The 63,343-nt window shown below is 38.6% G+C and overlaps 2 protein-coding genes and 1 pseudogene across 3 annotated transcripts; all 3 read right to left on the reverse strand.

Annotated features, from left to right (window-relative positions):
• Positions 1-1,557: 1,557 nt before the first annotated feature.
• Positions 1,558-2,536, reverse strand: LOC143572918 (uncharacterized). The gene has a single exon (XM_077057946.1). The coding sequence runs from the start codon at positions 2,534-2,536 to the stop codon at positions 1,592-1,594; it is 945 nt and encodes a 314-aa protein (XP_076914061.1). The 3' UTR covers positions 1,558-1,591.
• A 24,288-nt stretch (positions 2,537-26,824) lies between these two features.
• LOC143572919 (uncharacterized) lies at positions 26,825-33,365 on the reverse strand (annotated as a pseudogene).
• A 4,448-nt stretch (positions 33,366-37,813) lies between these two features.
• On the reverse strand, positions 37,814-40,236 carry LOC143572914 (ADP,ATP carrier protein 1, mitochondrial-like). 2 transcript variants are annotated; one of them, XM_077057941.1, is made up of 4 exons: positions 40,059-40,236; positions 38,858-39,347; positions 38,401-38,772; positions 37,814-38,320 (listed from the first exon to the last, which is right to left on the reverse strand). In XM_077057941.1, the coding sequence occupies exons 2-4, from the start codon at positions 39,326-39,328 to the stop codon at positions 38,030-38,032; spliced, it is 1,134 nt and encodes a 377-aa protein (XP_076914056.1). In that variant the 5' UTR covers positions 39,329-39,347; positions 40,059-40,236; the 3' UTR covers positions 37,814-38,029. The 2 variants fall into 2 exon arrangements, with proteins under 2 accessions (XP_076914056.1, XP_076914057.1); XM_077057942.1 differs by having other exon boundaries at positions 39,994-40,096.
• Between the last annotated feature and the right edge of the window lie 23,107 nt (positions 40,237-63,343).

The raw sequence follows: 63,343 nt of genomic DNA on the forward strand, positions 1-63,343 counted from the left end.
ATTAATGACGTTACTTGTTGGATTTGATTTACGACCCCTCGGAAGGAAAGCACCATGACAACCCCCCTAACCATCTGAATGAACTTACAATGACAATCCAAGTCATTATCAAGTTGGCTAAAGGTAAGTCTAGATGTATGGACCCTATTACCATGTCTTCATATCCTCCACTAGTAGTAAAAAATCAAGTGGTAATTTTATCGTTTCGGCACAATGTTATTATAAAAACTATAATCTATTTAATTAAAATGAACAGGGGCGTCATGGTAAAACATTGGTGATTCTTTTGTAATTATAGATGGATACCTGTTATTTTTATCTTTATTTTTGATTTTCTATTCTTTTTATTTATTTATTTTTACCTTTATAATTAGCCTTAATCAACCGTAATTGGTTACCTTTATACGTTTGCCCAAAAGGAAAAAGGATAAGAAAACAAACATAAAATAATATGCATAATTTACGAAATTGTAATGGATAAATCAATTTTATAACGTCGATTTTGTTGATTAAGCTTCAATCGAACCAACTCCTATCATATAGTTAGTTTCTTATTCATGGTATCAATAAAATATCTATGTAACTTTATTAATTAGTTTTAGCACATAAGAATCATTTGTTTTTATTGTCTAGCTAGGTTAGTGAAGAAACACAAATCCACCCCTCAAGGTCTAACAAGTTAGTCCGAGGGTAATGGTTAAGTATTCTCCATGATGGATTATAAAACCTTCTTAGTGCAGACGAGTTTATCCTGCAAAGCAGAATACCGTGAGCTCGTTACGAGGAATGGGGGGATTCTCTCGTAACCACCATTCGGCGTGAGAATCAGTACTTGATAGTACAAAATAGAATGTATTGAGAGTTATAGTATGAGAGTGTATATCCTTTACCATTCGGAGATCCATTGGTATTTATAGCCGGAGGAGAGAGAGTATGGTTAACTACATTGTCAGGTTTTCCACCAATAATATTCTCCACCCGTGCGGTCGTGGAGGTTGGTGGAAGTTGGTGGGCATCATGACCTTTTGACAAGGACGTGTTGTACTATTTTGTACCGTCCTTTATGTGTTATCCAATCCTCACTGGTTGGGTGTTTATTCCCATGTAAATTGTATCTTTTTGTCCCATGATGATGAGACTTTTGCGTTATCATTCCTATGTGTCAGGGAATGTATATTATACTGGGCTATAACTTTGACGCCATGCACTACGCCTGGCGTATGGTATGTCAGGCCGCCAAGTGTTCCGCCCAGTGCACGAGTTAGGTTTAATTTGGGTGTTGTACTTGATAAAATGGTGGATTTAATACCCAATAGTAAAAGAGGGAAGACTACCAATAAAAGCATTATACGAATGATAAACTACAAATAATTTGTTTTTATTGATAGAAAGAATAGTAAAACATAATTAATAAAGTTCATTTCAAGTTGAGACTTTATTAATTTACAAATACAAATTGATTTAGAATGAATGACGAAAACTTTAGAATGAATGACAAAAACAAATAAGTTGTATCGAAAATTGGCATTGATTAGAATGTCCTGCCAAGAGGATCGTGTCTCATGAGTCTTCTTGGTAGAATTAGTTTGTCTTAATAATGTCTTGGTGGCGGGGGAGACTTGTAGTAATACGCAGGAGGAGGGGTTGACTTTGATTGTGAATGTGGTGATTTGTAGTGATATGGATGTGATGGAGATGGTGGAGGAGGTGATTTGTAGATATAACGCGGTGACGGAGATGGTGATGGTGATGGTGGAGGAGGTGACTTGTACAAATATGGAGGTGGTGGGGAGGGTGACGGTGGTGGAGGAGATTTGTAAACATACGGATGTGGTGGGGATGGTGATGGAGGAGGTGGAGACTTATACACGTATGGAGGTGGTGGGGAAGGTGATGGTGGAGGGGGTGACTTGTACACATATGGAGGTGGTGGGGACGGTGATGGCGGAGGAGGAGACTTGTACACATATGGAGGTGGTGGAGATGGTGAGGGTGGTGGAGGTGACTTGTACACGTATGGAGGTGGTGGAGATGGTGAGGGTGGTGGTGGAGACTTATACACGTATGGAGGTGGTGGAGATGGTGATGGAGGAGGTGGAGACTTGTAGACATACGGAGGTGGTGGAGATGGTGATGGAGGAGGTGGAGACTTGTAGACATACGGAGGTGGTGGAGATGGTGATGGAGGAGGTGGAGACTTGTACACATATGGAGGTGGTGGGGATGGAGACGGTGGAGGGGGAGACTTGTAGATGTACGGAGGTGGTGGGGATGGTGATGGCGGTGGTGGAGACTTATACACGTATGGAGGTGGTGGGGAAGGTGACGGAGGTGGTGGAGACTTATATACGTAAGGTGGTGGTGGTGAAGGCGATGGTGGAGGCGGAGACTTGTAAATATAAGGAGGTGGTGGGGACGGTGACGGAGGAGGTGGAGACTTGTAAACGTATTGGGTGGGGGTGATTTTAATGGAGGAGGAGACTTGTAGATATACGTCGGCGGAGGAGACTTGTGCAGATAAGGCAAATGCGGCCATGTGCGTTTTATCGGTGGTGGTGGAGACTGTTGGATTTAATGGTCGTTTCGGGTCAAGTCAACGCGACCGACCCGAATGTGACCCGGACTGAGTTACACCGGGGGTAACGAAAAACCCATTTAAATGTTACTTGGGCCCGACACAATCAATTAGGTGGACTGGATAATGGTTAAAGGCTTTGTTTGGTTTATTGGGCTCAAGCCCAATTGGTTTAACTTAATTAAACCCTAATAAGCTTCTATATATAGTATAAGATGATATTATTTATCAACAACCTTAAACAATATAAACCCTAGCCGCTACTGTTCATCCGGCGCCGTTTTCCGGCCAACCGGTTTTCCGACGAGGCTTTTCCGGTCACCGCAAGCATCACACAGCCACAACCAATCATCCTTCAGTCACTACCAGCAATATCGCAGCTCTAATCAAGCTCCGGTGTTGTTAAATCTTCAACCCTCGTTTTTCCGGCGAACTCCTTCTTCTCCGGTGAGCTCGTTTTTCCGGAAAGTTGTTTTCCGGCGACCTGAAGCTACTGCAAGCTGCTGCCACTGTTCTCTGCTGCCTGTCGCCCTCAATTGCCGCCAGATCTGAGCCATATCACCTTCTGCCGCCGCCCTACAACATGCCGGAATTCCGCCGCCGCCATCGCTAGACGCCGTCGCCGGATCCTCCTTTGGTTGTTGATTGTGTCATCTAGCTATTTTCGTTAGCCTTTGGTGTCTTCCCGGTTTCGATAACTGAGGTATATCGATATCTTATCTATGGTTGTTTACTTTTGTTTAATTGTACTCGTATATAAGTTGTAACCGGATCCGGGTTCGGGTTTCGATTTATGGTTCGTTAGAATCGTTATTATCCGCTGCGTTTTTGGGTTCGTTTTTATATATTAAATAACTAATTATTACTTAAACGAACATTATAGACTAAAACGGGTTAAAATAGTTTGACCGTTTTCGTTCCGAACCACCGTTGAAACCCAACAGTGGTACCAGAGCCGAGGTTACAACGTACGAGTCGATACCGGTTCGTTTAAAACCGGATCTACATCTTAAACTTTAAATCGTTTAAAGTTTATAGATCTAAATTTATTTTCGGGTGATTTTGAATTGGTCAAAGTTTTGTTTATTTTATTTGACCAAGTCAAAACGACCCGAAATTCGTTTATTTTGAATATGTAAATCCGGCCCCGACCTATGTGTTTGTTTGGTTGTGTTTGGTGTTTGAGCTTGTTTTTGGCCATATGGTTGGTTCAAAAGTTGTAAACGGTTATTATTTATTTTTCGGTTTTCTTTTGGCTAAAAAGATGGTTCAAATTTGTAATAGGGCAAATAAATGTTAGTTTATAAATTTGTAACTAAGAAGACGCGAAGATAACCGAGGACGAGCACAAGGATTTCTTGGAGTTAGTGGGAGGTCGGGCAAGATGACGGGATGCACGAAGAAGTCCATCCTTGTGGTTGTTTTGTGTTGTGAACTCCTTGACCCGATCGGTCTCCCTAATTGGCTCTAGTGAGACCGATCACCTTTTGGCCATAAGGATTTACATATTATTATTATTTGCTATTGTGATTACTTGGATTGTTTATAATAGGATTATAATATCACCGATCTAATACCAAATAAATTTGAAAATAAACATTTTATTAACCGATTTTGTTTTGCAAATTAAAAGCGTTTTGATTTCCAAAACTAATAACTTAATAGATTTTCTATTAACTTAAAATTGGTTAGTCATATCGCGACAAACTTAGTTTTTAATAGTTTATCTAAAACTAAGTGTCCTGAGAGATGAAAGGGTTCATCTATTCGTCCCGATAATAAACACAGTAAAATTTGACTTTTACTCTATTTGGTAATTTTAAAATTAATCCCAATTTAAAACCAATAGTTTATGCCAATCCTACTACAAGTCACACTTGAGGCATACTGCGACATTTCGAATGTTTGGAGCTACATCACCGCACTTGTTTTCTAGCCTATCCCATCAAGGTGAAAGCGTTTCATTGACACATACGGCGCTTTCACAAGTCACGGTACTAGGAAAAGTATTACTTTACTCTCCTGTTACGTGCTAAAGCTGTCTGGAGACTTAAAGTGGGCAAAGATGAGGCTAAACGTATCTATACAGACAATCGTTGTCTCTATAGGCCTCATAACCGAGAGTTGTGCTCTATTCACAATTGGCAATCGTTGTCAGTGCCTAACCACTTATTAATGTTGTGTGCTACAGCTGCCTTTAATAACTGGAAGCCAGATTCTCTTACTCCTAATTAATTAATGTTATTGGGTCATTAATAATAAGACTACAACGTCGAAAATACTAATTAAATTTACTTTTGCTTATTTAATCAGATGTCGTCAAACGAAATCTCACCCTACGCTCTTAAGACTATCCTTGAGAAGGATAAACTGAACGGTATCAACTTCATCGAATGGCACCGCAACTTAAGACTTGTTCTCACCATGGCAAAGCGCCTGTATGTTCTCGATGGACCTGTTCCAACCGAGCCTGAAAACAACACAGCCGCTGCATGAAAAGTTCTTGACAATCATAATGACTACTCGGCTGAGGTCTCCTGTATTATGCTAGCCACCATGACTTCTGAGCTTGCTAAAGGCTTGGAAGACTTTGGTGCCTATGAGATGCTTGAGCAACTCAAGGGCATGTTCCAGAAACAAGCCCGTCAAGAACGTTTCGACACCATGAAACAACTCATAAGTTGCAAGATGGCAGAGGGGTCTCCCGTCAGTGCTCATGTTCTTAAGATGAAGGGGCACATCGATCAGCTCAAGAAACTTGATTATCCCATGCCCGATGAGATGGCATCTGATTTCATTCTCAACTCTCTCCCCAACTCATACGACCAGTTCGTAATGAATTTCAACATGAATGGTTGGGTGAAGACCATGCCGGAGCTTCATAACATGCTCAAGACAGCTGAGATGAACATTTCTTCTAGGACCAATCAAGTTCTGATAATTCGATCTGCTGGTGTCAAAAAGCCAAAACCAAAGAATCGGGGTTTTAAGGGAAAAGGCAAGAAGAAAGTTACTGTTGCTGCCAAGGTTGCCACCAACACTAACAAGGTAGTTGCAAAGAAAAAGCCGCTGCCCTTTGAGGAACGCAAGTGCTACAAATGCAACCAAATGGGGCACTGGATGAGAAACTGCCCCGAATACCTTGCTGAGATCAAGAAGAAGAGAGCCAACGGTGAAGGCTCTTCTGGAGGTATTTTCATATACGTTATTGAACTTTTCACTGTCTATAGCAACACATGGGTATTTGATACTGGATGTGGTTACCACATCGTTAATGTCTTGCAGGAGCCTGAGAAGTGGAGGAAACTGAATAAAGGCAGCATGGAACTCATCGTTGGAGATGGGAAGAGAGTACCAGTTCTGGCAACTGGAGTATTTCATTTTACTTGTCCATCTGGCCTGGTTTATCCTTTAAATAATTGTTTGTATACTCCTGGCTTGATCAGGAACATCATTTCAGTTTCGTTGTTATTTGAACAAGGATTTAAGTATGTTCTTAATGGTATGGCTATTTCTGCTTACTTAAATGATATCTTTTATTTTGAGGCTAAACCTCGAAATGGTATTTATGAGATTGATGTTCAACCTGACAATAACGTATATCATCTTTCAAAACGTATCAAGACTAGCGTCAATGATACTTTTCTATGGCATTGCCGACTTGGCCACATAAGCAAGTCAAGAGTTAAAAGACTCCAATCCGAATGGATTCTTGAATCCACAGGACCGGACTCTTTTAACAATTGTGAGTCTTGCTTAGCTGGCAAACTCACCAAAGACTCCTTCACTATTAAAAGTGAACGGGCAAGTGATCTGTTAGGACTCATACATACTGATGTATGTGGACCTTTCAGAACCATGACTAGAAATCATGAAAGATACTTCGTTTCTTTTATCGACGATTATAGTCGATACGCTTATGTGTATCTTATGAAACACAAGCACGAAACTTTTGAAAAGTTCAAAGAGTTTCAAAGCGAAGTGGAAAAACAACTTGATAAAACCATTAAGATACTTCGATCAGTCGAGGTGGAGAGTATCTCAGCACATAGTTCATCACTCATCTAAAAGAGCATGGAATTGTTTCACAGCTCACTCCACCTGGCACACCCCAACTTAATGGCGTGAGCGAGAGGAGAAATCGAACTTTGCTAAACATGGTTCGATCGATGATGTGTAGAACAAACTTGCCTCACTCCTTTTGGGGTTACGCCCTTATGACCGCCGCCCGTATTGTCAATCTAGCTCCAACTAAGAAGATAGACAAAACTCCATATGAGATATGGCATAAGGGAAAGAAACCCAAATTGTCTTATCTTAGAGTATGGGGATGTGATGCTTATATCACAAGTGAGTCTGATGACAAACTTGATCCCCGCGGCGAAAAAGGTATTTTCGTCGGATACTATTGCAAGAGCGGTTATTACTTCTTTCATCCTGATAAAAATACGATTTCTGTCAGGAGGAAAGGCTACTTCCTTAAAGAAGAATTTCTTAGTCAAGGAACTAGAAGTAACATTGTCGATCTTGAAGAAATTCAAGAACCACAACCAACCGCTGAGAAAGTTGGAGAGTCTGATCAACAAGTTGTTGTTGCTGATACATCAGACGTGAACACAAGCGTTCGCAGAAGTAGTAGGACTCCCGTACCAAATTCTAGATACTTATGTCATCTAGATGGTCCCGAAGTCTTATTAGTAGCCGAGTCTGGGGACGAGCCTACTAACTACAAGTCAGCTATCTTGGATCCGGAATCCAAGAAATGGCAAGATGCCATGAACCCAGAGATGCAATCCATGCATGATAACCAAGTTTGAAACTTGGTTGAGCTAGCCCCGATAGTCGGGCAGTAGGGAGCAAATGGATTTTCAAGAAGAAAACCGACATGCATGGAAATGTGCAAACCTACAAGGCACGGCTAGTCGCGAAAGGTTTCACTCAAACTCAAGGTGTTGACTATGATGAAACTTTTTCGCCCGTTGCTATGACCAAGTCAATTAGGATATTGCTTGCCATTGCTGCATACTATGATTATGAGATATGGCAAATGGATGTCAAAACCGCTTTCCTTAATGGACATCTTTCTGAAGATGTCTATATGGTTCATGTTGAAGGTTTTGTCGATCCAAAATATCCTAATAGGGTTTGCAAATTGAACAAGTCCATTTATGGACTTAAGCAGGCATCTCGAAGCTGGAATCTTCACTTTGACGAGAAAATCAAAGAGTTTGGTTTTGTCAAAAATGAAGATGAGCCTTGTGTTTACAGAAAGGCTAGTGGGAGCACTATATCATTCCTTATATTGTATGTGGATGACATACTGATCATTGGAAACAACATTCCTACGCTCAAGGAAGTTAAGAAATGGTTGGAATCTTGTTTTGCAATGAAAGATCTTGGAGAAACCGCATATATTCTGGGAATAAAGATCTATAGGGATAGATCTAAGCGGATTCTAGGGCTAAGTCAAAGTACCTACATAGACAAAGTAATGGCACGCTTCTCAATGGAAAACTCCAAGAAATGAGCTGTTCCAATGACTAAGGGAACCGTGTTGAGCAAATCGCAATCTCCGGCAACGGACATTGAATCTAAAAGTATGCAAGCAATTCCATATGCTTCTGCGGTTGGCTCTATCATGTATGCTATGTTGTGTACTAGACCTGACGTCTCGTATGCCTTGAGCATGACCAGTCGTTTTCAATAGAGTCCTGACATTGCCCATTGGACTGTTGTGAAGAACATTCTAAGGTACTTGAATAGAACCAAAGACATGTTCTTGGTGTTTGGGGGAGTGGAAAATGAGCTCACTGTAAAGTGTTACACTGATGCTAGCTTCCAGACTGACCGAGATGATTCTCGCTCACAGTCGGGTTTCGTTTTCAATCTCAATGGAGGAGCTATTTATTGGAAGAGCTCCAAGCAGAGTGTAGTGGCGGATTCTACCACCGAATCCGAATATATAGCTGCATCAGATGCTGCTAAGGAGGCTGCTTGGATGAAGAAGTTCATCACCGATCTCGATGTGGTTCCGAGTTTTCACAAACCAATCGAGATATTCTGTGATAACACAGGTGCTATTGCTCACGCCAAAGAGCCAAGGTCTCATCACAGAACCAAGCACATTCTAAGGAAGTTCCATCTTATTCGGGAAATATTGGAACGAAGTGACTTCGTGATAAGCAAAGAGGCACATATCAAAATCTAGCTGACCCGTTCACTAAGCCAATGACTCAGGACAAGCATGATCAGCATAGAGATGCTATCGGGCTTAGATTTGCTAGTGATTTATTTTGATTTATTATTTGGATGTATGAACGTTTAATCAGTTGTACTTTTATGCTCACTTATGATTTAATGGTTAAATGCAAACGTTGAATAATACAACTGTGTTCATTTTAATATGTTTAATCCGTGAATATTATATTCTAAATTATCCGTAGTCGGTCAGACTCGTGGGAGCGATTATGAATTAAGACTATTCTGACTTTGGACTCAAGCAGTTGACTTCCAAACTCACAGACCTCATTATGAATGACGTTGGATGTAACTCGCATCAAATCATCTTCATGGATCTTGATCATAAGATGTTTTGATAATAGTATGCTCATTTAGTATCCTTAGACCTGAGATACATATTAGAACTTTCGTTTACCGAGGAATATTCTTTGATCATGTCAACCGCTGTTGCGTAACTGCCAGCCATAAAGGCATTGGTTGGGAATGTTCTGGAGTTCAGTGGGAGTTGTATGTAGTCAAGATGGGATTCTGTACTCTTACATTTAAATGTAACAGTTAGACATATTGGCGCCCTCGTTGAATCAAACTGGTAAAGTGTGAGGCCTCACCCAAACTAACTTTGTGTTTGAATGGACCAATTTGACTCTATATCGAGAATTACAGTAATTGAACGCCATATGAGATTGACTTGATCCATGTCTCATTGTTCAATTAATGTCTTATACGGAAAGGATAGATGACAACGATTACTATAAATTCAATATCTTGCAATAAGGTATTCCAAGATACTTTGGTTATGGATTTAAAAAAAAAAATTGCCATATTCGGTTGGGGACAGCTATGTGTAGCTAGAACGTCTCTAGCTGTTAGCGTTGTGATACTTGACCTAAATACGTCCAAGTAGGAGATGTTGGATTTAATGGTCGTTTCGGGTCAAGTCAACGCGACCGACCCGAATGTGACCCGGACTGAGTTACACTGGGGGTAACAAAAAACCCATTTAAATGTTACTTGGGCCCGACACAATCAATTAGGTGGACTGGATAATGATTAAAGGCTTTGTTTGGTTTATTGGGCTCAAGCCCAATTGGTTTAACTTGATTAAACCCTAATAAGGTTCAATATATAGTATAAGATGATATTATTTATCAACAACCTTAAACAATATAAACCCTAGCCGCTACTGTTCATCCGGCGCCGTTTTCCGGCCAACCGATTTTCCGGTGAGGCTTTTCTGGTCACCGCAAGCATCACACAGCCACAACCAATCATCCTTCAGTCACTACCAGCAATATCGCAGCTCTAATCAAGCTCCGGTGTTGTTAAATCTTCAACCCTCGTTTTTCCGGCGAACTCCTTCTTCTCCGGTGAGCTCGTTTTTCTGGCGAGTTGTTTTCCGACGACCTGAAGCTACTGCAAGCTGCTGCCATTGTTCTCTGCTGTCTGCCGCCCTCAATTGCCGCCAGATCTGAGCCATATCACCTTCTGCCACCGCCCTACAACCTGCCGGAATTCCGCCGCCGCCGCCGTTAGACGCCGCCGCCGCCGGATCCTCCTTTGGTTGTTGATTGTGTCATCTAGCTATTTTTGTTAGCCTTTGGTGTCTTCCCGGTTTCGATAACCGAGGTATATCGATATCATATCTATGGTTGTTTACTTTTGTTTAATTGTACTCGTATATAAGTTGTAACCGGATCCGGGTTCGGGTTTCGATTTATGGTTCGTTAGACTCGTTATTATCCGCTGCGTTTTTGGGTTCGTTTTTATATATTAAATAACTAATTATTACTTAAACGAACATTATAGACTAAAACGGGTTAAAATAGTTTGACCGTTTTCGTTCCGAACCACCGTTGAAACCCAACAGAGACGTGTACACATAATGCGTCTTTGGCAAGGTATGTTTTACCGGTGGCAATTTCCAACCATTAGGTTGTGGAGAGTTATAACCGCAAGGCTTATCGGCAATAACGATAGTGGCTAATAAAACAAAAGCATACATAAGTTGAGGCCAATGCCTCAACACCCTTAGGCTTCCCATATTTAGTGTTCTTCCTATAGGACAAATGGTTTTGTTTAGTTATTTAACAACGCGTTCGGTGTTTTGTTTATTTAGCCTGGGATTTGAATTTTACTTTTGTTATATTTATTTTGGCCAGAAACTTTTACCTAAGATTAACTTTTATTGAAATAAAATAACTTGTGACAGATTAACCGTCGGACGGTACTTCGATTATAACTTGTTCCACATAAAAATGATGAACTCCAACTTTCCCAAATATGGATTATGTGGGTAGCCGTAGGTTCTAGTTGGACATGGATTCCATTGGTAACCTACCGGTATTTACCGATTGTTGCAGATCGTTGTACCTCATTTATATTTTTTATTTTTTAACATGATATGTCAGAATTACATCGATAATGTTTGGTGAGATAACTTTTTGATGAAACTGCTATGTTTAGCAATGGTTTCTTATACAATAACTATCCACAGAGAATAATAAAAACATACATAAATCTTATGTATTTTTATAACCTATACATGTGTTGGTTATGTAAAAATATGCATACATATTTCATAACCCTAACACGTATACATATACATGTATGGGTAAACATTTTGAAGCAAAAAAGAAAAGTGAAATAGTAGTATAATGGTAAATAATAAACAATTTATGCCTTTTCCTTTTCTTGTAATTTAATCTTCTGTAACGAATCTCTTCCGGTCTCCAACTAAACAACTAAGATATATTCGAGCATTCGTAGTTTATTTAAAGAACTTAAATTACCTAAACGGGCAATAACCACTTACTATTTTTAGCTATTATAATGTCGACGTTGACGATGGCATATCGAGGAGACTTGCAAACAAGTTAATGGAGGTGGTGGAGGAGTGTTGTACATGTACGGATGCAATGTTTAGGTTAAGTCAAATAGACGACAACATATAGTAGATATTGTTATGAAAGAAACGAGTTAAAATATAATAATATATGTCCACTTGATATATACAAATTTCATAAACTGTTGCTAGCTACCACAAACTATGATGTCAAAGAGCTACAATAAGTCAATAACATTTAACCTTTTCATACCAATGACTGTTAGATGTATAAGTTTTGGGTTAATAATTAATAACAAATAAATAAAAACATGGTCGTCCACAACATATTCTTTAAAAGTATAAATTGAATTTAATGTTCTTCACATATAATAACCCTATAAATCACTGTTTTAGTGGTGTCTCTTCAAAATATGTATTCGCCCAACTGTTTTAGTGGTGTCTCTTCAAAATATGTTATAACACTCACTAAAACAGTGATGTTCTCCCTCTGTTAATGACATTACTGGTTGGATTTGATTTACGAGCCCTCGGAAGGAACGCATTATGACAAACCCCCTAACCACCCGAATAAACTTACAATGGCAGTCCAAGTCATTATCAAGTTTGCTAAAGGTAAGTCTAGATGTATGCACCATGAGAAAATAAGTTCAATGTCTTCATATCCTCCGCTAGTAGTAATAAATCAAAAGGTTTTTCGGTACAATGTTATTATATAAACTATAATTTATTTAGACTGATTAGGGACGTCATGGTAAAACATTGGTGACTCTTTTACTTTTGTATTTGTAATTTTCATTTATTTATTTACTTTTACCTTTATAATTAGCCTTAATCAACCGTAATTGGTTGCATTCATACGTTTGCCCAAAAGTGAAAAGGATATGAAGAAACACAGATCCAATCCCCGGGTACGGGTCCTGGATCTAATGAGTCCACAGGGTAAGATACGATAATTACAACCAAGATATGAGTGCAACTTCCCAAAGTCCAGTGACCGGAACCTGCAAAACAGACACCGTGAGTCTCGTTACAGGAAGGACAAGAGGGGGGGGGTCTTCCTGTAACCACCCTCCGGCGTGAGAATCAGTAACGTTCGTAATGAGGAAAGTACTGAAGTATAAAGACTAAGTGTAGTCAGATTGTAGGTGAGTGAATGAATACCTCATACCGTTTGACATGGTATTTATAGCCGAAGGGTATAGGAATATGATTGGGGCAGCTGTCCTCTTCTAGAAGATCTTTGATAACCGCCTGGACGCGTGTCCTCTTGTGATAGGTTGAGCTATACGTTTCATGTGTATGAGTATAACAACCTGGACACGTGTCGCCAAATGATAGGACGGATCGCACCCTGGCCATGTGCACGGTACCTGGCCAGGTGTCCTTTGTTCATTGGTTAGTATGTCACGTATTCCCTAAGTAAGAATCGTGATCCTCCTTCTAAAGAGTCATTGATTGGTGACAGCTGTCCCGTTGGCATTGTTTCCCATTTATTTAGGCGGACAGATGTCCTGTATTGCGGATGACTTTTGAGGATGCTAGGATGCTTCCGCGCGTGTTATGAGGACGTTCCTCCTTTATCGTGATATGCGGGTGATCCATATTTCCCGCGGGTGGCTTATAGAGCATTCTCTGTGACCCGCGGGTGGTACTTAAGGGTATTTAGGTCTTTTTGGTACCCTACCTCTATAGGATAGGAAAACAAACATAAAATAATATGAATAATTTACGAAATTGTGTGGTATTAATTATGTTGTAAGTTCAAAATAAAGGCACTTAGAAACAAAACTCTTGTAATGGATAAATCAATTTTATAACGTCGATTTTGTTGATTAAGCTTCTTTTTGAAGAAAGGAGAGATCCCTTCTTTTTGAAGTTTTATCGCTCTTTTCTTCTGAGTATCTTCATCGTTTTTCTGAATTTTTCATATATCTTTCTTCTATCATATTGTATTCCATTACAATGTCGAACGTACAAACTGAAGTTGATGAAAGAGAAGTTTCATGGGATTATTCAGAATATGAAAAGCTGCTGGAGATGTACGGTATTCCTCCTGAATGGGGGGGGGGGGGGGCGGAGTTTCCTTCCCCTGGTTCTATCGCCAGTTTCCCACCGCCTGGGAAAATGGCTGTGTATGCTGGTTATTTTGTTTATGGGAATTTCCGTATTCCCATAACAAAATTTTTCGAGAGAATTTTGACTGCTTATGGAATCCATATATCTCAACTACATCCTCGTGCTATGATGCGAATTCGTCATTACGAATTTGTATGTATAGCACGTGATATGGTTCCCCATATAGATCGATTCCCGGTTTTTTATCGTCTCACTAACCATAATGCCTGGTATACGTGCCAAGGATTTTTCGATCGGAGCATTGGGTATGAAGTTGAAAAGTTGTCCATTGACTAGCGTAACAAGTTTTTTTGGATATCTAAAGATGTCGTTCCTTTTACCATGGTTCGCCGCCCAGTGAATTCTGCCCTTCCGGATGTTGTCACGGCTGCTCATGAGGGTCGTGAGTGGTATCGTGTTCTTACCATGGAATCCTCACCTATGCGCGCCTTGCCGGAAGAATCTTTAGTGTGGGCAGGTATGAGTCGCTTGTGGCCAACAGAATTCATAGAACCCATTTTTGCGGATCTTAATGAACGTAAGTTATCTTTATTGTCTCTTTGCTTTTTTGAATACTTTTTTGATCAAGTTTCTATCTTTTTCAGGCCGGAGCTCTATGTTCAATGCTCTTTTTGAAAATAGGGGTTGTGTCCGCAAGAGCATCCGCGAGGCGGGAGACCAACCTATTCTTGAGAAAACCAAGTCCCAATTTCTTTTTCCAAAGAAGGTTCGAGCTGAACCTGTAACTTCGAATGCCACCTTTGAAACAGGTGCGTATGTTCTAAACCCTCTTCCCCTTACTGCCATTACTTCCGACGGAACTATTGCCATCTTATCATCAAGTGATGATGATGGAGAGGCTTCTCAGTTTTCTGTTTCGGAAGAAGAGGGAGACTCTGATGGAGGTGCTTCTGAATTTTCCTCTGTCTCATCTTTGTTAGCAGAATTGGAGAAAAATAGAGCTTTCCTAGCTTCTCAGACAGGGCACACGAATGTGAAGCCTGCGGATACTGAGGCGGGACCATCGAAGAAAAAACGAAAAGTGCATCGTCCCAAGAAGCCGCAATACAGCCTTGCTGACCGCATTGATACTGTTGAAGGTATGACTTAACCTTTAATTGTTGTATTCTTTTATGAGTGTTTAGCTAAGTATAACTTTGTTATGTAGATCCGTTGATCTTTAGTGAGGATATATCTGAGAAGTTATATACACCAACTCCTCATACTGAAAAACCATCATCCCCCTTTTCAAGGGGAGGGGCGGAGGATAAACCATCTACTCCGCCTGATGTTGCTGATATGGAGGACCGGCCAACCTCCCCCCTGGTTGAGGTTACTGTAGATGAGAGGATGCCGACTCCTCCGATTGGTACTTCGACGGAAGGTCCCGACGACCAGTCTGATCGTGATACTCGCTTCGACTATCTTTTTCAGACTGGGAGTGTTACTAGGATCAGCAGGACAACCTTGCTACTAATGAGGAAGATTTTAGAACCGAAGAATTTCCGTTTCGACCTCCTCCACAACAGTCTTCCTCCACCCCTGTTCATCTTAAACCTTCGGGTTCCCGTTACTATGGGGATACGAACCTGGGTGATAGACATGAGTTGTTTGTTCCTCCATGGAACCTTACTAATGGATCCCGGTTTTCACATCCTAGGACCTGCATGGATTTTGTTGAGCATTGTGCTCCGCCTGCTGAGATGACATATCAACGTGACCTTTCCCACCACGACCTCCACACGAATGTAGCTTATCATCTGGCTAACGCCCTGGCCGATAGCCAAGAGGTTTTAAGTGAGTGGCGTACTTTAGGTGGGAAAGTAGGTGAGGCTCGTCGAGCCGCTGAGGCTACAAAGAAAGAAGCTGAGGAGTACCGCATTGCTGCTCAAACTGCTAAATGGAAACAAATTGATGCGGAGAATGTCCTCAAGAGTGAGCAGGATCGTAATGTTGATGCAGCACACCGATGGAAAGAAGCCTATGAAAGGCAAAATTTCGTTCTTGAAGCTGCTCGGGCAAAGACTCAAAAGGAAAATGATGACTTGGCCCGCGCTCAAGAAGCCAATTTTACATTGGAAAATCAAGTGGCCCTTCAGGGTGCACGAATCCATGATCTTGAGGCGGAGTTAAAGTTGCAGAAGGAGCGAGCCAAACTTAAAGATCAGAGTGCTGCTGAAATTCAAACTGCCTATGACTCTCTCCTTCAAGCTCATGAAGAGGCAACTGAGGAATCAAAAGTGCTCCGAGCGCGGGCAGAATGTGCGGAACAGGACCGTCAGTGGTTCCTTACTCGGGGAGTTGATGCTGTAAGTTATACTTTATCACTTGTTGTTTCATTCTCACTTTTGATAATGAGAACTTATGTTTTTATCCCAACAGGTCGTCCGCCATATCAAGGGAAGTAAGGAGCTTAATGACAGTTTTGCTAATGTGATGGCTGCTTCTTCTTCACTTGGGCGTGTTATGGGTTTTCACGAAGGAGTGAATTATGCTTGAAGTAATCGCACCTTTAAAGATCATTCGCTGCATGGTGTAAATGTTAAACAAGATCGTGCTAACCGGGTTGGAGAGCACGACACTTTGGTCTTCTCTTTACAAGATATGCTTCCGGAATTTGCTTCCGCAGATGATGGCGTACAACTTTTGAAGAGCTATCTTGGTGAAGAATCTGAGGACGATTCTTCGGAAGATACATCGTTGAAGGCTTCGGAAGACCCTTCGGCCTCGAACCCTTAGGATAGGTTTAGATGTTCCGTAACTTGTAATTTTTCCTTTCTCTTTTTGTAATTATTTTTTGGATAATTAATGAGGAATATCGCTTTTGTCTTTTGTGAGCCTTTCATTATTTCATGAGAATATCTTTTAAAAGATATTTTTGAATTCTACAACTTTTTGAAATGTTTGAAAGTTTGGATAATTATGGTGACGTGGCGGAGAGAGAAATTTCTTGAGGACAACTGACAAGACGTCGTTGACTGTCTGTTTGCATTATCTTGAATTTCCCGCCTGACGTGTCAGCCATCTGGCGGTCTGCGGTTTCTATCTCCTCTGGCAATTTATGGATCGCATTAATTGCGATGGGTATAAATATAACCCATGTGGTTTCCATTTAACCTTTATCACTTTCAGATTTCTTTCAAACATTCGAGACTTTTCAACATTCTCTGATATTTCTTCCCCTTTTATGAGATTTCTTCATCTATCTGTTATTTAAATGGCTATGGAAAAGAAGGGTACCCCTGCCATCAAAGAAGTTGTCGTCGGTCTTAAAGAAGAAGACTTTAACGATGTTGTTAACGTGTACGGGTTGGCGACGGAATGGGAGGCGGAACGTCCGGCTAATGGTTCTATTGCCACTAGCCCTCCTCCGAGGAAAATGGTTGTATACGTGGACCATTTTACTACAGGGAATTTCCGGATTCCGGTAACGAAGTTTATCCAGTCCATCTTGACAACTTATGGGATTCATATGTCCCAGATCCACCCCTTCGGGATGTTGAGGATTCGACATTTCGAATTTTGTTGTCAAGTTCACAATTTTGATCCCTCCGTTGGCATGTTTGCCGTTTTCTATAAAATGACCTTCCGCGATGGGTGGTATAGTTTCGCATCTATCGAGAAGAAGTCCATAGGCACGTAATGGATCCGTAGCCTTCATGGCTGGAAACAAAAGTTTTTTTGGATCCGAGAGGATGTCATTCCTTTTACGATGACAAAATGCAAGGCGGAGTCTCCTATGCCTGTGGTTCCTGCCTCCGCTCATGAGGATGTTCCATGGTTTAAAATACTGACTTCGACCCCAACTCCCATGCGTCCCATCCACGAGGGAGCGACGGTGAGTGCGAAGATGAGCCGCTTATGGCCGTTCCCTGAGTTGGAACCGTATTACGAGAAGACCGACAAGAGTAAGTTTAGTTATCTTTTTCTTTGTGAATGATTAATTCCTGATTTGCTTTATCTATTTGTGTAGGTGAAGGTTCCGCCTTCAATACTTTGTTGGACCAAGAAGGGGGCATGATGGTACGTCGTCCGATTGATCCAAGAGATGGCCCTTTCTGGATCGGACGTGCAACAACTTTTTGTTCCCTACTGCCCTTCGTCCGGAACCAGTGGTCTCCGAACCAATGTACGCCAAAGGTGAGAAGTATGTCGAAGAAGCCATACTCAAAGGTGAGGGCATTCTACAACCTCGACCCGTGACTGCCATTACTTCTAGCGGAGTGATCGTACTCTTTTCGTCTAGCAAGGAGTCGTCACTTTGTGAAGAAGCTTGTCCAACTGATGCTAATAAAGCTATGGGCTCAACTGCAGGTCTTACCCGTTAACGAGCCACTTCTAGCTAGGCGGCGGGTGATGATGTTGCCGCTGAGGGTAAACATCCGATCGTTGACGCGGGCATTTCCAAGGTGGCGGGCAAATGTAAGGTTAATCCGGTGAAGATTATCTCAAAGAAGAAAAAATCTAAGAAGACAAATTCTTCCGCCTTGGAAGCCCGTTTGGAACAACTTGATGCGGAAGACCCTTCGTTAGGTATGCAAAGTTCCTTCCCTTTTTTTGTCTGCTTTGGATTGGAATGTTTCTAACCCATTATTAATGTTTTTCAGTAAACCTGGATAACCTTTCTGAAGGTATTTCCGGCTTGAAAGACTCACCTGTTCGTCCGCCCACCACCGCCTCCTAATACTGCTAAGGATCCGGTTGTTGTGGCGGATGACTCCCCATTGAAAATTAAGGAGGCTGACACAACTGATCATGCCAAGAAGTCGCCTTCTTATTATGTTCATCACTTCAGGGATCAAGGGGGTGTGAGCAGGTTTCCTCATGCTCCCCGAACTTCCCCAGATTTTCAGGAGGAAGATCCCACCCCGCATCAACCAGATTGGTCCTTACGTCGGGATTCTACATTTCGCGACGTGGACCTTTGTTCAGAATTTCTGCGGGAATGTCTTCCGCATGGTGAGAGGGAGAGGCGTCGTCGGAGTATTCGCCAAGAATTGCTGAACTCCCATTCTTATTACTTGGCGAATACTATTTCCACGAACCAAGAAATAACTAGAGACTGGTTGGAGATGAACGATCAGTGGGATGAGCTGGCGGCTGCTGCGTCTGATGCTAAGGAGGAAGCTCTTAAAGCTATTAATGAAGCTAGGGAAGCCGGCCAAGCTCTGGAAGCGGAGAAGTCTGCTCGGGCCGCCGCTGAAGAGGCCAAGGTTGTTCTCCAAAAACAACTGGACAAACGAGCTAAACTAGTGGAGGTCCTTCAAGATGAATCAGCGGCCAAGGACAAACGTTTATATGATCTTAACGCCAAGAACCGTGCCCAAGCTTTGGAGTGCGCTGGTCACAAAATGGAACTTGTCCAGGCGAAGGCGGATCAAAAATGGCTATTGTCGGAAGCCATCCCCAAGGTATGTATCTTGTTTTTATCATAAATAATCTAAGTGTTTAGAGTTATTTATTCGTGATTGTTTTGACATGTCATCGTCGATGTTCGGGCTAATGATGAGCTTCGGAATTGTGTTGCTATCCTTTTGAAAGCTTCTAAACAAGTTGGTCGCCAATTAGGTTTCCAAGAAGGTTACCAGTTTGGCTCTGCTTCCAAGCTTCCTGAGGAGTATATCTTAGCCGGTCAAGATACCGTTGCCATCCTTAAGCAGAAATCAAAGGATTTTGATTCGTTGAAATTCTCGCTGACGGATCAGATATCCGATCTTGCTGATAAGGAAGACAGTATCTAGCAATTAAAAACTCTTCTTGAACTTGATGGAGAAGATGAAGAAGAAAAAGATGCGGAAGGTGAAGGTGCGGGGCATAACGACGTCGCGCCGTAGATAGATTTTTTCTTTTTCTTTGTATGTAAACTCCTTTGTGTTTTGTAATCCCTTTTTGTTATGAATAAAGAAGTCTTGTTTTTATATCCGGTACACTTTGTTTATTTTTTATAATATAAGTGTTTGGAGGATCTTCTTTGTATACTAATAAAGGATTACATAATAACACGAGTCTCAAATGACTGAAATGGGAATTTCCATAACTAAGGCATAAGCCGAATTACAAGAAATGAAATTACATAGGTTGCGGATATTTAATTAGGCACGCAGGCCAAAAAAGAAAAACAAACTATATGTAGCATTTCTTTAGTTGGGCTCCATTCCAAGTTCTAGGGATCTCCGTCCCGTCCATCCTTTCCAATTTGTAGGCACCTTTAGATAAAACTTTCTGGATTCTATAAGGTCCTTCCCAAGTACGGGCCAACTTGCCTGGGGGCTCTTGCCCTAAGGCTTCGTTATTGCGGAAGACAAAGTCTCTCGCGTCAAATTCACATCTTTGGACCCGCGAGTTATAATATTTTTGCAACTGGCGTTTATAATTATGCTCGCGGATCGATGCCAATTCCCTTCTTTACTCCAAGAGGTTGAGGTTCACCCGGAGTTCATGATCATTATCCTCGATCATGAGAACTCTGGCGGATGGGATCCCGATTTCGGCCGGAATCATGGCCTCTGTGCCATAAGTTAAACTAAAGGGGGTTTCAGAATTACTGGAATTCCTTTGAGTGCGGAAAGCCCATAACACATGGGGCAATTCATCGACCCAACCCGTCTTTTTAGTTCCTAATCTGGCCTTAATCCCTTCTTTGATGGTCCGATTGGTTCTTTCAACCTAACCATTCGCTTGCGGGTGGGCTACCGAGGTGAAGATTTGATAAATGTGTAGTTCTTTTAACCATTCTTGTAGCCCACTGTCCGCGAACTGAGTTCCGTTATCACTAACGAGTTCCAGAGGAAGGCCAAACCGGCATATTATAAATTCCCACAGAAATTTCTTACCGCTTGTTGCCGTTATGGAGGCGACCGGTTTAGCTTCTACCCACTTCGTGAAGTAGTCTATTACTACTATCAAGAATTTGACTCGTCCGAGGGCTTCGGGGAAAGGTCCCATTATGTCAATCGCCCATTTCTGGAACGGCCAAGCCGAAGTGACTAGAACTAACTCGTTCTTTGGTCGTAGCGTATTAGGTGCATGACGCTAGCATGAATCACACTTTCTAATTTCTTGCACAGCATCCAAATGCATTCTTGGCCAATAGTATCTGGCATTCATTAATTTGGCTACGACCATGCGCGGGCCAGTGTGAAGACCACATATGCCTTCATGAACCTCTCTGATCAAATAGTTCGCGTCCTCAACATCCACACATCGAAGTAGTGGTCCGAGGAAGGAACGTCGGTATAAAGCACCGTCATGCATTTGATAGTTCAAGGCTTTGTGTTTTATCTTCCGGGCCACCATTTTTTCTTCCGAAAGGACTCCGGATGACAAATAAGCTGTGATGGGTGTCATCCAAGATTCCGCTCCGGTTTGAATTACCAAAACCTGATGTTGCGGAACAGATGGGCGATCCAATACTTCAACACGTATGTCTTTAGCGAAGTGTTCAAAATTTGTTGAAGCTAGTTTGCTAAGAGCATCAGCCGGTTTGTTTTCGCTTCTCTTAATATGTATGACTTTACATGAGGGAAATTGAAGCATTAAATCTTTTGCTTGTGATACATATGAATCCATGACATCTTTTTTAGCTTCATATGTACCGTTGATCTGTCCCGCAATCAACATAGAATCCACACGAACTTCCAAATGTTTAACCCCAAGATTTTTGGCTATCCGCAAGCCTGCTAAAAAAGCTTCATACTCTGCCTCATTGTTAGTACTTTTGAAGTCTAACTTTATGGCGTATGTGAACTCGTGGCCCTCGGGATTGACTAGCCTGAGGCCTGCGCCAGATACCTCATTACTTGAAGCTCCGTCCATGAAAAGAGACCAAATATGTCCCCATTCCGGAGGTACTTGGGGTTGTTGCTCGATCAAACATTCTTTTTCTTTGTGATGCGGGACTTCTGTTACGAAGTCTGCCAACACTTGCCCTTTGATTGCTGGTATAGGTTTATATTCTATCGCGTGTTCACCTAGCTCAATGGCCCACTTGGCCAATCGCCCAGACAATTCTGGCTTACTGAGAACGTTCTTGAGTTTGTATCCAGTTAGGACATTGATGGGATGTCCTTGGAAGTATCTGCGGAGGCGTCGGGCGGCATAGATTAGTGCCAAAACAAGTTTTTCAAGCATGGAGTATCTTGTTTCCGGGTTTGATAACATTCTGCTGACATAATAGATCGGCGTTTGGACATTCTTTCTATCTGTCAGAAGAACGGCTCCAATGGCAATGTCTGAAGCTGATAGGTATAATGTTAAAGGTTCTCCCGCATGGGGTGCTGTTAACGTGGGAAGTTCCATCAAACATTTTTTGACCTCCAAGAAGGCTTGTTCCGCCTCCGCGGTCCATTTAAATTGTGCTTTCTTGAGACAATTTCTTAGGGTTGATATGAAAGGATGAGACTTGGCTGCATGATTTGCCAAAAACGATTCAGAGCAACCAATCGACCATTGAGTGTTTGAACTTCTTTGAGGGAAGAAGGAGAAGGCATGCGGGATACAGCTTGAACTTTATCTGGGTTGGCTTTGAAGCCAGCACCCGTGACAATTACTCCTAGAAACTTTCCTTCCTCCATTCCGAATGAACACTTGGCTGGATTCAGCTTCATGTTGATGCTTCTCAAAGTTTCGAACGTCTCTTCAATATCTCTCAACAGTTGGTCTTCCTCAACACTTTTAATTACGAGATCATCCATATAAACCTCTAAATTTCGACCAATTTGATTTTTGAACGCTATGTCCATTAATCGCTGATATATGGCTCCCGCATTTTTCAGTCCGAAAGGCATCATTTTATAACAAAAGGTACCTTGATCGGTACAAAATGCTGTTTTGTCCTCATCACCCGCTGCCATGCGGATTTGATGATAGCCTTTGTAGGCATCCAGGAAGCATTTGAATTTGAATGGTGCCACAGCGTCAACCTTGAGGTCTATTTCCGGCAGAGGATAACAATCTTTGGGGCATGCTTTGTTTAGATCTTTAAAATCTATACACATCCGCCATGTCCCATTGCTCTTGGGGACGATAACTGGGTTAGCAACCCAAGTCTGATAACGAATTGGACGAATGATCCCGACTTGTAAGAGGTCCTGGACCTGCTCGTTCATTGCCTTTGTTTGTTCTGGGCCCATCTTACGTTGTTTCTGAACAATTGGTGTAAATAACGGTTTACCCTTAATTTGTGTTCCGTGATACTCCGCGGGACACCAGTCATGTCCGCGGGTTGTCATGCGAAAACATCAATATTTTTTTGATAATAACTGTTTTAAGAAAGTCCGTACTACCTCAGAGATAGCCGGTCCAATTGTTACAGTTTGATCAGAAAAGTTTTTGTTCAAAACCATTTTTCTGGTTCCGCCTTCAAAGGTTGTTTCGGAATCTTGCTGGGTTTTGAGCTCTCGGTTGCAAAGTAGTGTCGATTAACGTGAATTATTGCTATGCCAGTGCAGGTTGGAACTCCCACTGCACCGTTCGCCGTGGACGGATGGGCATTGAAATCACCAATTGCCTCTCGTCCAAGGATAATATCATGTTTCGATACTGCCGGCAAAACCAGAAATTCTACCTCCTCGGTTCTTTAGTGGACTCCGTCACTTAGGGTAACTGGAAATGAGATTACCCTCGCGGATGCATTATTTCCCCTCCAAACCCTGATACTGGGGCGTGGATGGGTGTCAATCTTTCCTTATCTTCGTCGTCAAGCTGTTCAAAGCATTGTTCATACATGATGTCCGACGTACTACCAGTGTCGAAGAAGACATATTGGGAACGGTAATATCCGAAGAGAGCAGTGGTTATCAGGGGATTCTTGTTGCTCGGGCCTCCTTTAATTCGAGGGAATATCACTGGCTCATTCTTCCACTCTTCGTCATCCGATTCTTTCCTCTTAATCCCTGTATTGAACTCTCCTTGTATCATATGGACATTCAAGTCTTTAACTTGCTTTTTACTCGGGCCTTGGATGTCCCGAGCGGGTGCTTTACCATTACCAGGTTTCCCATTTTTTACCAAGTGTCCGAGTTTTCCAGATTTCACAGCCGCCTCAATTTCATTTTTCAACGTACTACATTCATTCGTATTATGACCAATGTCATCATGATAGGAACAATGTTTTTTAGCATCCAAGAATGACCTTCTTGTCAGTGGCTGTGGCTTTCTAAATTTTACATTCTCTGTAGTGAGTATTTCAGCGGGAGTCTTTGAAAGAGGAGTCCAATTGTTGGGGCCTCGGGTTGAGGGTCCCGCTTTGTTCTTATTTCCTATGAGGGATCTTGCATCAAATGGTTTTGATACGTCCACACTTGGCTGAAGTCTCGACCAGATAGGGCCTTTCGCCTGTCTATTAGGTCTCGGAGTTTGAAACTCGACTTTAAATTTTTTGCTTCGGATTACCATTCCTCAACGTTTTTTCAATGTTAGCATACACTTTTGCCGCAGTCATAAGGTCGTCACACTCTTTTGGCATTCCATCTCTGCTAGTAAGTGTGCGGACTAGATCGTCACATTTGACATTTTTGCGGAAGGCACCACGAAGCATATCTTTGCTTATCCCGCCGATGTTTAAACTTTCGTCATTGAATCTGGTAATAAAATCTTCTATGGATTCATTACCGCGGCGGACAACATCCAAAATGTCTGACTGGTCTCGTGTATGTTTCTTCTGCTGGCTGAATTGTTGAGAAAACTTTTTTACAAGGTCGTCCCAGCTGGAAATTTGACCATCAGGTAACTTTTTGAACCACTCTCGCTGCCCCTGTCAATGTCAATGCGAACATATGACACCAATAAGGGAGCGTCCAACCACTGACCCCACCTACTGCCACAAAGTTCTGGAGATGATCACTTGGATCAGTCATCCCATTGTATTTGCCTACTGATGTAGGTATCTTAGCATTGACAGGGAAGGGTGCTGTAGCAATACATGCTATGAATTTCGATTTTTCGGCAAAGGCCGACGGGCGATATGGTTTAGTGAAGTCTTGTTCAGCATTACTATGGTACTCAGTGTGGCGGACTATGTCCTGCGGACGACTGCTTCTTGCCCGTGAGCTCATCCTACTATCACCGGTATACATACTGTATTCTCCCGGTTGGTAAGTTGAGTCGTAACTGTCAAATTCTTCTAAGTAAGATGGCATCCGCATATTCATGCTGAGGACGAGGACGTAACCTCGGTAATGCGCCAAACTCTGGTTCCGTCTGTTGGCTGTAACGGATCTGACTTCCTCTTACTGTTGGTGGAGGAGAAGGAGATCTCCTGGGAGATTCCTCATAATTCAAAGTGCGAGCATGAAATCGTTCATCACGTTTTCTGCGCTCATATTCAGCCACCAAACTTTGTTGTTGCACATGAAGCCACTCCTCGGGAGTTAGCTTTCTAGCTTTGGAATTACGCTGATGAGGTCTCGCCATGTAATCCGTCTGAGATTACCCAAATTTGAACCTTCCGGTGCCGAGCCACGTCCCATGTCTGTGGGAGTGGGAGGACCGGTTGGTGTTGTAACATTTTCCAGGGTAAAACCCCCAGGTGTTACGTCAATGATTCGTGACCCCGAAGTTGTGACACGTTCAAGAGTACGGCCGCTTGGAGTCGTAATACGTGCAAAAACACTAATACCCGGAGGTGCTTCTGTGTTAGTCACACGTGAATCAGGTGCAGGGGTTCCCGTCGGCCCTTCAGGAAGTTTACTCATATCAAACGAACCGAAAAACCAACGAAAACTATTGTTGTTCTAACACAAAACACGGATGGCGCCAATGAAGAAACACAGATCCAATCCCCGGGTACGGGTCCTGGATCTAATGAGTCCACAGGGTAAGATACGATAATTACAACCAAGATATGAGTGCAACTTCCCAAAGTCCAGTGACCGGAACCTGCAAAACAGACACCGTGAGTCTCGTTACAAGAAGGACAAGAGGGGGGGTCTTCCTGTAACCACCCTCCGGCGTGAGAATCAGTAACGTTCGTAATGAGGAAAGTACTGAAGTATAAAGACTAAGTGTAGTCAGATTGTAGGTGAGTGAATGAATACCTCATACCGTTTGACAAGGTATTTATAGCCGAAGGGTATAGGAATATGATTGGGGCAGCTGTCTTCTTCTAGAAGATCTTTGATAACCGCCTAGACGTGTGTCCTCTTGTGATAGGTTGAGCTATACGTTTCATGTGTATGAGTATAACAACCTGGACACGTGTCGCCAAATGATAGGACGGATCGCACCCTGGCCATGTGCACGGTACCTGGCCAGGTGTCCTTTGTTCATTGGTTAGTATGTCACGTATTCCCCAAGTAAGAATCGTGATCCTCCTTCTAAAGAGTCATTGATTGGTGACAGCTGTCCCGTTGGCATTGTTTCCCATTTATTTAGGCGGACAGATGTCCTGTCTTGCGGATGACTTTTGAGGATGCTAGGATGCTTCCGCGCGTGTTATGAGGACGTTCCTCCTTTATCGTGATATGCGGGTTATCCATATTTCCCGCGGGTGGCTTATAAGAGCATTCTCTGTGACCCGCGGGTGGTATTTAAGGGTATTTGGGTCTTTTTGGTACCCTACCTCTATAGGATAGAAAAACAAACATAAAATAATATGAATAATTTACAAAATTGTGTGGTATTAATTATGTTGTAAGTTCAAAATAAAGGCACGTAGAAACAAAACTCTTGTAATGGATAAATCAATTTTATAAAGTCGATTTTTTTGATTAAGCTTCAATCAAACTAACTCCTATCATATAGTTAGTTTCTTATTCATGGTATGAATAAAATATTAAATAACTTTATTAATTAGTTTTAACACAACAATCATTTGTTTTTATTGTCTAGCTAGGTAAGAGAGGGAAGACTACCAATAAAAGAATTATACGAATGATAATTACAAATAATTTGTTTTTATTGATAGAAAGAATAGTAAACATAAATTATTAATAAAGTTCATTTCATGCTGAGACTTTATTAACTCACAAATACAAATTGTAATGAATAGACATTTAGAAGACAATGGCAAGTGGATCGTGTCTCATGAGTCTTCTTGGTAGAATTAGTTTGTGTTTTAATAATGTCTTGGTGGCGGGGGAGACTTGTAGTAATACGCAGGAGGAGGGATTGACTTTAATTGTGAATGTGGTGATTTGTAGTGGTATGGATGTGGTGTAGATGGAGATAGTGGAGGAGGTGATTTGTAGATATAACGCGGTGGCGGAGATGGTGATGGTGGAGGAGGTGACTTGTACACATATGGAGGCGGTGGAGACGGTGATGGCGGAGGGGGTGATTTGTACAAATATGGAGGTGGTGGGGAAGGTGATGGTGGAGGAGGAGACTTGTATACGTATGGAGATGGCGGGGATGGTGATGGTGGGGGGTGGAGACTTGTAGACGTATGGAGGTGGTGGGGATGGTGAAGGTGGAGGGGGAGACTTATAGACGTATGGAGGTGGTGGTGATGGTGATGGCGGTGGTGGAGACTTATAGACGTATGGTGGTGGTGGTGATGGTGATGGTGATGGTGATGGTGGTGGAGGTGACTTGTACACATATGGAGGTGGTGGAGATGGTGAGGGTGGTGGTGGAGACTTATACACGTATGAAGGTGGTGGAGATGGTGATGGAGGAGGTGGAGACTTGTAGACATACGGAGGTGGTAGAGATGGTGACGGAGGAGGTGGAGACTTGTACACATATGGAGGTGGTGGGGACGGAGACGGTGGAGGGGGAGACTTGTAGACGTATGGAGGCGGTGGTGATGGTGAGGGCGGTGGTGGAGACTTGTAGACGTATGGAGGTGGTGGTGAAGGTGATGGTGGAGGTGGTGACTTGTAAATATAAGGAGGTGGTGGGGACGGTGATGGAGGGGGTGGAGACTTGTACACATAAGGAGGTGGTGGGGACGGTGATGGAGGGGGTGGAGACTTGTACACATAAGGAGGTGGTGGGGACGGTGATGGAGGGGGTGGAGACTTGTACACATAAGGAGGTGGTGGGGACGGTGATGGAGGGGGTGGAGACTTGTACACATAAGGATGTGGTGGGGATGGTGATGGCGGTGGTGGAGACTTGTACACGTATGGAGGTGGTGGGGAAGGTGACAGAGGTGGTGGAGACTTGTATACGTATGGTGGTGATGGTGAAGGTGATGGTGGAGGCGGAGACTTGTAAATATAAGGAGGTGGTGGGGACGGTGACGGAGGAGGTGGAGACTTGTAAACGTATGAGGGTGGTGGTGATTTTAATGGAGGAGGTGGAGACTTGTATATATACGTTGGCGGAGGAGACTTGTGAAGATATGGCAAATGCGGCCATGTGTGTTTTACTGGTGGTGGTGGAGATTTGTAAACATAGTGTGACTTCGGCCACGTATGCTTTACCTGTGGCATTTTCCAACCATCAGACCGTGGAGAGTTATAACCAAAAGGTTTATCGGCAATAACGATGGTGGCTAATAAAACCAAAGCATACATAAGTTGATTCCAATGCCTCAACACCCTTAGGCTTCCCATATTAAGTGTTCTTCCTATAGAAAACCAAGATTGTTATTTGTGTGTGTTTAAGTGGTTTGATTTACAACCTTTTTATAGTAATAGTTAACATTATTTTAATAATAAAACAGGCTGTAACAATACTATTTAGCAAGGATTCATGTTGTTTACTCGGTGTTGTTTTTGACTTTTTTCTATAAACTAAAAAGATGTCTCTTTGAGGAAGTTAAGAGTAGTTGGTAAGTGACAATAGGACAAATTGTTTTGTTTATTTATTTAACAACGCGTTCGGTGTTTTGTTTATTTAGCTTTGGATTTGAATTTTACTTCTATTATAATTATTTTGGCCAGAAACTTTTACCTCAGATTAACTTACATTGAAATAAAATAATTTTCGACAGATTAACCGGCGGATGATACGTCTATTATAACTTGTTCCACATAAAAATAATGACTCCAACTTTCCGAAATATGGATTCTGTGGGTAACCATATGTTCGAGTCAGACATGGATTCCATCAATCGGTAACCTACCGGTACTTAATTACCAATTGTTACAAATTGTTTTACCTCATTTATATTTTCTATTTTTTGGTGTTTTTATCATGATATGTCATAATTACCTTGATATTTTTTTACGAGAAAGTTTTCGAAGAAACTGCTATGTTTAGCAGCATTTCTTATACAATAACTATCCACGGAGAATAAAAACACATAAAAAAACTCATTTCTATATAGAACCTATACATGTGTAGGTTGTGTAAACATATGTATGCATATTTAATATATAATCCCTACATGTGTGGGTGAACGTTTTAAGTAAAAAAATTGAAAAAAATAGTATAATGTTTTTTTTGGACATAACATAACATTTGTATGTAAAATGTAAAAAAAATATATATATATTTAAACAATTCTATGCAATAATAAAGAATTTATGTTATTTCTTTTTCTTGTAATTTAATCTTCTGTAACGAACGATCTAGTCCTCTAGACTCCAAATTAACAACTTAGATATATTCGGGTGTTTGTAGTTTATTTAAAGAACTTCAATTACCTAAAAGGGTAATAACGTCTTACGGTTCACAGATTATTTTGCATTATAATGTCGACGTTGAAGGTGGCATGCATATTGAGGAGACTTGTAGACAAATTAATGGAGGTGGTGGAGGAGTGTTGTACATGTACGGAGGCAATGGTTTGGTTGAGTCAAATAGACGAAAACATATAGTAGATATTGTTTTAAATATGAAACGAGTTAAAAATATAATACTATATGCCCACTTGAAATATACATATATACAAATTTCATAAATAGTTGCTGGCTACCACAAACTATGATGTCAAAGAGCTATATAAAAAACCTAATAAACAAAGAGGATTTTGACTCTCTAAAAACCTTTTCATACAAATGATTGTTAGATGCATGATTTTTGGGTTAGTAATAATTAATAAATAAAAATTTGGTCGTCCACAACATATTCTTTTTTACTGAACTCACAATGTAGGAAATTCAGCCCAAGAAATAAGAACACAAACATAAAATTTGATCTCAACCAAAATTAAATCTTTTTGTTTATTATTATTGTTGACACTAAAACACAAATTACTTATCCCTAACCATTTATTTATAACTCAAACTCCTACTTTCTTAAAGTAATAATAAGATAAATGTGCAAGTAAATAAGTTTAGTAACCGATGACTCTAACCATTCAAACTATTAATTAAATGTTAAATAATTTAACTCTCTCACTTTTGCTCTCCGACTAATCCTTCTTTTAAACGTATTTCAAGATTAACTTTAATAAAACTTATACGAAATGTAATTTAAGTAACTCTAGAAATCACTTGTAATAAATAAGTTTGGGGGGGGGGGGGGGGTTAGGTTTAAAATCTGACAAGAACCACAAAATTAGAGCTAGAAACAAGGATTCAAAGGTTCAATATTAGTATTTTGGTATAAAAAGAAGTTTAAGATATGATACATTCACCTAATTAATCTTGTATCAATGAGTTTTTGTGGGTTATATTGAAACTTTATGGTTAAAAATTAGTAAAACACCCAAGTTCCTCCATGGTTGACGAAGAAATAATGAACTATGTTAGGTTTTCATCACTTTGTGAGGAATAGATCGAAGTTTCACACGTGTTTGATGAAATACCCAATATGGATATTATCCATGTTGCTAATGCTTTAATTTGGTTAAAGAACATTAATTGCCATTCATAAATAAACTATGTAAAGTCTTGATGTGAGTAGCATTCAAAAACTTAAAGCTTTTATATGATTATTATGTACACAAATGAGTTAAACATGTGATGATTATGATGAATCCAAAAATATGTGTGCATAAAGAGTCCTTTGTAGTTAACCTATTTGAGATATGGATTCATATAATGGGAAAAGGAATAAAAGAATAAAACTTGAATTACATGATCAGAGTGTATGTTACATATATAATGACTTGGGGGGCTTTTAACTATAAAGATTGATCGAATTTAGAAATTATAGAGGTAGGGTACCAAAAATCAAGTAATCAGGCTAGAAGACTATCGATCAAGTGGGTTAATTTGTCTTCAACAAAAGATGAGTGTTTAATCTGACAACTCCTATAGATAGCATTATGTTTCATTACCTTCTATGCAAACATTTACCTTCGCCGTTCAAAAGAAAAGAAAAAAAATACAAGATTTTTTTTGAAAAAATTATTTTCGAATACAAATACTTGCCCATGTTTATAGGTAAGAGAAGGAAAGTAAAAGCCAACTTGAGACGTTTGATTCTTCATGTTTTTACACAAGTTTTAAATATTTATTTTTGGCCTCTAAAGTTTTAGTTTAGTTTTGTCACATATATATTAAACATGTATCTTTTGATCCATAGAGTTTTTTTTACCACCTAAATTACAAGCATTTACTTTTTTACTCCACAATTTTGATAATATAACTTTTTGTTCTTTACACTTTTCACATAAACTTTACACTTTTACGATAAAACTTTTAAACATACAACTATGGTCACAAAACTTGTATCGTAACTTATTGAACCGAGGCCAACAAAGTTCCTGACCAAGTTCCAGCCGCGTGTCCCGCCACAACGCGGGGTAGCTTTTGAACATGTAACGCATTTAATGTATTCTGAACGGGTATAAATACTTGTTTTTTTATTAATAATAATAATAATAGTAAAATATTAAATGATGAAGGTCATTTCAAGTTATAAACTTATTAACTCACAAATACAAACTGATTTAAGAATGAATGACGAAAACAAAAACAAAAAAAGTTGTACTGGAAAAAAAACATTTAAGGTCATGCGATGTGTGAGTCATGTCTCAATCTTCTTAGATGAATAAGTTTGTTCTTTAATAATGTCTTGGCGGCGGAGGAGAATTATAGTAATACACTGCAGGAGGGGGTAACTTTGATTGTGAATGGGGAGTTTTGTAGTAATGAGGGTGTTGTGGTACACGAGATGGTGGGGGAGGAGACTTGTAGATATAACGCGGTGGGGGAGATCGTGATGGTGGAGGTGGAGACTTGTAGACATAAGGAGGTGGTGGTGATGGTGATGGTGGGGGAGGAGATTTGTATATATATGGAGGAGGTGGAGGTGGTGAAGGAGGAGGTGGCGATTTATATATATATGGAGGTGGTGGGGAAGGTGATGGTGGAGGGGGTGATTTGTACACGTACAGAGGTGGTGGGGACGGTGATGGTGGAGGAGGAGACTTGAATACATACGGAGGTGGTGGGGACGGTGATGGTAGAGGAGGAGACTTGTATACATATGGAGGTGGTGGGGACGATTTTGGTGGAGGAGGAGACTTGTATACATACGGGGGTGGTGGGGATGGTGATGGAGGAGGTGGAGACTTGTAGATGTAAGGAGGTGGAGGAGAAGGTGATGGTGGTGGAGGAGACTTGTATACATATGGTGGTGGTGGAGAAGGTGATGATGGAAGGGGAGACTTGTATACATATGGAGGTGGTGGGGACGGCGACGGTGGAGGGGGAGACTTGTATACATATGGAGGTGGTGGAGATGGTGATGGTGGAGGGGGAGACTTGTATACATATGGAGGTGGTGGGGACGTTGTTGGTGGAGGAGGAGACTTGTATACATACGGGGGTGGTGGGGATGGTGATGGTGGAGGTGGAGACTTATAGATGTAAGGAGGTGGTGGGGATGGTGAGGGTGGTGGGGGAGACTTGTATATGTATGGAGGTTGTGGGGACGGTGATGGTGGAGGGGGAGACTTATAGACGTACGGTGGTGGTGGGGATGGAGATGGTGGAGGGGGAGGCTTGTAAACATACGGAGGCGGTGGTGATGGTGATGGAGGAGGTGGAGACTTGTATATGTATGGAGGTGGTGGGGATGGTGATGGTGGTGGTGGAGACTTGTAGACGTATGGAGGCGGTTGTGATGGTGAGGGTGGTGGTGGAGACTTATACACATATGGAGGTGGTGGGGACTTTGATGGAGGAGGTGGAGACTTGTATATGTATGGAGGTGGTGGGGATGGTGATGGTGGTGGTGGAGACTTGTAGACGTATGGAGGCGGTGGTGATGGTGAGGGTGGTGGTGGAGACTTATACACATATGGAGGTGGTGGGGACTTTGATGGAGGAGGTGGAGACTTGTACACATATGGAGGTGGTGGAGATCGTGATGGCGGTGGTGGAGACTTGTAAACATACGGAGGTGGTGGGGAAGGTGACGGAGGTGGTGGAGACTTATACACGTATGGGGGTGGGGGTGATGGCGATGGAGGAGGTGGAGACTTGTAAATGTATGGGGGTGGTGGTGATTTTGATGGAGGAGGAGGAGACTTGTAGATATACGTCGGCGGAGGAGACTTGTGAAGATATGGCAAATGCGGCCATGTGTGTTTTACTGGTGGTGGTGGAGATTTGTAAACATAGTGTGACTTCGGCCACGTATGCTTTACCTGTGGCATTTTCCAACCATCAGACCGTGGAGAGTTATAACCATAAGGTTTATCGGCAATAACGATGGTGGCTAATAAAACCAAAGCATACATAAGTTGAGGCCAATGCCTCAACACCCTTAGGCTTCCCATTTTAAGTGTTGTTCCTATAGAAAACCAAGATTGTTATTTGTGTGTGTTTAAGTGGTTTGATCACCACCTTTTTATAGCAAACTTGTACATTATTTTAATACATAAAACAGGTTGTATTACATTATTTAATTTAGCAAGAGATGTATTTGGTATTTCTTTCTGTAAACCAATTAAGTAGATGTCTCTTTGACGTAGTCAAGAGTAGTTGGTTAGGGTAATTAATCTCTAGCCGTAACAATTTAAATTGTAAGTATCGCTTCTTAACGTGTCAGAAAATTTTTAAAATTAGATTAGTATTTTACTTTATTATTAACCAGCTAGTCATTTTAATATATGCAAATAATGAAAATTTTTAGTGACACTAAAAAGACTATTAGTATTAATAGAGCTAACAAATTGGCCGATTGAAACTGTGGTTATTTTTCACATGGTAAATATGCATTACTTTAGGGATAACATGCTGAGCTAACAGCCCGTCGTTCGAGCCTCCCACAATCACCTTTCTTATATAACTACCTTTTATAGCCCGGGGATTGGTGGCTTGATGGCTGACAAAGAGTGCTTTAAACACTTAAAAGGTTTTGGGTTTAAGCCATAGGAAGTAAAGGAAAGTTATTGTTATAAAAAATATATAGTATCTTGTTAACAGACAAAAGAAATGTTAAGTACATCTTCGATGATCACCTACTACTTGTCTGAATAAATCCATCTAGTACGTATTGTGTAAACCTGTATTCATCAAAATAAGATCCTAAGTTAACTAATCATAAATAAAGTGATAGCATGATAATGGGAAATTGTATTAACATATAGATCATCCATTAGCATGCAGAAAAAAAAAGGCAAACCAAAGAGAAATACAAAGTGGACTTGACTTGTACAGTTAAATTTGAGCCTTCATAAATATGTCAAGAACTTCAAAACCTAACAGGGCAATAAGTTCATGTTCATGGACTTGACAACTAGGGCTATAAATATGTGAGAATAGTCGAACCCAAGAATTTGATTGAGCCCTTGATCGAATAAACGGGCTTTAAACCAATCAGGTAATCAATCGAGCCATTCAGTTTAAATTTCGTCTAAATCACCCAAGCCAACTAGATCCCATGTTTTGCTAGCAAGCAAAGCATGTTTTCTTCAAGCATAGCTTGCACCCAACGAGGATCTTTATAGGTTGTTGAAATCACTGTGGTTCGGTGCCAGCCAACGATAATTTTTTTTCTTCTTTTTGAACGTTTTTTGTCACCTTTGGGATTTGACCCCTCAATATTTGAAAAGGTAAAGTCTTATCCAACATCTTGACACCAATAGGCCATGTTAAAAAAAGGATCGATATTTGAGTGATTCATGTAATCAAATAATAATGTATGTCATAATCATTCTATATAGAGGTGAACAAATTGGTTCAAACCCTAAATTGGTTTGGTTTGGTCAACAAAAGTCAAAACAGATTTATGATCGGTTTCGATTAAGGTTAAAACCGGTTTCTTGACTGCTTTACGATTGGAATATTGACCAATTCTTTGTTGGTTTCGGTTTGGTTAATCTGTTTGAAACTGGTTTTGGTGGATTGAATCACAAACAAGTTCTGATCCTAAGGTTTTAATTGCCTCCAAACATGTTACTTTCTACATAATCGGTTTCAAACTGGTTCTGTTTCAGTTTGTTTTTGGTTCGGTCTGGTTAACCGGATTTTTTCTCACCTCAATAGGAAAATATACAATGGGTAAATCATGATATAAAAAAATTTAAAAAATAAACTATTCCCACTTTAAATGAGTAGTTAGATGATGTAAAATAGGAGGTCAAATGTAAAATAGGAGGTCAAATATTCAATCTCTATAGAGTGTAACTTTTGTTGGTTAAAAAAAAGGCATCTCTAAGTTTAACATATCGAGGAGACGTAGACATTAAAGATTTAAAGGAGGTGATGGAGAGTAGGAGACTATGGTGAGGTGAAGTCAAATAGACGAGTGCATATTTTTAGTATATATTGTTATAAAACAAACCAGTTAAAAGATAATATTGTTACTATATTTGTCCACTTGATGTGCCCATTTAAGAAACTGGTGCTACCACATGCTATGACGTCAAATAGTTAATTAAAAAGCATTTTATACTAATGATTGTCAGATATATGATATTTTATGTTAGTGATATTTAAAAGATATGACTTGGTCGTCTATAACATATTTACTTGGAAGTAGTTTAGAACTTAATGAGGGCCTGAAGTATAAGAAATGTCAAAATGTATGTTCATTAACCCTAGAATTCAACTAGATTTAAAAAAATAAGAATAAAAAAATAAAAAACCTGAGAGGAAAACACATATATTAATTAGTGACTAGTCAGTAGGGTATAAGTTAGGGATTAATCAACGTCTAGGCATGATATTTACATGCATGTAACATTGATTAATTTTTCTGGGCACACCGAGAAAAAGTTAGTTTCTATAGTTTAAGGGGTCATTTGTATGTAACCAGTGTTGTAGAACTTGTTAAGTGCTAGTTGGGCAGTAGCGTAGGGATTAGCGATTAATAGAGATTAATCGGATCGCAATTTATACGTAGTTTTTCAAATATACTTATATATACCAAAATTTATATATAAAATTTTCAATTGTGACCGATTTTAACCAAAAAACAGTTAATCGTCGACTAGTCAGTGGTGTACCAAGTACCAACTAGCGATTAATCAGTGTCTAGGTGTGATTTTTACAACCATGCATGTAACATTTAGTTTTTTTTACATATTTTATTAAAAAAAATTAGTAAACAGTAAAGGAGATCCTCCTTTTATGTTGCAGTGAATTATATTTGTTAGAAACTAATGAATAGAAGCTAATTAATAAAGTCAAACAATGTAAATATTGAATTATTGAAGTTAAGCAACTCATATAGTTAAAATAACAATATGAATTTATTTTTGAAAGGGTAAATTAAGTACTGAAGCATGTCACAATACCAAACTAAAGTTTGACAAGCATATGCTTGGTTAAAAAAATCTTTAAACTTCACATCAATCAAAAGATTATTGTGCAAAATCCATTGGATTTGAACACTGATATATGATACAGTAAGGAAGCACAGATGAACAAATTGGTAGTTTGAATTCACTAACGCCCTACTACAAATGCCACGAGACCAAGTGTTATGGAGGAGCGTTCACCACCGTCACGTCACATAGGCAGATAGCATTCACTAACTAAATAATACACGTAATTGTTTAACTAACAATAGAATTATTATTAAATGTTTTTTTTATAATAAAAAATAGATTGGTAAATGTGATTGGTTGGAAAACATGTGGCTCCACCTCCCCATGCCTCTCCATCTTGTGAATGCACTAGCGTCCGAAGGGGGCTAATGAGCCTTTGGAGCCCTCTTCTCCGAGGGTTGGTTTGGCGGGGAAATGATGATGTGGAGTGTAGCTACCGCCCATAATATATGGTCTAAGGAAACCGTCAAACTTCAAACTGAATCCGTTCGTCCGAGAGTTGTATTAACAATCCGATTAAAGACACGTGAAGGTTAATTTTGTGACGTGTAGCCTATCCATATTTTGTCATATTTGTAATGTTGTATAAATATGAAGGTAAAGATTTAAACCAGAATCCTGAGTGAAAAAAAAAGGATCATTTGAACGTTATGGGCGTTAGGCACACTCCACATCATCATCATTTCCCTGCCAAACCATTACAAATTACAAGTTGTAATTTACAACCCTTGAAGAGGAGGGCGCCAAAGGCTCATTAGCCCCCTTTGGACGCTAGTGCATTGGCGAGACGGAGGCATGGGGAGGTGGGGCACATGTTTTCTAACCAATCACATTCATCCATCTATATTTTATAATAAAAAATATATAAGTAATGTAATATTGTTAGTTAAACCATTACATTTATTTGAGGATTTAGTTAGTGAATACACCTCCATAAGACTTGGTGCTTCCTTACTAAATCATATAATATATAACAATGTTCAAATCCATAGGATTTTGCACAATAATCTTTTGATTGATGTGAAGTTTTTTAGCACACTAAATATACTTGTCAAACTTCAGTTTGGAAATGTGATACATCAGTTATTCAGTACTTAATTTACGCTAATAAAAATTGCTATTGCGGCTAATAAAACTTAATTGCAATATTTTATAAAGTTTGTTCAATCACTCACAACTCGATAAAGCGCATTTGTTTTAAAATTAAACTTTTCTTACTTCAAATTTCAACAAGTTTATAAACCACAAACTTTAGAATCTGTTAATGTTACAGTGCATACAAATAGTTTAGATCCCTTTGACTGAATCTTCAATCAGTATAAATGGACATTAGTCAAAACTTCTGTTCATCTATTTAAAGCCATTCATCAATTAAAATATTCGTTAAAACAACTTTGTAACAATATCAAAATAGAAAATTTGTTTCAAAATACGAAACGATTAAAAAGCAATAACTAGAAACTAATATGACCTGTAATCCAAAATGGAGCAAGTATTTTATTACCAAGTCTTTCCTGCAAGGGTAAAAACCTCAAAACGCAACACACAAAACAAAATTAAAAGAAAGTACCGCAGGATGATTTTAATCCTACTACACGAATTTAGTCTCAAAACAAATTATCACCATCATCCATATTTTATGGCAAATATCCCAAAATCAAAAACTGTCCTCCCAACACTTACTTAACCGCTACCCGCCTGACCACTTCTTTCCGAAAACAATTAACTGAAGCTGATCGTAACCAGCCAACACACCAGCACCTGCAACCGCCCTCAAAATGTTAGCCGCACCTCCCTTGAACAACGACTTCACACCTTCCTTCTTCACAATCTGACTGAAAGCATCAAAAGTGTTCTTGTACTTAACGGCCTCACCAGACGTCATCATCATTCTTCTACGGACTGTATCGATGGGGTACGATGCAAGACCAGCAGCATTGGTAATCAACCAACCGAGGGCAAAGCTAGCAAAGAAGTTATCCTGTAACATTAACAATATACCAATATCAGTTCATAGACTTAAAACAATTATTTGATATAATAAATTGTTAACCAACGAACCTGCAAGGAACCGGTGAGGAGGATTGGCTTGAGGGAATCGTACATTCCGAAGTACAAACCACGGTAGATGAAGATACCGGCTGCTGAAAGTGGGAACCCACGGTATAACCCAGCAATACCGTCTGAAGCGTATGTCTTCTTGTAGACATCAACAAGTCCATTGAACTGCCTCTCACCACCCTTCTTTGCAGCCTTGGCGTCATTTGCCAAACGGGTTCTAGCATAGTCTAGAGAAAAGACAAACACTAGAGAAGACGCACCAGCCATACCACCGGAAGCAATGTTTCCACCGAAAACCTTCCAGTAAGGGTCCTTGTCCTTCTTGAAGTTAAACAAGCTCTTAAAGTAATCCTTGAAAGCAAAGTTAAGCGCCTGTAATTATCAACAAACACAAAACATCAGCAAATAGTTAAGGAACAACAATCGAAAACAAGCGGTTAAACGTTAGCCAACAAACCTGAGTAGGGAAGTAACGGATGACGTTAGCAGTGTTTCCTCTCCACAAAGACATAACACCTTCATCTTTGATTGTTCTAGAGAAACAATCAGTAATACCCTTGTAAGGTTCAGAAAGACGTCCAGCCTTGATCATCTCATCTTGGTTCTGGATCAAAAGCTTGACACGTTCAATGGGTGCAGCAGCAGTTTTGGAAACAGCAGCGGACACACCACCCATAAGAAAATCAATGGCGAAACCAGTAAGCCCTTTCTCGGATGGTGCTTGAACGAAAACAGGGGAAGCGTTTGCAACCATCAATGATTGGGTCATTGGAGAGCTGAACACTGTGTTTGAGTAGTTTCCGTATGTGTAATGCCTTTGGGTGGGTCTGTTGACAGCAGCACCATACTGAGCTAAAGCGTATTGAGAAAGGTATTGCTGGCTTGCTACCCTCCTTGTAAGAACTGAATACTGGTTTTGCTCGGCCATTGCTCTTCAAACAATCTTCCTGCAAGCGTTTATCATATAAGCATATACACACACGAAAGAATAACAAATACACACACAAATTTAACTTACAAATAGCACAATCTCAGAAACATGAAATGGATAATATAAAGAATAAATCAGTTACATCTTAAACCATTAAAACAAACAAGATGCAAAACAATAAACTACACATTAAATCAAAAACATATTAACAGTTATTAAATGTCAACACAATAAAAACAAATTCTGCTAAAGCAAATAACTAAAAACATATATATTAAAATTTCACTTTCTAATTTTAGACTTTGTGACAAAAGCATGATGATCATAATAAAACTATTACTTAAAATACAAATGTACATAAAACCAATTTAACCACAACCACATAACAAATCATAACACACATCTATTAATCTAGTTAATCATAACAACTTTACAAATCTAACATATAAGTTAGATAATTAGATGTTTATTGTTTTAAATTTTATCAACAAACACAAAACAAACACTAAACTCGTAGATCGGATGAAATAAACACTAAACAGTCACCGATCTACAGTATAACCACAAAATTCTACATCATACAGATCAGATTCAAACTGTACGGATCATAAACAACACCGATCTATAAAAGCAACAGTGAAATGAAATATATGAATACTAACAGATGGTTGAAATTGAATAGAATTGAAACCCTAGAGAAAAGAGAAGACTGAAATGTTATTGTTACCTCTGCGATATGTGCGGAGGCGGGATATAATTATACGATGGAGCCGAGATAGGGTTTTGGGTTGATTGATGGTGTGTGTGCTATATACTGGGGTCTGGTGAGAGCAGGGATCCTGTGTGGTGCGGGTGTAGGGTGTAGGGTGTGAATGCGCGTTTTTTGGATTGGATCTCCAGAGATAAGGAGTGGACGGTTGGAGATTGACTTTTCAATTAGGGTATGCTATTGGTATAGACCAATACACCATCTAGAATTTCTATATATGTTAGAACAATATATGTTTAACCAAATAAAAATCGACTCTCAAATATAGTAGGATATGGGAATGAGAATTTTTTTTACCCTCCATTTCATTTCATTTCCATTAATAAAAAGATCTAACTATAATAGAGAGATAAGCGGACAACAAGTTACGCAGACATCCCCTTTTGAATAGCAAAAATGATTCTACTAAAAATAAAGTTATTGTTCTTCGGCGTCGTTGAGGATTTGGCTTCAATTGGTGTGACGAGATTGTTGATTGTTGTTTGGCTTCGATTTGTGATTTTCGATCGTTGTTATAGCTTGCTCGAGGATTTGGCTCAATCGGCTTGATTTTTTATTGTTGATTTTGACTATTTGACTTGGCTCAATAGGTTTGATTTTTGACTATTTGACTTGGCTCAATCGGTTTGATTTTTGATTTTGACTATTTGATTTGGCTCAATCGGTTTGATTTTTGATTGTTGATTTTGACTATTTGATTTGGCTCGATGGATTTAGTTAATGATTGTGTTGAGTCTTATTGAATCTGATTAAGAGAATGAACATTGTTGGGTCGATCAATGAAGATTTTGATTTGTTTGATTGTTAATTAGTGTTGTTTAGTTATTGGTTTTGGATGTTTTAGTAGTTGGAGAGATGTGTGTTGCTTGTGAATTTTGGGGAGACTTGTTGCTTAACCTTGATGATCGGTGTGTTATGGGGTAACGGTGTTTTGGGTAAATTTAAACATTTCACATATGTAATTTAACACTGTTTTATCACTCCAAATGAAAAGGCTTCAAAATTATGCTTGAAAGTAAAGAAGAGCAAAGCTTCAATTTATAGGTACACATGTGGATATCCATGTTCTCCCTCATGCTTTGGCCTAAAGCTTAATTTATTGACACTTAATTACGTACCAAATGGACATGTGAACTTAGATTTACGCAGTTGTGCCTTCTAAAACGCACGAAGCTTTGCACTACCACATCCATGTGTATATGTATGCGTATGAATATGCGTATGTGTATATGTATGTAATATATAGGTGTAGCGGCGGACCCAATAAAAAATTTCACATGGGACTGTGTCAAAAATTCGTTAAAATCGGTTGAGATTTTCACATATATATCTCTAAAAAAATCACAGGGGTCAAGACCCTTACACTTACAGTGTAGGTCCGATGTATGGGTGTATGTGATATGTATGTGTATGCATGGGATATGTGTCTACATACATTACATTGCATTTCAAAAATGTTAAAAATGAATCACATTACATTTGCATGTGTGAGTGTGACATTGAGAATTTTACACAATGAAAACTTTTATTATGTTACAAATAAATTTCATTACATTTACATAATTTACATAGGAGACTCCCGTGTATCAATTGGGTTATCTCGGATAAACACGAAGAAAACATTTGATTGTGGATTGTACTACTTCGTTTTCGTATGTGACATGTCGAGTATAAACAAGGTAAACCACACACAAAAACAAATATATTAGGAATAATTTGGCACTACATCTTCATTTTCACAGAGACCCCAAATGTACGGGGTCTTTGTAAAAAAACAAGAAGAAAGTGTTTGGTTGTGGATTATTCAACTTTATTATTTTAGGATTTACCTTGCATCAATGGCTAATCCACACATATAAACAAGGATTTCAATATCACATCGGGATTTGAAGCTTCGTGTTCCTAGGATATCTCCTATAAATAAATCGGTATAACTTATACAAATAAATGGCTTATAGACTGCCAATTTCAACGCTTTAATTTGCCCCAAATCAACACTGACAATCGATAACGAAACAAATATGAATCAACATTTTCTTCGGATGGGGGCGGATATGAAAATGAATCAAGTTTAATGTGTATACAGAACAAATGGTAGGGTGGCTTATATAGGATAAAAATAAAGATGGAGTCACCAGTAGACCTTCATCGGTACTTCAGCAATAACACAGTTTGAAACTCCTATGAAAGTTAACAACTTACTAGTGGGTTAGGGTTTTTGAAAAACATACAACTATGTATATATAACCTATTGGTAACCACTATCGGGCAAACCATCATGAATCAAACTTCTGAAAATGCCTGGCAGATATATTAATCGGCCGCTTATCGTCGATGGATCGCTGATAGGCAGTTGACCGTCATTGATCATCTACTGTTCATCGATGGCATATCAAATTAATTCAGATTTTGAAGAATTCGGTCTGTGATTTTCCAATGGTGTTTTCCAACGGATTGCCATCTATCGGTGAAAATCCGACTTTCTTATGGCGTATGAGGTGGCCACAACGACCGTCAATCGGGCAGCTGTTTAAGACAATATTAAACATGTTAAATAGAAAAGTACAATGTATTGTTTTTTAAATTAAAAAAAAATAAGAAATTGAAAGATAGGTCGGACTTCATTGTTTTCTCTTTATTGGTACATAAAATATAAAACTTTATTATAGACATGAGCTATAATTTACAAAATGCTTAAACGAGTCATATTCATGTTTGATACTTGTGTAAAGTGCAACGTCACTAACTGTTTAACAAACTAAGGTTTGTTTTACCAACCCCAGACCACGTCGAGGGAGTCAAAATTTTAGTTCCATTTGTTAAATTTCTTCATAATTTGGAAGTCGTGTTGAATTCTTTATATGCAAGAACTAGATGGAATTCGTCCCAATTCAATTTCATTTTCAGTTTTTATTCGAACGAGTATTTTAATTTAAACTTTAACAAATTCTATAAATAAATTATTATTATCTAAAACAACTGAAAATTTTGGTGACGTCAAGCTTTCGTTGGGCCACTTGACGACACCAGATTGGTCTATGGTATTCTGTTTTTTATTTTGATTTACTTATACTAACGTAACAAAACTAGCCGAGTGGTCAATTTTGTTTTTGTTTTCTATTTTTTTATATCGTAACGAACGTTACGGAAACCAACCGAATTCACATAGACTCACCACATTTTGTTTTAATTTTGGTACCGTAACGACGACGACACCATATTGGTCCATGGTATTCTATTTTTATTTCGATTTACTCATGGTATATCACAACTAATTGAATGCCGACTTTTTTTGTAGTTTTCGTATTGTAGGGAACGTAACCGAAATTGACCGAATTCGCATAGACTCACCACATTTTTTTAATTATGGTCATGTAACGAACGTAACGAAAACCAACAACATGCCAAATTTGTTTTAGTTCTAGTATCATAACGAACGTGACGAAAACCGGCCAAATTTGCATAGACTCGCTGCATCAATGTCCGGAATAGTCAACGTTCGGGTCTTCCCAACGATTGACGCTACATCTTTGGTCCACCTGAATTTATATATATATTTTTTGTTTTTATTTTTGGTTTTTAGTTTTGGTATCATATCGAACGTAAACTGACCGAATTCGCGTCGACTTACCACCTCAACGTCCCGGACCGACAACATATGGTTTATCATTGACTGGGTTTTACCAACCTGCCTGACGCAACACGCAGGGTAAAACACTAGTTATGTTATATATGAAATTTAGATTTCATTTCCGTTGAATCCTATAAAACCCCAAACCAAGCACAGTAAACAATGATTACTACATGTTTTAGCCCTTATATATCTTTTTAGAGTGATTTAACCTAAATTTATGGAGACCGTTCAGTGTTAAATGATGTGCCATTCTTCCAATTAGTTTACCACTTCCATACGCGTGTATGTCTATGCGCAACATATTACTTTCACAAATCCCAATATCTAGGTAAAAAATGTCTGACGTCGGAGTTTGTATGCGACGTGTATAAACCTATACGCGACGTGTATATAAAGTATGAAAATAAGATTTGGGTGTGAGTAACAGGACCCTATCGTCATGGTTGATGTAAATTGAAGGTAAGAATAACATTTTATAGAATGAATATTTTCAACATGAAGATGTTCTTTTTCTTATAATAATAATAATAATAATAATAATAATAATAAAGAAAAAGAGCTCATAAGAGAAACATGGCTTAATATTTGGAGGCAAAGTGACAGTTTTAGGAAAACACCAAACCATGTTTTCGTAGTTCCCATAGCCTAGTAAGATAAGGCATTGGAAGATAAGCCATTGGTCCACTTGATTTTGTCCGATGTCATCATTCTAAGGCTCTTTTCCTAAGTTTTTCAGGTATTTACTATTTAGCAATGCCAAAAATCACATTTAGATAAAGAAAAAAATGCCCTGACCACTGTCACTTAACATATGAGATGACATTTTCTATATTTTTTGAACTATCTTTATTGCGGTATTCTTTGCCACTAATTTCATGCTTTTAATTCCAACAAGACAATAATATTCTTTTTATTTATTACAACATGAACTTATATACTTTTGTCAACACAAATTATAGAAAACTAATTGTCTAGCTTTTAAAGATTACCAATGGTTGAGCCGTTGAGGTGTGTTTCATGTGACTTGGTCTTCTAATAGGCCAACAACCTATAGCCCTTCAAGGTTGCCAACAGTGTGAACTTGCTACCTCTCAATTATAAATGTTCCAAGTCAACTAGTGATGTAGGGAGGTTCCATTTTATTGATTTTTACTTAAAACCTAGACGATGGAATTGAGAAGAAAGATTACCGATTAATCAAGCACTCCTTAAAACTTGCGGTTAGCAAGATCCAAACTTCTAATGCACCTGATTAGTCGAGCTCATGAATCAAACCGTCGTGGACAACACAGACAGTTGTGACCCTTTTAAGTTTTAACCAAACAAATCTAAACCCTTTATCCAAGCCCCCATATATTAATTTTGAATTTTGTTTACAAAATTGGTGCATTAGGTATAGTACATGATGCTTTAGAGATAGTATATTTGGCTTTAAAGTTTGTACCTGGAGCATCATTTGTGGTTGATGCACTTGTTCTTATCTTTACACGTGTTAGAGTAGGTGGCGTTTTTTACCACCTCCTCCTTACGCCGTATGGTGACAACTTCTACCACTTCCACATAAATAGAACTAATGATTCCTTTTCTTGCAGTGTGTTAGAATTTCTGAATTTACAACCCACTCTCATTTGAATTTACCATGGTGATTGACTAACAAAAGACAGAGTGTGATTGCATTTTATATACTACATCAGAATTATTTAATTTGGATGTGTATTCATTCAAAAACACACATATTGGGTTCATTCTACCTCCTAATTTGTTTATGCTATAAATAGGTCTTTAAATTATGAGAATTTTTGTTAATGTTAACTTATTAACACGTAAACATTTTATTGTTTCAGAAAATACAACCATCTGATGTTAACAAATGTTTAAGACGTTAAGGATGCAGTCAACAGGGTGGTTTTCTCTTTTTGGCTCAGCCAGGTTTGTTTTAGTTTATCAAATGTCATACTGAAATGCTCTCTTACTCATATATATTACTAGTATTGAAGTTTGTGTATTATTGTAAAGGCAATATATATTTTAAGACTATTATCCACTAAGTTGTGCCTTTTTCTTATATTTACTACTGTTATCCATTATGTTTGGTGCAATTTAAAGTGTATTTATGCCTTATTTGTCTTAACAAAATGTGCAGGTATCACATTCATAGCTCAAGATGCAAGTAGAAAAAGGTAACAACTTTAGTGCAACACCTATTATTGGGTAATGGTTTATAACAGTTAACATGTATTAGCGGAACCAATTGCAATTGTTTTTTGACCTAATTTAATTTGCATTTCAACAGCAAGGTGAGCGTCTCCTGAACAAGTAGCTGTGTTATAAATGGAAGGTCGACAACGATTGATGGAGGTGATGACAGAAGGCGGCGGAGGCACGGTAATTATGTAGACGAAGAACATAGTTGTCCCTCTTTTTTAGCTCGACGTAGCTCCTTTTTAGCTGCATATAGTGCACATAAAATGTTAAAAAGGTACCGAATGATTTGGCTATCATGCAATCATGCATTGTACAGTTAGCATAACATTACAATAGTTTCATTTTTTTCATAGCATGAACTAATTAATGAAAGAATATTAATTTAGTGTCAGTAAGGTTGCATATGAAGTTGTGAATAAAATAGGGAAGAAATATTGAGTGATGTGTTGTTGTTAAAGGGACCGTTGGGGTCCTCTTACAGCTCAATGGTTTAATTTGAGTTGATGTCAAGTTGAGAAAGAAAGATTCTTTTGGAATTGTTGCTCCTGTTGGTGTTTTATTTACTTAATTCACAATTAGTGTTTTATATACCTCACAAACATTACTGTTATACTAACATGTTAAACAATAGTGTTACATACAGTTAAATGGAGTCGGACCTGATACGCCTACATGACATCAAACCCGCTCAAAATCGCAGCTCATACGAATAAGGATTCCAAAAAGAACTCTTCTATCTTTTTATTGACTGTCGTGTAAGTTGTACATTAAGATCAGCAAATGCCACAAAAGAAAATGGCATCTTTGTTGATACTTTAGAGTTTAAACTTTCTTGAAAAACTGTATATACACTATTAAAATAAAATAACAGCATGCATTAATATGACTAGATTACAACATCTACGTATATGTTTTCTAACATATAATACTTATTTACTCGGTGCAGGGGGATGCAATCGAAGTCATTGCAGACTTGAGTCAACAGGAACACTTCAATGAAATACTAATAGTGCAACAATGCAATGTCGTAACGAACTACCTTAATTATAACCCAAGAAGGTCGTTGGGTGGCTACATGAGAGATACTCCTTTATAACAATGGTAATCTTCAGCATTTAAGGATATTAGATTGGAAACCACCACAAGTTCGGGTGATGATGGTGGTGCTGGACCTTCAGTGAGTGGATGTGGAGATTTGGAAACCCTTTATTTTGATCCCTTTATTCCCAAATAGAGGTCATGGTATTGTAAACATAAGTTATCATTCAATTTGTTTTGGAGACCGTTTAATAAAGTTCAAAGTTTTGGTGCTTAGACTCACGTTTGTTATCCTTTTGTGTGGTTGGTTAGTCTTTCGTATACGATTGTTAGATATTTCCATAAGCGGCTGAACTTCGGCTATGTTGCGGGGGGTCGAATTACTAGTTTATTTCCATAAGCGGCTGAACTTCGGCTATGTTTCACAACCCCCCGCAATGCGGGGGGTCGAATTACTAGTTTATAGATTAAACTTTAACTTGGTGACCAAAACATTACTATAATATAATCATATTACAAATAGAAAACTAAACCAACTTGTCAACTTAGGTCATTCCATATTCACCGACTTGTGAATACGGTCCGGAATTACCAACAAACTGAGTGTAGATGCAAAACGTATCGAACCAATTCACCCATGGTCTTCGTACCCGTAAAGATGCAAGTAAATAACCAGGGGTTATGGAGTTAATACCACGGAGGTTGCCATAAAGACTTCGTATGTGTTCGTTAGGCCATGGGGTATACTCTAACCCACACATAGGTTAAAGTGACATGACACTTTAAATATGGATTAAACCACTCCCCACTTGTGTTAAGTGTGTTAAAATGGCTCATTGGGTTATGCTTTTAACGGGTTAAAAGGAACAATATGCATTAATTACTAACTGATTTGTCATATTAATTATGTGTTAAATGGGAGTTAAACCATTTCCTTTGAATGACATAGAGTGAAAGAGAAAAAATGAGTGATGTGGAGTTTATGTGAAATTAAGAAGGGTTAGAGTATACCCCATGGCCTTATTATTTTCCTAGTAAAATTGTTCTCCGACCTTTAATTTAATGCCCATTAAGTTTATGGTGTCACGTGGTTATTATGCATCATGTCATGATAACGAGTTGTATATTGTGTTCTCATCCAATCGTACTTATATATTAGTTATGTCTCTTCCTTAGCCGTTATAATCTAATCAAAATACATAAGTCCGCCTCCATGGAATGGTTACACCATTCCCATAACTCATTATCAGAACCCGTCTCTACGGTTTTCTTACCTTACAAACGTTGTAATCTTTTCTTTTGATGTATTACTGAAAACAATATTAATTTTGATTACATGTTAAGGGATTGTTTGGTAGTCTCTTAATGATTCCATTAAGAGACTACATCTGAATCGGTCAAAGGTAGAGTGTGTTCAGTTACAACTTTTAATGACTCATGGGGCTTTTTAATAATAAGTTTCAGACACACGCAATATGATTCAGAAGCCATCTCTTAAGTCTTAACCAAACTGAGCTCTTATGATTCAACACTAAATTACTAAACGACCCTTAAATGTATTAAGCTGGTTTTTGGTTAATAATGAAAAATATCCTAGGGGTAGGGTAACAAGCAGTATCGTATAGTTGTTTGTTTGGATTACTCTGTTTTTATATTATTTTTGTATTATTAGTTAAATTGAATGAAATATTTATATATTTATAGAGCATAAATTACTATCTAGTAACTTATTTTCGAAGTTTAAATTAAAGAGAAAATAATAGCTTAATTATAGTAACCAAGTTTTATATTTGTCTTTGTTTAACTTCCCAACTTGATAAAGTATGAACATTACATGATTAATAAGTTATGCAATTTGATAGAGTGGATAATGAATCAATAGAAGTACTTGTAACAGTTTTTCTGTACTTAACTCGTTTAGCTTCTTGCTAGTCGTGATCTATTCTTTTCCCCTTTTATATACCTATGCCGTATTTAAAAAAGGCTATACAAAAATAAAATATTTATGAAAATTTATATTTATTTAATGATTTTTATTAACCAAACCACTTGATATGCTTGAAGCGTGAAGAGTGAACACAACTTTTTTCATTGCACTTTTTACAACCATTTTAGCGTTACTTATTGGGCTGTATCTTCAAAGATCTTCCGATAAATAACAAGGGCCACTGATCCACAATTCCACATCGGCTTTCGCCATTTACAGGCCCAGAAATGGATAATGAAAAGGTTGGGACTTGGGAGTTGGGACAATAGAGAATCAGTTGGGCTCAAATGGCCCAATTTTAAGGTTTAATGATTTTTAAAAGAGAGGTAAATTTCTAACCATTCTATATTTTTGATGAGTTTTGATTTTAACCCAAGATGTGAAATTGATAGAAATGTTGATGATTGAAATTAGTAAGAATCAATGGATTTCATACAGGTTCAAAGATTAATATCATGGGACTTTTGTGTTTGGGCTTATAAGAATAAAAAGCTAACTTTTGGAAAAAAAAGAAGGTTTATGTTTATAGGATATAAGGATGTGAATCACCATAAATGATCTTTATAACGTGTTAGTTCAAAGATGATGATTTATATCCTAAAGAGTTGTTTTTTTCCCATAAAATGGTGTTTTAATCTAAATGATAAATGAAAGGATGAGCCACAATCACTCATTGATGTCTTTGATACCAATGATTTGACTTAATAATGAAACCGATGATTTTAGCAAGATTTTTTTTATTTTTTATTTATATATTTATTTATTTTTTTTGGTGTGTGTGTGGGGGGGGGGGGGGTGTTGTTAATCGATAAATGCCAAAATAATCTATTGGCAAGTCTATTTGACTCAACATGATTTTTAAAGATCAAATGCATCTATTTAGATGTGTTTGAAGTGTTAGAAGTAACTAAAAGTAAGTATGCAAGTTTTAGTTGGACTAGCTCAAATGGATTAAACTAAGGATCAAGGGTCAAAATATTTTATGAGCATTAAAATATGATCAAATGAATTACAATACTTATACAATTAAGTATGATTAGAGTTTGTATAGATGTCAAAGTAGTGAAATTGTCAAAAGAAAGTTTAATATATAACGTGCTCGTAAGACACTAATGAGTAAGTTGACTTTTAGGGGGTTAACAAATGTGAGTACAAACTATTTATTTAGAACTTTATTTGAGTTAAATAACCATTTAAAGTGATATAAATCATAATAATGGTAATATAATGTGATCATGCCTACTTTATAATTAACTGTTTTAAATGATATGAGTGCTATCAAAGCTACAACTCAGACAACAACGTTAACTTTAGTATGCACATCTGATTAAGCGCGTGTTAGTACATGATTGTTATGGTGGTATGGTTGACACTAAAGCAAGGACTATATGGTTGAAGACTAGCATCCCGACGTAAGTTTTTGTTACGTGTGCAGTCGTTTAAGTTGTTTATGGGTTATGTACTTGTTTTGAACAAGATGTATGACATGATTTAGACGATTTTGATGCACATGAGTGCAATTTGAAGTTTAAGAACTATTATACAAATGAGTAATCGAGTTGTGGAAACCCCCAGGTTTAGGGCTTTTTTATCATTACTGGGCATACCATATCCAACATATTATTAAAAATATGGGTGTTGTAGTTTGGTTGACATTTATCTATATTTATTAATTATACATTTTTTTTTGTTAACCGTAGAATTTAACTGGCTAGTTATTTCAAGAGACATATGCTGAAACAAGATCAACACAAATACTAATACGAACTCTCATCAACCTCCTAGCTGTTGGCCCAGACGTATCAAACAATTATATCAAACTAACTTTTCAAACAAACGAACACGATATATTGGGGTGACAACCCTCGACTCTTTTCCTATAACAAACGAACATAACAAACGAACTTCACGAACTTATCAAACGTACATGGAGATGAGACTCCTTGACTCTTTCTTGTCTCTCTCTCTCAACTCTCACAAAAACAGCTAATAATCTAGACCCCAATTTATAGACTTGTTAAGCTTGCTCTCCAAGACATACCTTCCTAAACCTAATACAATTCAAATAACTAAATTATAACTTAACAAAATAAACCTTTAACTTTACTAATAATTCAATATTAATCCTTCATTCACCCCCTTAATCTTGAATTGTACCACCAAGGTCTTGAATTCCCAATAACGCTCTCAACTCTTTAATTTTAATCATTGGTTCATCTTTACCCTTTCTTTTCAGTTGTTTGTAACAAACTTGTTTAACAAGTTCTTCACAGCATCATTCAAACCATCCTCATTGATCTCACATACCACTTCATTCTCTACGTTCTTCTTTCTTACTTTTCTTTTCTTTATTTGCTCATCAAAACTTGCAGATGGGCTATTCATTCCTTCTTTAGCAGACCCTGCTAGGCCTTTCATTCTGACAATTCTTCTCAAACTTTCATTCGGTTCTGACCTTTCATCAACAAATGCTCGATTGTTGACTTTCACACAAACTTCTAAAACTGCAGACCAGTTAGTTACATCATTCATTTCATTCAATTCCATAACCTTTCTCTCATCATCATCACTAGCAGATTTCTTGTTTTCTTTATGCTCACTTATCTTATCAATTTTCCCATCTTTAAGGTTGTTTGAGTCATGAAAACATACCTTAAAATTCTCCATCTTCTCTTTTTCTGAAGAAATTCTTTCTTTTTCTTCATTCAACCTTTCTTTACCTTCACTTCTCAAAACAGCTTGCAAAGCTTCTTCTATCTCTGTAGCTTCCAGAGCATCTTTCTTACATGCTTGTTCTTCTTGAACAATAGCATCTAGTCTTTCCTTCTCAACGATCTTATCCAATCTTTCTTTCTCAGCGGCTTCTTTAGCTACCTTTACCTCTTCTTCCTTTCGTACATAATCAATTCCTAGAAATCGAATCTTCAAAGCACACCATACTTCCTCAGCATTCATGAGTATGCCAACTTGTACCAATATGTCTTCCGGTAGGGTTTGACATATGAACCCTAACGCTGTATACATCTTCCTTTCATCTACAGTCACGCCGCCTGTAGGTTCAATAACGTCCCAAAAACCATATTCTTTCAGAAATTCCTCCATCTTGATCGACCATACTTTGTAGTTCGATTTCGTCAATATTGGAAGTCCTCCAATCATCATCTTGTCTTTCCTATATTTACTTTCTTTCTATTTTGCTTTTCAATTGGAATTGATTCCTGATCCCGAAACCAATCTCCAATAAATAAAAAACACCACAAACTTTTTTTCTTAATACTCAAAACCACACATATAATTACCCCTTGCTTCTTCACAAATCCAAACTCGATCACGGCTTTCACAGCCCTCTTTTTCACCAACAAAAGCCATTGCACTTGAACTCAAAATAAACTTACTATTTTATTTTTTCCTATACCAATCAAGAAACTGATTACCTTTTATATTTGTTTTCTAACCTCAATTATGTGCTCACAAAGCCACAAATTAAATCCACTCAACCAAACAATTTGGTTAATGCTAAAACCGATGCAACATACATATATATTTGCAGCTCGGATAATAATAATAATAACAATACTACACCTTTTTAATATATATGGTGCTCCACAAACCTCAAAATACTAAAACCCTTTTTTCTTCTTTCTTCTATCACGAACAACCGAACAAATTTAATAACAAAACCTATTAGCCGAACAAACTAAAATAATACGAAACTTTTCGTGAATACGAGTCGTAGATCTGATACCAATTGTTGGCCCAGACGTATCAAACAATTATATCAAACTAACTTATCAAACAAACGAACACGATATATTGGGGTGACAACCCTCTACTCTTTTCGTATAATCAAACGAACTTCACGAGCTTATCAAAAGTACATGGAAATGAGACTCCTTGACTCTTTCTTGTCTCTCTCTCAACTCTCATAAAAACAGCTAATAATCTAGACCCCAATTTATAGACTTATTAAGCTTGCTCTCCAAGACATATCTTTCTTAAACCTAATACAATTCAAATAACTAAATTATAACTTAACAAAATAAACCTTTAACTTTACTAATAATTTAATATTAATCCTTCACTAGCTATATAGATTGTCTTTGTCACATTTATTTGTTTCACATAAATCACTTTAGATTTGTAAAATTTTTTATTATGTGATTATTATATATTTTCGTTTTAAAAAATATCAAATAAACTTATATCACTATTTCAATAAAAATCAAAATTATGAATTTGATGAACAATCTATTGATGAATGAATATGTAAACAGTCGGTTATATGTTAGAATATCACTTTAATTTCGGTGTTGATCTGGTTTTCGATAGTCTTTCGGCGACCCTTGGCTAAATACTATCAATAAATTCTTTACCCACATCATGTTTCTCCAAATATCACTAACGATGCCTACTTAATTAATTTCACTGACAAATTTTCAACAAATGTTTACATTTCTGGATACTCTTCGTTTTGTAGGGAGAAAACCTAAAGTTTTGTCATTTGTGTGCGTTCATGTGGAAGAACAAACTAAGTAGGTCTTGTAGACTCTTTGTACACAACATATTAAAGTTGGTTTCTTGAAACGAGAAGACCATTAGATACTTAGAAAAACCATTTTATTTATTGATAAATAAATGTATCAATCACTATATATTATGAGAACGATAGTTAATAATCAAAGCAACTTGCGTGCTACCTGGTATGCTTTAAATGTCATACCTAATTTCGAATTAAAGCTAGCAAATGCTGTGTGACTATCAAACATTGCTTCAAAAATTGCATGAAATTTTGCACCCTATAACTAAATGAATTAATGATATGCTTCACCAAGAAATATGGTTCGTATATATGCATGCATTTACGACTTTTGAGTCTTGGATTTAATTTTTTTACATTTAAAACTGATGTGTTATTGGTGCCACAACACACTGAATTAGTTTTTCAATTAAATTCATATTAATCATTGTTTTCTTTTCATAGATGTAAAACAAAACCCAAAAATATATCTCAAAATGAGCGTGCCTACATAATTTCCTATGTGAAGTTTTTTATTTAAATTATTAATTTATTCTTTTGAAGTACAAGGGATTACGTAGGAGTACTCGAGAGTACCCTAAGACTATATTTGTATTCCATCTCATTTTCACCTTAATCTACCCGAATTTGTGACAATACACAAGTATCATAAACCGTTTTTTTGATTAAAAATTACTTATACATTAAAATTAAACACTAATAGATATAAACTTCCAGTAAAAATAAAAATAAATATTACAAGTTTCAAACTAAGAATAAAACACAAAAAAATAAAGAACACAAATAAATAAAATACTACCGGTGGAGAATATATCATCGTGATCGTCGGGTAGAATACATAAGTTTAGATTCATCTTGTAAAACCAAATTAATAGAGAAATAAAGGGAGCAAATTTGATTGTAGATTAGTATGTAGAGAAATAGTAGAGTATAAATGTATTTAAAATGAAGAAAAAAAAATGCAACGGTGTAATAGTTGTTGAAAGGCTAAATTTGCTTTGCATTCATCGGGTAATATAACCCGTAGGTCTAACCCAAATTCATGAAAACAGAAAACAACAACGATGTACCCAGAATACCTGTGATACCTGATTGGGTTCACCTGTGACCACCCCCGCCTCCCTGAGAATCCTGTTAAATTCAAGAAAAAAATGTGAACGCAAAACTCTTTTCCCATTAATTTAGCCCAGGAGACATACGTTTTCGTATGCGGAGTTTGCTCTACAACACATGTTTGTTTTCTTGTTTTTTTGCTTTGTTTGCTTTTGTTCACTTGTTTTGAAAACAAAAGTTGTTGGAAACAAGGTCAAGGGGAAGCACAAAAAGGGAAAAGTTGTATTACAGATTTAGGTTGTACAAATCTCAAGGACACACGTGATTATTGGGTCGCTTGTACTTGTGTTTATGGTCTTGAGATATGTGTTCAAAATCTCATGTGCCCAAAGGACTTACCTAATTTATTTAATATTCTTGTAATGCTATTCTTTCATGGCTTCAATCCCCATGATTGTTAAAACAATATAGTGAAGTTTGTGTTATGCAAATATGGTTAATATGCAATATAGCTTACCTATGTGTTGTTAGGTATTAATCAGAGTTGGTACGTAGCGGGAACACAAACTCACTCATCCACAAATGAAAACAAAAATAAACACCATGAGAATTTACGTCGTTCGATTAAAGTGACCTATGTCCATGGACTGCAACTAGTGTTTTCTTATAATATTATTGCTCAGTACTGTACAAGATTACAATTAACAATTACAAGGGATATATATAACCAAGGACTAAGGTTTATAACTTGGTGGCTAGCTAAGAAACTAAATATGAGCCAAATAATCAAATACTAAAACCGGCCCCAATAGCCCTTTTGTCACCCGAACTAATCCAAGCTAAAGGTTTCACCAATACTAACATATGTGTACCTTACCATATGTATATCCTTAAAATGCACATGCCCATGGTCTTTTCCTTGTACGGTAAAACATATATACTGTATATTCAATAAGGTATGCTTGACATTGCTCGTCAATAACTTTTACAAGCTTTTGTAGGTTGTGGTTTATTGAAGGTGTGATTGGCACAATTAATTATAGAACTTAACTTTAACATTTTAAACTTCTGGTTTCATTAAATAAGTTCTAATGGAACAATAGTTTATTTCGATGACAGAGTTTAAACATACATTTTAGTAGGACACATGCATCACATCTCAAGTTACAGCTTTTAGTGGCAAATAATTTTTGCAACAAAAATCACATCAAATTAAATGCGACTAGCATGTTAATTTTGATTAATTAATTAAATTCTTATGTGAAGGTGAACATACGTATGCAAAAGATTAATTGTATGTTGATCTTTCTAATTGTTATAAAGACATTATATTCTTGGTATCCATGAAAGATGTTACTAATCAAATTAATGAAAGAATGGTTTAAGTGAAAGTCAAACAAGAGTTTTAACACTTACGTGTATGAGATTGCATGAAAGTTTGTAACTTTCGCTTGAAGGGTTAAGAGAAGGTGTGATAGTTTCGGGTCATTATGTTTTTAGTGAAACTTAGCCATCTCACGAGCCATGACCTCATTTGTAAATATGGACATATGTACACAACTGGCATCCCAATGTTTTGTTCATGTCCATATTTTTAGATTGTCCTTATATTTAGATTCAATACTTGAAATGTACGAGATGATATGTCATGTTTGAATTTGTTTATTGCTATTGAATGAAATTTCAGGTTTAGAACTATGTATGTGAATGTGTAAATCCAATCGTGAAAATCCTTTGGTTACGGGTTTTTCATATAAGAATAGAGTAGGCGTTGTTCGGGGATAATTGATTTGAGTTCTTCATTTACTTGAAAGCTGAAAACTATGTGCTTTAATTCATTTTAATGTAATAATCCGGTAAAATAACAATAAATGTACTTTAAAAACATTAATTAATTTATTTTTTTAGTTCTCTTATAATAAGTTAAATAAATGTTTACAAAAAGTTTGTTTTGGTATTAAACAACAATTTCATTTTGGTTAAAAAGTATTTTGATGATGAAAATAAATTAAAATGTCACATTTGAAAGCCCTAACATTTTGCATTCATTGAATAGTATCAATCCCTTCTTTATGTCACATGTCAAGTGTCGAGACCCAACCCCTGTTTGTCCTTCTCGCAGACTTTTGATGTTTTTTTAAAAAGCTACCCATCAATGATCAAATACATAAATAAAACCCAACCACTAAGCATGTCAAGCTCAATGTCAACCCATAGTCCCATACCACAACCGTAAAAAGACACATACTTATTCACTACCTAACAAATACTCTAACAAATACTCCGCCGATCGAATATGAACTACAAATAGTTCTTGATCTCTCATCACAATCGTTTTAAGAGTTTTAATCGGTGAATTTGGTTTTTTACTACAAAAATAGAAAACTAGATTAAAATTAACTGTGTATAGTTGCATTGTAATAGAGATGAGCTAACAGACCAGATCTTTTATTTAGTTCCAAGCACCCAAAAATAACTTTTTGTTATGCTTCACGAAAGATATTAACAAATAAAATTGTTCACTTTTTTTAGCTTATTGGTCATGATTGGTAATATTACTATTTCAACTGTTGAGTGTTGTACCATAGGAAATATACACGAATCGACAAAACAAAAATTGTTTCAATAAACTGTATCAAAAAAATAGCTCAGTCAACCTTTAAATCTCCTTTTATTTTAATTATATTTGACATTATATATTTATATTATAATGTATATTATGAACAATGTCATCTCTCAAATATATCTTATGGTTATGATTTGAAACTCCAAACCATTAGAAGATATAGTTGGTGACATTAATTGACGTTGGGTATTCTTTGATTCAAAAATAGGTTTAAATGTAAGTCGACAGAGTGTTAATTTAAAGTTATGCAGGTGTTGTGTGTGTTGTCTTCGTCGAGTTGTGGAGGGGTAGCTGGTGTATTGTCTGGTTTTGATGCTTTGTTTATAAAAGTTATAGTTAAAAAAAAGTTAAACAATTAAGTTACAATTTCACAAAAACTAAATGGTGTCATTTTGGCACAAGACGACAGAAAATAGCGCAAGAGAAATGGTGAAGCGGTAGAAGATGGTGTCACACATGAGATGAAGTGTTGGCACATGAGATTCTTGTTGCCAAACTATATCGGCTCACGAGCATGAGTTGGATTGAAACGAAGAGATGCCATATGAGGTGACGTGTCGCGTCATATGATAAAGGGGAAGAGTTAAAACGAGGGTAGAAAGTAAACGGTTATTTTAATAATTGTTTTAGGGGTATGGTTTAGGTGTTTATGTGGAAATAAATGAATAGAACCATAAGGTACAATCAGGTGGAGCCTACAAAATACTATTTCCCCATGCTCAGCAACTCGTCGTTTTGCATATTGGTAAAATAACGTAACGCGCACTTATATCATATGGGTATCAACAGTCAACAATGACTCTCTTTGCATTATTGTACAACCACCTGGTGAGGGTATAAATCCATCCACAGTTTTACTCCATGGTACATGAAGAAACACTAAGTGACCCAGGCAGATTACGGATATTCTTAGGGTTAGGTAGATGTTTCCCACGAGGGTTAGGTCCGGCAAAGATGGTTATTCTTCTGATGACTTGCAAAACAGACACCGTGAGCTCGTCACTGAGAAGGGGGGGTACTTCCTTGTGACCACCCTCCGGCGTGAGAATCAGACTAGATTGCTCTGAATATAAGTGTATATTAAGAGAAATAGCTAGATGATATATGATGGTATAAGATAAGATGATGATACCGTTCCAAGGTGTTGGAGTATTTATAGCCGAATGTAGGTTTCCAAGCAGGTACAGTCAGCTGTATAATATTCCTTTTCTACCAACTGTGGGCTACGTACGTGCCATGCTGGTTGGTGGGTAGGCAGCGGCTGATAGTGACAATGCCGGCTGTGTACTATTCCTTTTCCACCAACTACAGGCTATGTACGTGCCACGATGAGGGTTGGTGAGTAGGCAGCGGCTGATAATGACATTTCGTACTAGAGGGTGCTCCTTCTCGTACTGTTGTCGGTGAGCTGTCACCCTGTGATTGGTTCATGGGCTGCTTTGGTCAGATCTTGTCTATTTTGTCCAAACCTTGGCAGGTATAGTACAAAAGATCTTCCAGAAGCGTATGGACTGGCTCATTGGGCGGGAGTATTCCCGCCTTGCTCATTCCTTCTTCAGGTGACATTACTGAATTATTGAGAGTTAGTGCCTTGTGCGTGTAGCCTTGCTATTAGTGCGGGTAGCCTTCCCTGATGGCTTGTATCCGCAGCTGCGAAAACAGGCGGGGTACTTCACCATTGGGAGGCTTTTCCTGCGGGAACAGCTGGCGTACTGCGCGTAAGGTCTTCATCTCTCTGAGCATGGTGGGTCCTGCGGAACTAGTTGGTCCTTGCGCAGACGTCCCTCTTCAAGGTGAGTCTACCTTAAGGTCAATTTCGGGTAACGGGTAACAATCTTTGGGCATGCTTTGTTTAAGTCTTTGAAATCTATGCACATGTGCCATTGTTTGTTAGATTTCGGTACCATGACGGGATTTGCAGAGCCCAGTTGGACCCGCAAGACTCACCTTGAAGAGGGACGTCTGCGCAAGGACCAACTAGTTCCGCAGGACCCACCATGCTCAGAGAGATGAAGACCTTACGCGCAGTACGCCAGCTGTTCCCGCAGGAAAAGCCTCCCAATGGTTAAGTACCCCGCCTGTTCCCGCAGCTGGAGATACAAGCCATCAGGGAAGGCTACCCGCACTAATAGCAAGGCTACACGCACAAGGCACTAACTCTCAATAATTCAGTAATGTCACCTGAAGAAGGAATGAGCAAGGCGGAAATACTCCCGCCCAAATGAGCCAGTCCGTACGCTTCTGGAAGATCTTTTGTACTATACCTGCCAAGGTATGGACAAAATAGACAAGATTTGACCAAAGCAGCCCATGAACCAATCACAAGGTGACAGCTCACCGACAACAGTACGAGGAGGAGCACCCTCTAGTACGAAATGTCATTATCAGCCGCTGCCTACTCACCAACCCTCATCGTGGCACGTACATAGCCTGTAGTTGGTGGAAAAGGAATAGTACACAGCCGGCATTGTCACTATCAGCCGCTGCCTACCCACCAACCAGCATGGCACGTACGTAGCCCACAGTTGGTCGAAAAGGAATATTATACAGCTGGCTGTACCTGCTTGGAAACCTACTGTAACATCTGCCCTGATCCGACCCGACCCAGGTACCCGTTTCTCTGATCCGATCTCTTTCTGTTATGATTTAATATTTATTTATACTTATATTTTACTTTTAATAATAAAATATTTTCCTTCCCGCCTCTTTCTCTCTCTTTCTTTCCGCCGTCCCGTCCCTCTTCTTCTCTCTCTCCGCCTTCTTTTCCCTCTTGTCGCCGTCCCGCCTTTTTCTCTCTCTTGCCGTCGTTCCGCCCTTAAGCCTTGTTTCCCTCTTTTTCTTCTAACTCTTTGCTTGTCCTTTGTTCCTTCCCGCCTAAGGTTGTCTGCGCAGCTCCACGCACCAGACCCCTTACAAGGAATCCTGCGTGAAGACCACCTGTTTCAGCGATACGCGAGACGAACTATTCTCGCAGCGCGCTAAGAATTGTAATTCTTCTCGCAGCGCGCTAAGAACGGTAGTTCTTCCCGCGACGCGCTAAGGATTTGTAGTTCTTCTCGCAGCGCGCTAAGAATCGTAGTTCATCCCTCGACGCGCGAAGAATTATAGTTCTTCCCGCGGCGCGCTAGGAATTTTAGTTCCTCCCGCGGCGCGCTAAGAAATGTGATTCTTCCCGCGGCGCGCTTAGAAATGTAGTTCTTTCCGCGACGCGTTAAGGTTGGTTCTGTCTGCCTTCGCGCTCGCGCTCTCTTGACCTTCTGTGTCTGCCTTCGCGCTCGAGCCTTCTCGCGCTAAACCCTTTGAGGTTTCTTCTGTTGAATCTAGCCGTTTGCTTTTGTGTTGTCTTATCTTTTGAGCTGTTGACCTAATCTGCTTTATGTCTGAAAAGCCACTTTTGGCGCAGCATGCGCACCAACCCCATTGGTTGGCAGAAAAAGTGACTGACATTATCTTTTGAGATCTGCTTTTTCCATGCTTGACCAGTACCTTTATCTGACCCGCCCATGCTTTTTACTGTTCCCTGTCAGCTTTATCTTGCCTCTGCAGCTGCCATATCTTTCCATATCTTTTGCTTTTGGATTCTTATGCTTTTTGATATCTTTTGCTTGATCCTGTTAAAGATCCTTTCCCCTTTTCTAGGGATTATGTCTCCTAGGGTTTTCCTATAAATAATAATAATATTTTCATAACACTACACACACAAAACACTTAATCTCTCCTGTTCTCTTGCCCCTTGCTCTCTCTGCCGTCTTCCTCTCTGCCTCCGTCTTCCTCCCTGTTCTGCCCTGCTTTTCCGGTAATATATATATTATATATAATAATTTACTTATTAATTATGCTAACTTATAATCAAGACTTAAAGCAAATCATTAAAACAATAATCTTATTTATAGGTTAACTTGTGCTTGTTTAAAGTTGGTTCTTGCTTTATCTTACACCGCATCGTTTATCAAGTGAGTAATCTCGTACCTAATCCCTTTTTGCTTTTAATGTTTTGGGATGTTCATGTGTTCATACAAACTTAGAGTCTTAAACTTGTTTATGAACTTTAGCCGCGCAGTATCCCGTGTGTTGAGGACGTAGACTTGGCTGTTTATTTGTATGTGTGGATCATTAACCGTCTTGTCGGTCTATTCCGCAGTTCTCATGGTACCATTAGATGAACACGGGAGAACTATCGTTTATGATTTTCTCTTTTGTTTACACATGCACAGTTTGTCTTGTTTGTGAGCTCAATTGTGAGCACTGGCAGTCTTATGAATCTTAGAGTTGGTCCCGATCAGATTACACCCTTGTTGAAAACCAGACATACACATGTTGCGCGCAGATTTATTGTTATCTATGTATTGTATTAAACTTGATTTCTCACCAACACGCAAGTGTTTGACGTTATTTTAACACATGTTCAGGTTTGCAGTAGCTGTTTTGGAGCTTGTGGACACGTAGGACGTTTTTACTTTTGGACCTAGATTAAAATGTATCAAGACAAGTTATTGCTGTTCGAATATTAAGATTTATAATATATTGATTTTTAATGATCTATGTTTACCCTGCGCGTGCGCGAACGAATGTATTTATTAAATATTGACACCCAATAGTGTCACGAGTAATGAAACAATATGTGGCGCCCCGATGTATAATCCGCCTTTGGTCGGGGTGTTACAGATTGGTATCAGAGCTCGTTGACTTTAGGATAGGTGGTTAGACGTAACGGCCTAGAATACCTAAGAGTCCCTTCTCGCGCATGAGAGAAATCTCATGTTTGCGCGCTTATTGTTAATTACTCGTTATTTATGAATATGCTCGCGCCTGCGCAGTATATGATTTTATGTTTTATTTCGCGATATTTCGATTTTTGTTGAATTTCGATTTTTATTGATTTTACTTACTCGTTGGTTGGATTTGAAAGTCCGAAAAGTCATGGTGATACATGAATAGTTGATTTTCAATTTCCATTTACGATTATGTTCTGAGGTTGGAGACTTGAAAAGTCATGGTGATACATGAATTGTCAACCTCCAATACTCATTTTCTTGTATGTTTTATATTTGAAGATTGAAAAGTCATGGTGATACATGAATCGTCAATCTCCAATACTCGTTTGCTCGTATATTTTAAATTGGGAATTCGGAAAGTCATGGTGATACATGAATTGTCGATTCTTGATTCGAATTCGTTACCTTTATTAAGTCTGCATTTAAAGTCATTTAATCTACTTTAACTTTTGACAGTAACTGACTCTGCGAAACCAAGCTTTATAAAGTTATACTTTGCGATAAAACCAAGATATTAACTAAAATTAAAACTTTTATAGAATGCCTCCGCTATCTCGCCGATTTCAGAGAAGAGAAGCCTCGCGCATGCGTAGACAGCAACGTTCCCAGGAAATGGCCGCCGCAATAGCCCAAGCTTTGAGCCAAAACAATACCAACACCTCTGGTTACAACATTAAATCCTTTAACGCGGGTAACCCTCCAAAGTTCACAGGTCTTGAAGGAGCCACCGTGATGCTCCAGTGGCTTGAGAAAATAGAAAACACTTTCCTCCACACCCAATGCCCCTCAGACAGACGAACCCTATATGCTTCCAGTGTCCTGGAATCTAGAGCGCTTACATGGTGGAATGGAGTAGCTCATGCGCGTGGCGCAGAAGCTGCTTCCAGCATGCTCTGGGAGGAATTTAAGGAAATTCTGACGCGAGAATTCTGCCCTCCCAACGAAGTTAAGCGCCTGGAGGAAGAATTCTGGAACTTGAAGCAATACAGCGGTGAAGCGCGCGAGTACGCGACGCGCTTCCACGAGCTAAGCTTACTGGTCCCTCACCTTGTTACCCCTTCACGCCGAGCCGTCGAGAAATTCCTTGGGGGTCTCCCCATGGAAATTCAAGATTCTGTATGGGCCAGAAACCCAGTAACCCTCCCTGACGCTATTGAGTTGACCGCTGTGCTCAGCGACAACCATGTCAGAGCAGGAACCTTGTTCCTGCGGGGAGCTGAGAAGACCAAACCCACCAAAACTGCCCCTGAACCAACAGAAACCAAACCAGAACCCTCAAACCATAACCAGAAACGTAAGCGCAGACAAGCTTACGCGCTTACCAACCCACCCATAGTCCAGCAACCTGCCTACCAACCTCTAGTATACGCCCCTCAACCACTGTCCGC

This window comes from Bidens hawaiensis, unplaced genomic scaffold (assembly GCF_021521415.1).
Source record: "Bidens hawaiensis isolate Kalapana, Puna unplaced genomic scaffold, B.hawaiensis_p1.1 tig00026173_1, whole genome shotgun sequence".
Classification (NCBI taxonomy): Eukaryota; Viridiplantae; Streptophyta; class Magnoliopsida; order Asterales; family Asteraceae; genus Bidens; species Bidens hawaiensis.

Bases quoted from the DNA above. Each gene is read 5' to 3' on its own strand.
- LOC143572918 (XM_077057946.1), bottom strand. From the start codon at position 2,536: ATGGCCGCATTTGCCTTATCTGCACAAGTCTCCTCCGCCGACGTATAT.
- LOC143572914 (XM_077057941.1), bottom strand. From the start codon at position 39,328: ATGGCCGAGCAAAACCAGTATTCAGTTCTTACAAGGAGGGTAGCAAGC. The intron at 38,773-38,857 runs GTTTGTTGGCTA...TGATAATTACAG, and splicing joins TCCGTTACTTCCCTACTCAG to GCGCTTAACTTTGCTTTCAA. The intron at 38,321-38,400 runs GTTCGTTGGTTA...TTAATGTTACAG, and splicing joins TCCTCACCGGTTCCTTGCAG to GATAACTTCTTTGCTAGCTT.